Source organism: Lynx rufus, unplaced genomic scaffold, assembly GCF_022079265.1.
Source record: "Lynx rufus isolate CCGP_SWC_20201006 ecotype Redwood Valley unplaced genomic scaffold, mLynRuf1.p SCAF_4, whole genome shotgun sequence".
Taxonomy (NCBI): Eukaryota; Metazoa; Chordata; class Mammalia; order Carnivora; family Felidae; genus Lynx; species Lynx rufus.
Genome location: NW_025814856.1, coordinates 106,232,065 through 106,293,012, shown reverse-complemented (window position 1 = coordinate 106,293,012; position 60,948 = coordinate 106,232,065). Strand labels below are relative to the sequence as shown.

At 35.2% G+C, this 60,948-nt stretch overlaps 2 protein-coding genes across 2 annotated transcripts; both read right to left on the bottom strand.

Annotated features, from left to right (window-relative positions):
• Positions 1 to 4,218: 4,218 nt before the first annotated feature.
• LOC124523426 (uncharacterized) lies at positions 4,219 to 23,882 on the bottom strand. The gene is made up of 5 exons (XM_047095232.1): positions 23,430 to 23,882; positions 21,436 to 21,520; positions 19,853 to 19,995; positions 18,970 to 19,049; positions 4,219 to 4,294 (listed from the first exon to the last, which is right to left on the bottom strand). Exons 1-5 carry the CDS (start codon positions 23,856 to 23,858, stop codon positions 4,219 to 4,221), a joined length of 813 nt encoding a protein of 270 aa, XP_046951188.1. The 5' UTR covers positions 23,859 to 23,882.
• An 18,856-nt stretch (positions 23,883 to 42,738) lies between these two features.
• Positions 42,739 to 43,653, bottom strand: LOC124523266 (taste receptor type 2 member 7-like). Its single transcript, XM_047095124.1, has one exon. The coding sequence runs from the start codon at positions 43,651 to 43,653 to the stop codon at positions 42,739 to 42,741; it is 915 nt and encodes a 304-aa protein (XP_046951080.1).
• Between the last annotated feature and the right edge of the window lie 17,295 nt (positions 43,654 to 60,948).

Sequence of the window (60,948 nt, the reverse complement as noted above, 5' to 3'; positions counted from 1 at the left end):
ACAGCTGTGTGACTACATTGTAAAACTAAACAACTGAATAAAACAGTAAGAAATAGGATGTGACACCTTTTATGCCATGAAAGGCATACCTATGTTAGAAATAAATTTCATGGACGTGCGTATTTGCAAATGACCATGAACTATGAGGAATGTCGATTGAAAGAGTGCAAGCCTGTGAGTGGGTGCTAGGTGGGTGTGGGAAGGGGCTAGATGATGGCAGAATGAATGGGAAGGATCATCAAATAAAACACTGGTTGACAATAAAAATTTGCCATGACCCAAGGAGCACAATCAATTCAATTCTGAAATCCCAACGCAAATAAAATAAATAGATAAATTGAAACACCAACAAAAATTAAAAAATCTATCTGATTTATATATTTTTAATGTTGGCATGTCAATATATAAAAGTTATATAGACCTTAGACCTATTATAATAAAAATTATGTAGTGATCTAAAGAAATTAGGGGGACCTGTAGAATTATTGGAGATGAATACAGTGGTTCTAATTCTCATTTTCCCTATATATTCTTTTAACTGTGTGACAAAAGAAAAACCTTTAAGTCAGGAAGTGTTTCACATGAATTGTAAAACCTGGGTTACTAATTTACTATTTTATTACCGTCTGGCTTAACAGTGTGTAGAAAAATACTTGTTTCTATGACCTGAAATCTTGCAGCCTTATGAACTATCACTACAAAAACATTCAATGATTGTTAAGGAAAATATGCTTTATGTTGCATATATTAGCTTTTCTTTTGGTCTAGTTTCAAAACTTATAATGACCCCCAAAATGTATCTACTTATTGAATCAAGAGAACAGCAAAGAGGAAAAAGCTCAGTGAGTACTTAAGGTAAGAGAAGGCAAAAAAAAAAGAGGAAAGTGTTTCTTCCCTTTCAGCTATATTCTGATGGTCCTAATTACTATCCTCTTGCATAAATAGCCTTTATTATGTGACTGCAGTATTTAATTATTTAGGCAATGGCAAAAATGCAATATATACATTATATATTATACATATAATATTATATATACCTTATATATTATATATAATAAATAATATAAATATTCATATACTCTCATATACTCATATAATAAGTAATATAAATACTTTACATATGTAAATATATAATAAATAATAACATAATATAATATAATAATATATTACACATATTATAATATATTATATAATATCATAAATATGTAATGATAATAAATAATATATAATATGTAATAATATAATATACATTAATATATGTTATAATAATATATTATATTATTATATGGTAAATATAATGTATGATTACAATTATATAGGAATATATGTTATATATTATATGTTCCTTATATATTATATATCATGTATATTATATTATATGTATACATTCCTTAAAGATAAAGGTATAAACATCTCATTTTCCTTTGGATATATAGTAAAATATTTATGAATAAAATGACACAATGTCTGGAATTTACTTTGAAATACTCCAGGAAGGAAGCTGGGGAGTGAGAGATAAAATGAAATTGGTAAAGTGATACTAGTTTTTGATGTCGAGTGATTGCATATAGGGGTTCACTATTAGGTGAACTTTTGTGTAAGATTACAATTCTCCATTTTAAAATGTTTTTCTTAAAAAATAATAATCTTGGGCTTTGTGTGGTTTTAGAAATGATTTTGCTATAAATGCCTTCTGAAATACTTATGAGATGAATGAAGCTCCTAGAGCTGTGTGGCTGGATGCATTTGGAAGAGTTTATGATGCCATCCAAAAGGCCAGCCACATTCAGGAAGAGGTATGGCCTGACACTTGTCTCTCATTTCCGAAACAACTGGCAGGTGTGGGCTGCTTTTCCTTATGTGTGATAATAACCATTGGCGAGTTTTCTTCCTCTCTGAGTTTGTGTCTACAGATCTTGCTTTCCATCTCACTGAGCAACTCCCAAATTAAACTGGGAAGTAATGAATATTTATTATAATCAAGTAACCTTGTAAAGTAAGAGAAAGGTTTCTTGGGCTTGGTTTGGATTTTTTTTTTTGCAATTTCCAAAACACACTACAGAAAACAATTACCCAAAAGGAGATTAGTGAATGAAATTGTTAATGTTATTCACACAGTTTAAACCAAGTCATTGTATTTATTTATTTTTTAAGTTTATTTTTTTTTTATTTTTGAGAGAGAGACAGAAAGAGCGAGTGGGGAAGGGGCAGGGAGAGAGGGCGACACTGACACTGTCAGTGCAGAGCCTGGTGCGGGGCTCAAACCCACGAACCATAGACCATGACCTGAGCCGAAACCAAGAATCAGACACCTAACCGACTGAGCCGCCCAGGGCCCCCCCCCCCCACGTCATTTGCTTTAAGGAGGATTTTCTATATTAAAATACAAGTTGAAAATCAGTAACACGTATTTTGAAGTTTATGACAATTCAAACATTTTAAATTATGAGTACTAAAATCTGAAGGAAAATGTCGAAATGCTGACAACAGCTCTGGAGGTCTGTGCCACACAGGCTTCCCAATATGACCATGTACCTAGCTGGCTTCTTCCACTTGTCATATCAGGTAAACCAAGATCATTCTTTAGAAAAGGATCACATCTTTCAAAAGGTCATCAGGAAGTTAAGTTTTTTGTGTCATTTGGATGACCAAGTTGCATAGCCTTCACTTTTCCCTCTTGGGATTATGAGACTATAAAAGTGAATGTTTTCTGCAGAAAGTGCTCTGTCCATCTGTTAAGAAAAATTTTAAAGTTTTTTGATGAAATGGTAATTTTAAAGTTTAAAGTTCTAGCTCCATAAAAGGAAACTACTCTGACATTTGAGTATTTTTACTTTGTATTTCAACCCGTGAAAAGATTGAATGTTCCTCTACAGTCATTAAAAAAATGACAGTTATCTTTGCTTTAAGTTTTATGTCCTATCCTAGAAAACACAAAAAAGAGATTGTTCAACTTAAAGAGAAGAATAAAAAGCCATTTTTGTGCATGTGTGTCAAATTTTATAGACAAACAAATATGTCAAATACTTTATAGTAGTTTAGGAGGTAGTTTAGTAAAGTTGATATTCCAGATAAAATTAGAGATGAAAAGACACTTGAAGGCTATTTCCTGCCCTGGTTATAACTCTTAGAGGCACTGAGTATAGTGGTTTGGAATATGGACTTTGCATTAAAAAAGAAAAAAAACCACTTGGGTTTGATTTCCAGAGGCTCCATTTACAAACAGCGTGGCCAAACTCAGTGACCTCCTCAACATCTCCATCTGTAAAATGGTGATAATGAATATATGCTGAACACATGTATATGAAGTCCATATGCACACTGTTGTGAAGGTTAAATGAGATTGTGCTTACAAGGTACGTGACAAGTAACTAGAACATATATAGAATGTGCCTGGTAAACATTAATTCTTATTGGCTCTGGGATAGCATTTACATTTCATGTAAAATACACAGCAATGGATATGTACAACTGGCAAAATAATTGCTTTGAAAAGAAGTTTAAAAAAACACATTTATTGTACAGAATGAGGCAAAACTGCAGCATATATCTGCACACTTGAATGATTCTGCATTGCCCTGAAATTCCCTGAAAGAGTCAGTTTGCTCAATAGAAAATACTTAGACTTTCAAATTGCATCTGGTTTGAATTAGCCTTGGAAATCACTGCTCCTTTTTTCTAAAATAAGTGCTTGATAATCTCCACATAACCCTGACAATGACATCATTTAATGCTTTGTTTTGTTTGGATAGTCACTCGATTGCTCAAAACCTTCACGAAGAGAAATATAAGCAGCAGGTTATACTTGAGCCTTTATCGATTGTTAATGCAATTGTCTGACTTTAAGAATGTGAACAGGCTCATCCCTTGCTCACCACTGTCATGCAAATGTACTCAAATATAGAACATTTTTCCTCAGTGCTTTCAATTCTTAATTATTAATATTCCCACCTACCTCAGAATTAAATCAACATTACTGTGTCTCCAATAAAATGCTTCTCATCAGACAAGTGCCAGTATTTTCCCCCAAAGCTATTCTTTATCTAATAGGAACTTAATGTATTATACTCATTGACTTTCCATTTTATTCCCTAGAAGTATAAATTGAGACTTCCAAGGTAGAACCCAACTACCTATTGTTGGAGAAGAAAAGGAGCCCAGGTCTTTACAAAAATCACAAGAGTTCTCCACATGCTCCTGGATGGCTCAGAGGAAAATCTAGGATCCCTGGAATTCTGAGAGCTTGACAACACTAACCAGGCTGGATGGTTTGCTGTTCTTTTTCAGGCTGGACCTGTTTAGAGAATTTCAATGAAAAGTTTAAGAGATGCAGATTCTGGAGACAAACTGTTGAAATCACTTTTAGTTCTGTCACCTACTATGTGTCTTAGGTAAGTTGTTTGTGGTTTTTCAAAATGGGGAGATACTAATCCCTAGCTGGTAGGGTAGTTCTGAGGATTAGTTGAGTCAATCCATGTAACGTGTTTAGGATAGGACTTAGCGCAAAGTAAGTGCCTACTACATGTTAGCTATATCATCATCAATATCATCATCATCATCATTGTTATAAGCATACATATAAATACATATAGACACACATGCACACACATACATATAAATATGCATATTTGAACCAAACGCCTTTTGGTTTTACCCTGCAATTTTTGCTTAACATACACTAAATTTTTTAAGGAAGTAAAAAAGATTTATCTCATTTAAAAATTGCTGTCTTGGGGCGCCTGGGTGGCTCAGTCCGTAGGCATCCAACTTCGGTTCAGGTCATGATCTCACAGTTCATGGGTTCGAGCCCCACTCCAGGCTCTGCACTCTCACTGCCTCTCTCTCCCTCTCTCTTTGCTCCTGAAGGGATTGTCTCTCCCTCTCTTTGCCCCTTGCTCACTCACGTGCTCTCTCTCTCTCTCTCTCTCAAAAATACTTAATTAATTAGTTAAATTAAAAAATAAAAATTGCTGTCTTATATAGCACATTATATTGATGTACTAAACTTACATTGGTGTACCTTTAGTTTTTCTTTCTAGGCTTTTTGCTTTACAAATAATACTTAAAGCTACAGGTTTTTATATGCAACTTCACATATGAATACACTATTTCTGAAGAATACATTCATAGAAGTGACAATGATGGATCAAATTATATTTCTATTTTAAAAATTTGATAGATACTTTACAGTATTATTCAAGTATATCATGCCCATTTTATTTTTCTAAAAGCCATTCATGAAAATTAAATGAAAATGAAAATTCATGAAAATGAAAGACTATTCATTTTCACAGGCCCTACTCAGCACTTAATGCTATTAATTTAAGTATTGCAAATCCAATGGGTATGAAATTGTATTGCATTTGGTTTTAATTTGCATTTCCTGGTTAGCAGTGAAGTTAGCACATTTTTAAAAATAATTTTTGACTGCCTATAGGTATTCTATAACTTTTATTTTTATCTTATTTATATATTTTATTTTGTGTGGGTTCTTTTTCTCATCTTTCTTTAATCATTGTGTATGTTCATAGTATTAACTCATTTTCTCATGTAGGTGTTACAAATATTTTATCCCAGCATGTTGGTGGTTGTGTCTAGATTTTTTTTTAAGTGGGTCTTTCCAAATTGAAAATATTCTTTCATATTGTCTTCTATCCAATTTATAGCTTCATTTTTGCTCTTTAGGTATTTAGTCTGCATATAAAATACTTTGATATAGGGTGGTGTGAGTATAGAGCTTTATATATATTGGGAGCCAATTTCCTCATAGTGAAATACATGTGAAATCCAAGCTAGAAATTGAGAGATGGATAAGACTTTAAATATTACTCCATCCATAGTCGCATCTTGCCATTCAGATGACTAAGTCCCCCAAAAAGAAAACCAAAAAGCTTGCCTCAGCCTACAGTAATTTGATGTGAATGTTAGACTTGATGGTTGGTCTGATATTGCTTTAGTTGGCCAGACTGCCTCTTGCCATGACATTTCCTGCCACATGGGTCTGTCTTAAGCAATTTGGCTGGTACTATTTTCATGTTTATCTTCCTCTTCTAGATATTTTTTCCCTTCCCTGAAATCACAGGGTTTACAGAATTATTTCAGATAGATAGGAATGATTTTTGCACCCTTTTAAACAAATAATAGATTTTCAAAGCGCTGAGTTTCTTCAACTTTTGGTTTGGTTCCACCCTTCTCCTGAAAATAAAAAGTTTAATATTCCGTGTGTAAGTATCTACCAGACACAAAGATGCTCAGTTTTGCAGGCCAGGCTCAAGCAAGAAAATATGCAATTTGATTCCTAAAATACACATATACTGGCACACTTGACAATAATCTCAAAAGGATAATCTGTGGTACAAGTTTGTTTTCAGAGGAAAGATTTTAACATGGTTTTAATTAGCGTTTAATTACTTTATTAGCATTTATTGTTTCTTTTCTACTTGCTAAAGTAACACATAAAAATTGAAGGAAACTTAGATAATACATAAAAATATAAAGAAAAGTTCCATTCTGATATAATCACTTTATTTATATATATATTTTTAATTTTTTTAAACGTTTATTTATTTTTGAGACAGAGAGAGACAGAGCATGAACGGGGAAGGGTCAGAGAGAGGGAGACACAGAATCTGAAACAGGCTCCAGGCTCTGAGCTGTCAGCACAGAGCCCGACGCAGGGCTCGAACTCACGGACCGTGAGATCATGACCTGAGCCGAAGTCGGCCGCTTAACCAACTGACCCACCCAGGCACCCCTTTATTTTTAATCTTTATACGTACACATAAGTGATTTTTAAACAGAATTAGTATATTGAACATGATTTTTCATTTTAAAATTCCCTTTTATTATTTAAAATAGTAGTTGAAAATTATGAGATTTAACATTAAATCTGGGAAGACTAGTGGTAGTTCAATCTATAATCTGCATGGCCCTTAGAAAGAATGTATCCCTTTCATGTGATTTTAATTTTTAAAATTTTTTCTCAATTTTAAACCTTTATATTTCCTCACTCTTTGAGAAAGCTAAGTAACGTAACAGCCAAATTACCAAGGAAAGTCACAACTCTAGAAAAGAAGCATAGTATTTTGTCTCCGTAGGAATCTTGAATGAAATGAATAACTATATATCAAATTTAAGTTATTGAGCAAATTTTCCCTGTGAAAAGACAAGTATTTGGAAAAAAAAAAAAACAGACCAATACAGCAAATGGATATAAGAAAACATAAGGAACTGTTACAGAATGTGTACCTCTCATCCTAGGAGATAATTCAGAGCTAACACAGCAATGAACAAAGGTAAATGTACGGTTTTGAAAACACTATTTAGAAAGTAAAAAAAAAATTAAAACTTCAGAGTATACATATATGATATAAGCCTTCAAATAAAGAAGATAGAAAAAGATTAACAGAATAAACAAACACCAACAAAATATGAAACAAGAAGATCATGAAGATAATAAAGATAATATCATTGAATGACATGGGAGACAAAGATATGATTTGCAAAACTGAAAGCTGTTTTTGTCCCCCCTAAATACCAGTAAGCTAGACATACATTTAAAAAAGTGATCTGGGAAATGGAAGCAAACAACACAGAATGAAGTAAGTGAAATAACCAAAGGTATAAAAAAAACCATGTTGAAACTTATCAAATTGTGCTGTAAGTAATGATTTAACAGCCCATTAAAAAAACCAAGTTAAATGGACAAACAACATAAAAATGTAATGTGACAAAATTAATAAAAGGTGGAAAAGCAACTTGAATACATTAATAGCCACTAAATACATTGTATTAATAGTTGAGCTTTCTGTCTAACAAAGCACCAGACAAGTAGAAATTTATAGGTAATTCCTACCACAGATTCAAGGAACAGTACTAATTTCTAGTTTATACAAGTTGAACCAAAAAATAGAAAGAGAGAAAAAAAATACCAAACTCTTGTTACGAGGCCGCATTTTATTTCTGTTGGCCACATTTTCTCAAGAACTTTGCCTTTAAAAATCATTAAGCAAGGCCCTTTTTCCCTAGTTCCAGTTCTATCTCAATTTTCTATTTCCATTTCAATTTAAAAGGTCTTCCAAATTGTATTCTGTGATAATGAGAACAGAATCACCCCCTTATGCTTTCTTCCTATGAAATAAGAGCAATTTACAAACCAAACCTATAAAGTAGGAATGAGAGAGAACAAAGGCACTGGATTTTATTCCACTACAGAAAATTTAATATGAACAACTTCTTTCCCTTATTAATTTTTAATTTATTTTTATTGACATAGAGTTAACGCAGTGTTACATTAATTTCAGGTAAACAACATAATTGATTTTTTAAAGAGTAAAGAAATAGTATGTTCCTATAATTGCAGAAACTTTGTGTGTTTTTTTGTATAGGTTCTTCCTACTCATTTTGGAAAAACAGGAAAAAACTTTTTGCGTGTGTAAAGAAAAAATGACGTATCCTTAATTTTAATTTGCTTAGCAAGTGTTTAGTATCTAATTAATATGGGTTGAAATAATTAATTTTGAAGTCATCCCTGTGTATAGCATAGTGGTTAATAGTTCAGGCTTTGCAGTTAGGAAGCCTGGGTTTTATTTCCAGTTCCTCCTTAAAAACTGCGTGGCCTTTAACAAGTTACATAAACTCTCTTCTAGCTTCCACATCTCTAAAATGGTAATAATAGGTTAAAGAATTTTTGTGAGACTTACATTAGGTAACTAATATAAGATATTTAAAGTAGTTGGCTCAGAGCAATCCTCTATGCAGCTTAATTTTCTGTGCTGTGATAGATTTTGTTAGAATAGGTCAATTAAAACTTAAAGACTCATTAGCTAAAAGCTTAAGCAACGTAATATATATCATAAACAAAAATGCCTTTAAAATAACTTTTAAAGACACATTTGGTAGGGGCGCCTGGGTGGCTCAGTCGGTTAAGCGTCCGACTTCAGCTCAGGTCACAATCTCGCGGTCCGTGAGTTCGAGCCCCGCGTCAGGCTCTGGGCTGATGGCTCAGAGCCTGGAGCCTGCTTCCGATTCTGTGTCTCCCTCTCTCTCTGCCCCTCCCCCGTTCATGCTCTGTCTCTCTCTCAAAAATAAATAAACGTTAAAGACACATTTGGTATACTAAATAAGGTCGTGCTATAGAAAAATTCTATTTGCTATCATTCAATGTCCTGGGAACCAGTGAAAAAGACTAGAATTCCTGGTTGGAAACATTAAGTAAAACTTGGAAATAAAGCTAAAGAAGTATAGCACAACCTTTCAACATGATCCTAGGGCACTGTTTAACAAGTCTGTCCAATGATGATTTAAATAATCTAAAACTACACTGTCTAATAGGGTAACCACCTGCCATGTGTGGTTACTGAGCGCTCACACTATGGCTAGTCAGAGGTGATGTGCTCTAAGTATAAAATGAACACCACATTTTGAAGACTTAGTGAGAAAAAAAGAATGTAAAATATCTCATTAATAATTTGTTATTTATGTGTTAAATTGATAAATAGTTTTTTCATTTATTAGGTTACCTAAAGTTTATTAGTAAAAATATTTTTGGGGTGCCTGGGTGGCTCAGTCAATTAAGCATCTGACTTTGGCTCAGGTCATGATATCACAGCTCCCGAGTTCAAGCCCCTCGTTGGGCTCTGTGCTGACAGCTCAGAGCCTGGATCCTGCTTCCAATTCTGTGCCTCCCTCTCTCTCTGCCCCTCCCCTGCTCTTTCTCTCTCTTCCTCTCTCTCAAAAATAAATAAACGCTAAAAGTAATTTTTTAGTATTTTTCACTTTTCTTTTTTTTCAATGTGCCTACCGGAAATTTTTAAATTACTTATGTGGCTGGTATTTTATCTGTAGTGGATTGTGCTGATCTACAGAATAGAGACTTGTGTGAGTCACTCTTTACTATTAACTAAGTCCTGGCCTCTGTGAAGATACACGTTAACTGGTAGATTTAGTTCCACTAGGAATGCAAATGATTTCTCTGGTAGAAAACATAACCCCACACATTATGAATTTATTGCCCTGAAGGATGCAGTTTTGTAAATTACTTAGGAATCTTATTACAACATTTTTAAAACATGTGTGTAAGTACCCAGAATCTTATAATGATCTTTTAACCAGCTTTGTCATCTTCTTTACACCTTCATTAGTGAATTAGTAAACCTCTAATGATTTAATAGATATGATTCAGAAGAGATTGCAAGTCATTTTTAACTTTCTGAAAATTATACTTTGATAGAAAAAAGTTCTTATTATGCTTAAAATCCTTGTATTAGTTTGGCTTTTACAATCTTTCTCTTGTGAATTAGTTGCAGAATTTTTTTCTTAAAATTCAGCTATGACACAATTTAGCATTGTTTTGAAAGTCACTTTACAACTCAGAATTCACAAACAACTCGCAAAGAGAAATGTAACTAGGAATTTATGGTGTGACCTTTATCCATTGCCTGCAAGGATGTAAACCCAGTATCATAGAGATTTATATTAATTAGACCACTTCTCTCATGCATCTTTGAGCATTTAATCATTAACGTGCTCAGCAAGACTTAACGCTGAGTCTATGTTTGTCTGGCTATGATGAAAAGACTTCGCAATCATTTATGTGCATGCATTTTCCCTAAAAGCTTCATTTCTTACCTCAAGGGATGCTATTTCCATTTCAAGTACAATGAACAGGAATCTTACAATTTCAAATTCTTGACAGATAACAAAGCAATGTAAGCACATACTACTCCACAAAGATATTAATTTAGAAATCAAAGTTATTTTTCACTTACTGTAAACTAGAAGAGAAGAGGTAAATAGAACGTATGCATACTTCAGCACTCTTCAGCTCCTGGTGAATACCTTTAGCTTCACTGGCTTCTATGAGTGGGAATCAACAACTAGGTCATCCATGCCTTATTCAGCTCTCAGATTATTCCAGTGAAGTCATTCATTCAACACAGTTTTAATGGGCATCTGCTATACAGCAGCTACTATACTTGGCACAGGGCCACAGCAGTGATCACTGACAAAATCCTCACCTTTCCTGTTAGTAGGGAGACCCTAATGGCTGGAGAAGGGTAAATGAAGACAGTAGTGGATAAGCTCAGTCAAGCAACCAGGACGAGATAGCAAAAGACCATGTAGGATATTGAAAGAACTTTGGTTTAAGATGTAACAGACACTGGAGGGTTTTAAGCAGAAAAAAGACATATCAGGAATTGCATTTTATAAGAGTCATACAACTCCACTATTCTGTTGAGAATATACTAAGGTAAGGGTGGGCCTCCAGGATACTCTCAGACAGGAGAATATTACAATAATGTAGACAAAGGATAATGGGAATCTTGACCATGTATTTACTAGAGATGGCACAGAAGAGTTGAGGTCATAGTATAATGGGAAGTATAAAGGATGGGATTTGTTGATACATGGTGTGAAATACAGGCTAGAGACAGGGGGAGAGAGACTGTTTTATTTTTATTTTTATTTTTTCCCTTGCAAGTGGGAGAATGGAGTTTCTCTTTAATGAGTTAGGCAAGACTGTAAGGGAATTGAGCAAGAAAAGCAGGGCTCAGTTTTAAAAATGGTAAGATTGGGAGGACTATTAGATACCTTGGGGAGATGTCGAGTAGTCTGTCTGGAGTTGAGGAGAAAGATGCCAGGGCTAGGGATATACATTAGGAAGTATTAGGCATGTAGGTGACATTTAAACTCACAAGCATGGATGGGATCACCAAGGGTGCACATAAATAAGAAAGAGATTGGGGCCAAGAAATGAATCCAAGAGCATTTTCACCTTTCTACTCACATGTCCTGAGTAAATTCACCTGCTTGATGTATTTAATCCAGTATCTGCTACATCTATTTTTCTAAAGAATACATTTTCTTTTCATAGATTACCTACTACAATTCCAGGGAACTTGAATTATTCAGAACATCCTTGGGGAAATGATGTAACTCATTGCCTCATCTTTCCACTTAATGTTGCTTATGTAAACAGAGCTATTAAATCCATATTTGACTTCATTCCAATCAGTTTCCACAGTGAAATTGGAAAGGAGACAGGGCAATTCATTTGATAAAAATGTGAGTGGCATGAGGTTCTACCCTTTTCATTTTTTATTTAAAATGAAAACTATCAAATCTTGATCAGAAACAAAGAAATTTCAGATCATTTTTTTCTTTCCCACAGAACTTTTAAACAAAATTTTAGAAAATGATTTTAATATGTTAAAAGAAAGTCTCCCCCCGCCACCGCTCCCAGAACTATAAATTCCTCAAGCCTGATGATCTTCAAGAAGGACATGTTTTTTTCTCATTTGGAAATAAACTTCAAATATATATTGAAAAAACTGAAAAATAAAGATTCAGATTGTCATTCAGTATGCCATAAATATGCAAAGTAAATTTTTATTGTGTTAGCCCATGCTACTTTGTAAAAATGGACACAAAGTTTCTACGTATAATTCTTGAGTTTTTGTGTTTTTTTTTTTAAGAAATAATTGCCATTACAGGCCATCTGGCATCTCAAGATTTCTGAAAATAAAATGTACTTCTGGAAACAATTTAAACTTTAGGAAAAAAATGCCATGGCACAAATTTATCTTCAATTTTTTTCTTTGGGTAATACCCCACTAGAAAAGTACCCAATTTATGTGAACTATTTCAATTCTTATTGCTACATTTTCCCTATTTTTTTAGGTTAAAAATTTTTACCTTTAACCAACTGTATCCCCCCAAAAGATATAATATTCATCTTTTAAGAAAATATATGCTATGTATAGGGAATTCTTATTACTGTGAAGGATGCAAATAAAATTTACAGTGTCTGCCTTAGAGAAGCTTTGTGGTCAAATTTAGTAGGGATTATTCTTATTTACCTGTCTCTTCCTAGCTTAACCCAAGACTAGAGCATCTCTTTAACTCTGGGCATTAACAGAAGATCTAAGTTTTATCAACTTTTCACTCATAGGTGCAAGATCTTACCTTCACAAATCACAAGTCTGATAACAGTATTCTTATCTATGTTGAAACAAAGCAATTTCAAGTTAAGCAACTTCAGTTTGAAAAACTTGTAGATTTAGAACTTTCTTATGACTTTGGGAGAGTGCCTATTTCTGTAGAATCCAGCATGATATCAAAATCCATTGATGGTCTCAAAAGGAAACACACAGAAGGTGAATCTCCCTCATTCAGGAGAGATTTCAGGAAGCTCTAGTGTGAGACCAGAATTTCCTGAATCAGCTTCTATAAATGGGTGAAGTTTACCAGGTATGACACTGCCAGGACCAGAAACTTGACTGCAAATGCCGTGCATGGTGTGTTCAGTCCTCTTGACTTATTATAAAGCCCTTCATCTGAAACCAAGCTCAGAACAGCATAACAATAGGAATCTTTGAGCATGATCACAACTCTGATCAGGAATGAGAACTACACCATGTTGGTCATATAAGTTTATTTTTGGTTGTTTATCAGAAAGTATGCATATGCCACTGTGATCTGAAACTCATTGTGTTTTAGAGCATCATGGTGAATAAGTGCTGTGAATATTCCATTCCTAATGAGGACTTTGGTTTCCTAGTTCACAAAATTAGAATGATAATGAGGACGATAAAGATACCTAAGTAATCACCAGGTGCTCTGGAGGGAACTGAGTGCTGTGCCTATGAAAGTGATTGCACATTGCTGAGTTTGATTTGTAAAAGACGACTAAACAATGCAAAAGTCAGGGACTCCTAAATACACCATGTATCACAGCTAAATATCTCCCTTCCATCAGCAGCTTTAGGGTGAAACTGAGGGGCGTTAGAATGAACAATTTTATCTCCAATTTCCGGTAATCTGTATCAATGCTTCACAATGAACCTCAACCACTGTCTTCTATTCTCTCATTAAGCAAAGCTTTTTAAGTACCACACTCCAGGTACTCACCTACAAAATAAAATCAGGCAAAAGCCTGGCTCTGAAGTTGTTTATTACCTCGTTGGGGAAAAGAGCACTACATCACCCACAAGCATGTAATAAAAGCTATGCTAGATATATGCTCTGGGTGGTGTTTGCCTCTGAATGGATGGGGGTATTGAAATAAAACAGGTGGGAAGGAAGGGCTAGAGGAAAAATATTGACAGGAAGATTCCTAGGAAATGGCCGAAGCCATGTGAGGAGTTTGAGAAGAGTGTGCCCAAGGCTTCTCACTTAGACAAGAAGGGTAGGAGCTCAGTGAGGCAAGGAACACAAGTGTTAATCAGGTAGAAATGGTATCTTTCCTGTTGTCTTGAAATGAGACAAAATCCCCAAAGCTGAAAACAGAAGGAAACAAGCCGCTAGAAGACATATTCCCACAGGACTTTTTAAAAGGTATATTTTCCTTGTCTCATACTGTCACTTTCTACTTCATCCTCATTAAGTAAATAAATGATTAAAACCCTAAATGTATGGGTTTTTTTTCTTTAAGTAGGCATCATTATCCTTGGGGGGAAGCATTGTAGAGTACACATTCTTATTCCTGTGAGAAAGGAAAGATGGTGAACCCTGCAAAGCCAATTCAGAAATTCTCAGCATTACCATTTATGGTGAATAGAGATGGTGGTTGCCTATAAGAGGAGGAAGCCTGCAGGTATGTATGGGTGGCTTCTTGCTGAGCTTCAGAAAATGCAGACACCACTGCAGTGTCCTTCAGCGCAAAGCAGTATGGGAGTTCCTGGAGGAGGGGTAGTTTCGTCTATAGCCCCAGGAGGTTTCAGAAGGTATGCATTTGGTCATAGAGAAGGGTGCCTACTTCTTACCTAGAGATTAAAAGAAGAAGGGTGGCTCACAGTGTCAGGGAAAGGAGAAAGGAAAATAGGGGGCCATCCACATGCTCCCATTTGGTGGGCTGTATGGAGTTTTCCCTGAACACACAAGACTCATGAGAAAGCTAGGCTCCAGCCATCTTGTGGGTAGCCCTACCAACAAGGCTGTCTGGACAGGACTTGGGTCTACCTGTAGGAAGTAGTGGGGTGGACTGCTGATAGTGAGATGCTGAAGTTTAGTCCCTATCAAAGGACTGTACAGAATGAGGTCCCTGTGTAGGACAAAGATGCATGCCCAAAATGGGCTCCACAAGCAAGTAACTGTGTGGACATCTGCCATACAGGCAATGTCACTGTCTGCTTACAACTGTCTCTCCTACCTGAGGTTTTTGTCCCTGTTGCTACCTTTGCTCTTCCCATTTCTCCTTTGGGCACCAACACCTTGCAGATAAAAGGCAGACCAAGAGGCAATGGTGTGTGATGGGAGAAGTGTAGAAAGAGAAAAAAGGAGATGATGTTCCTTTCATCACTGTAAAGCCCTGAGCCACAGGGTAGGCTTTGGATGAGGAGAACAAACTAGTTGTGAGATTAAAGTTTTAATCTAGAACAGATGAGGCCTTATTATTTATTTATTTGTGAAATTTAAGGCAATTAGAAGAAAACTTCCCCTTGTTAACTTTTTATTAAAGTTTTACATTATGCGGCATAGTGTATGCATATTAAATGTGTATTTCTGTGAAATATCACAAATGGAATACGTCTACATTGCCACCACCTGGGTCAGGAATTGTTACATTTCCAGGGCCCAGAAACTCCTCATTGCACTCCGTCCCTTTGAGTCAAAGGAAATCAACTTCTTGATTTCTTACACATAGGCAAGTGGTTTTTTTTTTTCTATAAAATGGAATAACTATATAAGGTATATAATGCATCTATCTTTTTTTTTTTTTTTACTCATCAGTACGTTTGTGAAACTCATCCATGTAGATGCAAATAGTAACACTTTGTTCATTTTCTTTGCTGTTTGGTAATCCTTTGTGTAAATATACCACACTTCATCCATTCTACTATTTATTGGCATTAGGCTTGTTTCTAGTTTGAAGATTATAACAAATAATTTTGCTATGAATATTCCTGTACATATCTAAACATACATGCACATATACTGTGTATATGTCTTAGATAAATACACTAAGAATGAAATGTCATGTCATATGTTATACACACATTCAACTTTAGAATATATTGCCAAATAGTTTTCCAAAGTACCAGTCCCAATGAAGATGAGCACATCTTCATAAGTCTAGTCATTTAGATATCCTCTTCTGTGAAACACCTATTATTTTCTCTTGAACTGCTTGTCTGTTTCATATTTATTTGCATGAGTTCTATAGCTGCCTTTCATTCCTATTCGTGTCATTTGATGAATGAAAGTTTAGAGTTTTAATGCTTAAGTTGAGCATTTCATAAGTTTTTTCTTTATGGATAACTCCCCACCCCCTTTTTTTGGTCCTGTTTAAGATATCACTTATTTTCCCAAAATTTATTTTAGAAGCATTATTTTTTTCCTTTCACATTTGGATCTATAATCCATATGAATTGATTTCTTTATGCATGGTATGAGGTAAGAAATCATATATATCTTTTTTTAATGTTTATTTATTTATTTTGAGAGAGAGAGCAGGGAAGGGGCAAAGAGAGAGAATCCCAAGCAGACTCTGTGCTATCAGCACAGAGCCTGATGTGGGGCTCAGTTACACAAACTGTGAATTCATGACCTGAGCTGAAATCAAGAGCCAGACACTGAACCAACGGGGCCACCCAGGTACTGCAGGAATCGCATATACCTTTTATTATAGCCTGAGCTTTTTCATGGCTTAATGTGAGCTGGAATTACAGAAAACACATTCCTGGTACAAATAAAATGATTGAAAATCTATAGGATCTGCCAAAGATGTTCTCAAGCTGAAGAGATAAAGACCCAACACAGCACATTTGAAAGTCATGTTTGAGAAAAATAAAGTCATTTGTTTGAACCATCACAGGGTTCAATATGCTAAGTATATAAAAAAAAAAAAATAAGAGGGGACTATAATTTCAGATTATTATTTTCTTTAATTTTGAGAAACCTGTGGGATATCGAGGTAGATTTGCTCTTCAAGTTAAGAGAAGATGCTTCCCAGTGGCAGCTAGGAAGGGTGAAATTCTTGTGAAGAATGAAGCCACTTAGTTTATAATGATTCAGTTAGTAGGAGTCTATGATTTTCTGAAACTGATTTAAGTAACTTGGTGATGGACTGTCCTGTCATTTCCTTTGTAAGTAGAGCCTGTATTTGACTAAGACAGCAGTTAGCATGGGGCCCCTAATTACTAAGCTCAAGTAAAAAATCATCTATAGAGGAGAAGACCCTGCTATTGCTATGGTGGTCTACACTCATGCACAGCAGGATCTTTGCAATTTGAAACAACCACTTTGTAAACTTTGTAAGAATAAGTCCACATCCTACGTCATTCGTGGAGTGATCTCATATCTACCACTCACAAACATAAAATAAAGTCTTGTCCATTTGAACACACTTTTCTGGACACTGATCTCTTTATATATTCATCTGTAATCTGTTCCTCTTAGAGACAGGTGTCTGCTGACTGTTCATTCTCTGGGTTCCTTGCATATACATAAGTCCATAGGTTTATCTTACTAAAGAGCCTTACTAAAGAGCCTGAAAATTACAGATGAGAATTAATGTGACTCTTGTCTTACTCCATGGGACTGAAAGACATTCGTGAGGAATAAATCCCCTTCTTCTCTCTCTCTCTCTCTCTCTCTCCTTCCCACCCACAACTCTCTTTTCCTCTCTTAATTTTCAGTCAGCTCTTGACTAGTTCCTGGAAACTTGTTTTACACAGGCAAGATGCATAGTTTTTTAATTTTTATTAATCAAATGCTTAACATAGTAATCACTCAGTGTCATTGCCATGTTCCATGTGTTTTACAAAGTTTTGACTTTTCAACAACTTTATGAAATTTGTGCTTTTAGTATTGTCATTTTACAGATGAGAAAACTGAGACATAGACAATTAAGTAATTTTTCTATGGTTGTGCAAAGCCCTATCTCTATATTATCATTAACAATAATAATCAATAATAAGTGAATCCAAAAGATATGAGGGTCTTTACCAGTAGTTTATATATAATATTTCACTTAATTCTCCTAAAACCTAAGAAAGATTGATTCAGAAAACTTAACCAAATCATCCAAGATTATATTTATAGGTGATTTGGTTAGAATTTGAATCCATTTTGACCAAATCTCAAACCCAAACTCTATTCTATTAATCTGCCCTCCCACCTCTTTCCCATAGATGATATTTACAAGCTAATAAAGAGAGGTAAGGGAAGCTATAAGGTGAGTCAGCTATAAGGTGACCACCCCCTTGTCTGCATCTGGGACAGCATATATTATTCAAATTTTACAGGTGAAGAACTGAGGTTGAGTGTGGTTGCATAATCGGTCCAAGATCATGTAGCCAGGCTGGGATTCAAAGCCAGGCTTTCTGCCTTCTAAGATCATTACACTACTGCCTTAGGATGTCAGAGTTAGGTTTCCCCAGAAGCAGGTGCTTAGCCAAAACTCTGGTCCTACCAGAGGTGGTCTCCAGATGAAGGTAAAATGGTGGCAAGGTAAGCACGTGGGCCAGTGAGATAGGAAGGAAGCCAACAGAGTGAAGTAGCTATGGAACAACTAGAGGTTAGCCACCTGGAGGACGCTGGGGAGCAGCATAAAACAATCGCCTCCACTATTACCTGAGGGCTGCAGCTGGGAGATATTAACCTCCAGCACTTCTGACGGCAGCCAGGGAGAGCCTTGGGCAAGGAGGTGCAGATGCTAACTATTGGCATGTGGGCAGAAATGACCTAGAATAATAAAGCCTGAAGGGATATGGACAGACACAGTCACTGACAGTTTTCCAGGATTCCACTGAACCTAGGAGAAATAATAATTCATCTTGGATCAAGGAATTGGATTCTTTCAGACTCCACTTAAAATGGTTTAACCATCATGCAAATATTTCATTTATAGTTCTTGTGATAGAGCTTCTATGGGATAAAGAACGTATTATTGAAAGGATCATTTGAGCAGCAACTCTAACAAGTTAATGTAAGTGTTCAGAAACAAAACTTGAAGTGTTTGCCCACCTGTTCTTGCATGTTTGGGTAAACTTCTCTTCCACACGATCCATAAATGCACTGTACACATCTCGTTGCCTTCTGTGTCTCTTAAGGAAGATTACACAAAGGAAGTTAGTGAAAACAAACATGTACTGACTTTAATTGTTTATCTTTTTAAAATTGCTATGTAATGATCTTTGCTTTAAAAGTTTGCTCTGTGTGCCACATGCACATCTTGCTGTTTTTGGTTGTACAGGGATACAAAGCAGCCTTACTTGGCCAGGGTGGAATTTGAGCCCCGGTAAACGTTTGTTTTCTCAACATCTTGCAATGACTGTATGACAAAGTCTTCTTGTCAGGCCTTCTTACTTGAGTGCAATTCACTCAATGGGCTGCTCCAAATGAGGTGGGAATAAACTTGGGGAAAATTCTTCACAATGTGCAGGCCTCAATCCACCCTACCAACTATCTTTGTACTAAGAAAAGAAATCCAAAATTCTAGATATTTCCCTGTTTGCTTTTTAAGAAAAAGCAAAAATAGTTCTGCTTTACTTTACAAAACAAGAATATCTTTCACTATATACGCTAACAATAAATTAAAAATTCCTACATCAAGGCAATCATTAATAACAGTGTTGGAGACATTTCCCAACAGCTGTAGAAAAAGAGTCATGCTCATGGGGCGCCTGGGTGGCTCAGTCAATTGAGTCTCCGACTTTGGCTCACGTCATGATATCACGGCTCCTGAGTTCAAGCCCCACGTCGGGCTCTGTGCTGACAGCTCAGAGCCTGGAGCCTGCTTCGGATTCTGTGTCTCCCTCTCTCTCTGACCCTCCCCCGTTCATGCTCTGTCTCTCTCTGTCTCAAAAATAAATAAACATTAAAAAAAAAAAAAAAGAGTCACGCTCACCGTGTATGAAGCTGATTGAATGGGCCATGGGGCTTTTGGTAAAATTAGCTGTGGGTCCCAGGTACATTCATGAGGCTTGTAAGTGATAAATCTTTCTATATTGTTCTTCTGTTTATCATCTTTCAGCGACTGACACCCATGTACTAGAGATATGGAGACAAATGAGAAACATAACAATTACATAGGTCTTTGTTCATATCTCTCAGAATATAGTAGGAAATCAGGGCCTAGGAGCGACAAATTGATGGACAATTTATAATGCAGATCTAAATAAAATGTTGCTTATCCTGCCCACCATTTCTACAGGAATGAATGTTCTTCAAACTCCAATTCTAATCCCACCTTTTATTTCCCTGGAAATCTCTTTTTAAACTTCTCAGTAGTGCTTTGTGATTTGAATGGCATATTTTGCATTCTACCTTTAATTTTACTTACAAATTTCTTGATATCAGAGTCTGGGTCTTATAAAGTTTCCTTGGCATTTTTTTCCATAGTGACTTATATACATAGTAAGAAAAGTTGACGTGTCCCATTGTAATTACACACACAGACAAGACTTTTATCAATATAATCTATGCTAAAACATGTACGTCATTTAGAAATAAATTATCTTAACTTCATAATTGTAAAACTACTTGATTCTAGGGGTGCCTGGGTGGCTCAGTCATGAAGCGTCTGACTTCGGCTCAGGTCATGATCTCACAGTTCATGAGTTCTAGCCCCATGTCGGGCTCTGTGCTGACAGCTTGGAGCCTGGAGCCTGCTTCAGATTATGTCTCTCTCTCTCTCTCTCTCTCTCTGCTCCTCCCCTGCTCATGCTCTGTCTCTCTTTCTCTCAAAAATAAATAAATATTAAAAATTTTTGTTTAAATACTTGATTCCAATTTTTAAAAGAAGAAAATAAAATTCAACCATTTTCCCATTACTCACAGACAACCACCATTAAGATCATATTTTTTTTAACTGATATATAACTACAGTATGTAAATATAGCATGCATGTATTATCACTCTTGTCCAAATAAGTAACACTGGATAATACAAGTTAACTCTAGACAAGCACTATTCACATGGCACCACAGTAATAAAGTGTGTGTTTGTATGTATTTACCATGTACACGACAACATGTGCTATGTAAACATTATATATGATCGAAATATGTATGATAGATTTAATGCTCACAATAATTCCATGATACAGATTCAGTTATTGTCATTCCCGTTTATAGATGGGTAAACCAATAAATAGACAGTTTAGGTAACTTGGGGATAGTGAAGACAAGATTCAAAGCTATGCAGCTTGCTTCTTGGTCTATACTCTGAATCACTTACTCTATTGGTTCTCTATACAAAACACTTTGACTTAAAAACTCAATCTTCAACAGCATATTAAAAGTTGTAGATAACAAAGTAAGTGCATTGTTTCCATTAATTAAGTGGGCATTAAAAAAAATTACCATATTATTAAAGGTGATAGGTTAAAAAACACCATTTTAGTGATATGTTTTTACAAGATTTAGTATTAAGATATAATGCAGAAAGTTTGTTTTTTGCTGTGTTCATAACTTCATGATAATGACTTACCTGTACTTAAGTGTCTGGACTTAAATTTTAATCCAAAAGGGTCCCTTTCAAAAGTTGTCACAAAGTTTGGTAAATTATGTTGATACTAGATATGTAAAGAGAAGATTAAACATAAATACTGTTTATTACTAACATTACATTTGGAATGTGATTTTTACAAGTATTAATTATTTCACTGGTAAAATGCAATTTTGATGATTTTGTTATAGCATTTAAAACTTGTGTATGAACATCTGAAAGAATAATCCAATTCAAGATACTGTATAACCAATTCATTTTATAGTAGAACAGAGTACTTCAAATATCCTCATGTGAATAAATCAGAAATAACATTTTAAACAGCATGAAATTAAAGGAATCTAATCGAAATTTGCATTTAATCTTAAATGCCAGTAAGGTTACATGTTTTATTTCTGGAGCTAAGTTTATTTCAAGGACGTAATATTTAACAAAGCTAAAAGAATTTGCTGAGACTGGAATAGAGTAATTACTGGTTGTTTTCAGCAAACTATACCACAAAGTACTTTTTAAAGACGGTTTAAATGAACTAATATGATCTGAAATAGCATCTGTATACTTCCAGAAGCTAAAATTAAATAAAATACCACAAACGTCTCTGTTTGAAAGCTGAATCATTGTGGCATAAAAAGATGAGATCAAGCAGAAGTTAGAGTCATCCTAGTGAATGACTCTAGGTTCTGCCCCAGGCAAATAGGAAAATATTCAAAGTCTCAACAGAAATCCTGATACGAGATTTTCACTCTTCAGTCAAATACAATTGAAGCACTGTTAGTTTAAAAGACATTATACTGACATCTGGTGGTTGCAGTTTATATTGCACTGTCTCCAATTCACTTTTTCATAAAAACAAATTCAGCGAAAATTAGAATGTCTCCCATTCCTTGAACTTTACTTATTCATGTCTTATAATTGCAACCGTAACTAGTAAAATTTTTGAATAAAGCAATGGCATTTGCGATTTAACTGACTTCCTCTCATTTCCAAAAGTAATATACTCCATTTACTGCAAATAGAAAGATTTACATGCTTTAAATGAGTAAAGAAGGTTATACATCAAGGCTTCTTGAATCTTCTAGCTTTTATCCTAAGAGCTCCTAACAGTTAACATTCATTGAATGCCTCAACAGACCTCGAAGACCCTGTTGTAAGCACTTTATGTATAATTGTCTCCTTCATTATTTAAAAGAGCCATATAATATGAAGTATTGTTATCCCATGTTATAAATAAGAGGCTTAATAACTTGTCCAAAATTATTAGAAAGTAAGAAAGCAAGGATAGATAAACTGATCCCAGAGGGCAAGTTATATTTTCTTATATTTTCCACTGGAATAAATTTATTCTTTTTTGTAGCTATTTTTCTTGTTTGTTTTATCAGTCCTATTGCTTCTCTCATTACTAAGCAAGAGTCATATTTATGTGTTAAATTATAGACCTAAGGATAAAATATATTCATATTCTAGAGGAACAACATTTTGAATCATTTGAATCTCCTTAAATATATGTTCCCCGCCATCATTTTAATTATGAATCTAATTCTTGCCCACATATTATTTAGATTATTAACCACTGGAAAGATTAATGAAAGTAATATAATACCGCCTTTGTCAATTTTTATTTATTCATCCATTCATTCCATGAATTGATTCTATTACTTCTAGATTGTAAACTGGCAATTGAGATCTGTTCTCCAATCACATCTAAACCCGAACTATTCTCAAAACTAAGAAAGGCCATCTACATGATAGATAAAACCACATCAGAAACATTAACCAGGGTCCTACCTCTCTCTTCTGTCACTTATTGCTGAATTTGAATTGTATTGTTTCTTGGGAAATCAAGATGCAGACTTACACATATTATATGTACATACCTTTTTGCTCATGTAATAGTAGTCATAATTAAGAAATGAGTAAAAAATAATATGTATTTCTCCTTATCTGTTTTGTTTTCTTGATTCAAATGCTTTTTGTACCTGTCGAAAGTCATGTGGTTTTGGATTGATGTATACACCATTTGGATACTTTCCACTCTTCACAAACATTAACTTCACTTCATTTGAATCCATATGTGGGAATGTAGTTATAAACTCTGGAGATATGGCCTTCTTGGGATGATTCCTTATGCTGGGCAGGTGAAGCATTGTTTCTGGGAAATTAACTTTTTTTCCCCTCCCTTGTTTTTCCTTAATAATCCTTGATGGTTTTTCTGGAAATCTCAAAGATGTATACAGTTTGTAACTGAAATCAGGAGGCTTTATTTCCCATATGTTGACTTTCATTTCAGATTGTGGTGGTTGCAGGACTTTTTCTTCCATTTGGAGTTGAGGTCTTGTGTGCGATACTCCAAACTCTTTGTGTGTGACATCTCTGCTTCTGTTGCCTTTCTGGGAGTCAAGGTACATTAGGTGAAGAGTGTTTTCACATGTAGGAATCTGCAACAGACATACCAATGCTGAGGTTTACCACTATAACAATGGGATATTGAATATATTTTCTCCAGGCCAATGTAATTTCTGAAAGATTTATGAAACAAGAAACAAACTCAGAAATGACGAGTGCATCAAAAAACAAATAATCTAGTGAAGAAATGGGTAAAAGACATGAATAGACACATCTCCAAAGAAGACATCCAGATGGCTAACAGACACATGAAAACATGCTCAATATCACTCATCATCAGGGAAATACAAATCAAAACTACAATGAGATACCACCTCACACCTGTCAGAATGGCTAACACGAACAACTCAGGCAACAACAGATGTTGGCGAGGATGCGGAGAAAGAGGATCTCTTTTGCACTGCTGGTGGGAATGCAAACTGGTGCAACCACTCTGGAAAACAGTATGCAGGTTCCTCAAAAAATTAAAAATAGAACTATGTTACAACCCAGCAATTGAACTACTAGGTATTTATCCAAGGGATACAAGTGTGCTGTTTCGAATGGGCACATGCACCCCAATGTTTATAGCAGTGCTATTGAGAATAGCCAAAGTATGGAAAGAGCCCAAATGTCGTCCATCGATGGATGAATGGATAAAGAAGATGTGGTATACATATACAATGGAGTATTACTCAGCAATCACAAAGAATGAAATCTTGCCATTTGCAACTACATGGATGGAACTAGATAGTATTATGCTAAACGAAATTAGTCAGAGAAAGACAAATATCGTATGACTTCACTCATCTGAGGAATTTAAGATACAAAACACATGAACATAAGGGAAGGGAAGAAAAAATAATATAAAAACAGGGAGGAGGACAAAACATAAGAAACTCTTAAATACAGAAAACAAACAGAGTGTTGCTTGAGGGGTTGTGGGAGGGGGAATGGGCTAAATGAGTAAGGGGCATTAAGGAGTTTATTCCTGCAATCATTGTTACACTATATGCTAACTAACTTGGATGTAAATTTAAAAATTAATTAATTAATTAATAAAAAAATAAATAAATGGTGAGTGCATGTGTTAGAGAGGGGAGGGAAGCATCATGGCTACTGCAAACATCTATTCAGCACCCTTGTCCCAGCACTCACTGGGCTAGGGCTAGGAAACCAAAGATAATTAACTTAAAATCAATGTCCTTAAATAAATGAGAGGCTATTTGGAAGAAAGACATGAAAACAAAAAAATAAAACCTATTCATGTGATAGATATTGGAATAGTGCTGTGAGAAGCAAGGAGAATGAAGGGCTAACTCTATCAGGAAAACAGAAGTGACCTCACAGGAAGTCATTTGGACTAATCTTGAAGAATAAGTAAAAATATTCCAGGTTGTGAAGGAAGCAAACAACATTTCATCAAGGCACAGAAGGTAAAACTTGTTGTAAGCTATCTCTGGGATACCTATGGCCACCTAAACCTCCGCAAGTGCATTGTAGCTATTGTTACTAGACTCTGGATGGGAATGGTGGATTTGCTTTTGGCTGACCAGGGCAAGGAAAGTATTGGCACATTTCTAGGATTTAATGTGTTTGTCAATATGTTACTGGAAAATGCCAATGAATTTGAAATCTCCTTGGAAACAGGGATACATACCAATTAAATAATGTTTGGTTAGGTGGAAATGATATAACAACACTGGTTCTTGGGAATAAGAAAATGAGGTGGTATGAATTTCCTTCTCTTGTGCTACAGTTTATATTATTTGACAATAACATTAAACAGAGGATCTTCAGAATTCTAAATGCTAATGTGCAGTAAGATAAAGTTGTAAATGAAGAGAAATTAACTTTGAAGATACATTGAAAATGTCAACTTTTACAAATTAATAATAAATATTCTGTAAAATAAAATGATGAATTGCTTTTCAAATTCTAACATAAATATTTTTATTTTTTAAAATGACTGGCACATTGAGAGAAAAGCAAGAAGCACAATGTGGCAGGAATTTAGCCTACGTATGTGAGGAGACAGTGGAAAATAGTATGATATAGAAAGCTGGAAAAATCATGTGGGGGGTATCTGGGTGGCTCAGATGGCTAAGCTTTCAACTTTTGGTTTCAGCTCAAGTGATGATCTCATAGTTCGTGGGTTCCAGCCCCACATCAGGCTCTGCACTGGCAGCACGGGGTCTGCTTGGGATTCTTTTTCTCCCTCTCTCTGTCTTTTCCCTGCTCTCTCTCTTTCCCTCTCTCTCCTTCAAAATAAATACATAAAAACATGAAAAAGTTTTAAAAAGAAAAATCATTTGGGGTTATTTTAGCAAAGGTCTCTCATGTCACAGTAAGAAATTCGAACATATCAATGATAATGGAAAATTACTTAATCAGGGTGAGAAATGTAAAAGGAGGAACAGTACATAGAAAAAGATCATCATAATAAATAGATTTAAATAAAATATACATGCATTATATAACAGTAATTATAGATCTGTGGCTAAGTCAACTTATCTGCAATATTGCTATATAACAAATTATCACAAACTCAGGGACTTAAAGTAAAAAAATCTTTTATTTTTTTTTTTTTATTTATTTTTTTTTATTTATTTTGGGACAGAGAGAGACAGAGCATGAACGGGGGAGGGGCAGAGAGAGAGGGAGACACAGAATCGGAAACAGGCTCCAGGCTCCGAGCTGTCAGCACAGAGCCCGACGCGGGGCTCAAACTCACGGACCGCGAGATCGTGACCTGGCTGAAGTCGGACGCTCAACCGACTGCGCCACCCAAGCGCCCCAAAAATCTTTTATTTTTTGCCAGAGGATATGGGAAGAGAGAATTGAGATTGACTTCAAGCAGGTACAAGATTTTTTGTGGGGAGAGACGGACATGTTCTGGAATTAGAGAGTAATGATGGTTTCACAAGGTTGTGAATATACTAAAAACCACTAAATTGTACACTTCAGATTGGTAAGTAGTGAATATTATCTCAATTAGAAAAAGACAAATTTACTATTAAACCAGGTTGAATAAATTTTAATATACACAAAAGAAACTTTTACCAAAAAAAAAAAAAAAAAGAAAAAGAAAAAAAAGACCACAGGTGTTACCTAAGTGAGTCTAGTTAAATTTTGAAAGCAAACTATTTATCTGATAAGGGATTAAAATCCAAAATATGTAAGGAACTCCTACACTTCAATACCAATAAAAACAAATAATCTGATTAAAAATTGAGCTAAATACTTGAAGAGACATTTCTCCAAAGAAGTTATACAAATGGCAAACAGGCACAGGAAAAGATTCTCAATGTCATTAATCATCAGGGAAATGCAAGTCAAACCACATCTCACACATGTTAGTATGTCTATAATAACAATTATAAAAAGGCATTAAGTGTTTGTGTTGATATGGAGACATTGGAACACGTTTACACTATTGGTGACAATGCAAAATGGTGTGGCCACTATGGAGAACAGTGTGAAGGCTCCTCAAGAAATTCAAAACAGAAATGCCAATGATCCAGTAATTACACTTCTGGGTGTCTACCCAAAATAATTAAAATCAAGATCTCAAAGAGATATCTGCACTCTCATGTTTATTATGGTATTATTCACAATAGTTAAGATATGGAAGCAATCCAGAAGACCACTGATGGATGAATGAATATCTCTATCCATGTGGTTCATACACAAAATGGAATATTATGCAGCTTTAAAAAGATGGCAATACTGCCATACACAACAACGTGGGTGAACTTGGAGGACGTTATGCTATGTGACATATGCCAGTCACAGAAGGACAAATATCGGATGATTCCATTTGCATGAGAAATCTACAAAAGTCAAACCAGAAACAGAAAGTAGAGTGGTGATTGCCAGGATCTGGGCGGGTTGGGGGTGGGGGGTGGGGAGGTGAAATGGAGAAATACTGTTCAACAGGTATAAAGTTTCAGTTATGCAAGATGAGTAAATTCTGGAGATACAGTGCACAGCATTTTGCCTAGAGTAACAACACTGTATTATGCACTTAAAAAAATTGTTGGGGCAGCTGGGTGGCTCAGTTAGTTAAAGCATCAGACTGTTGATTTTGGCTCAGGTCTTGATCTCATAGTTCATGAGTTCGAGCCCTGCGTTGGGCTCTGTGCTGACAGTGCAAAGCCTGCTTGGGATTTTCTCTCTCCCTCTCTCTTCCCCTCTCCTATCACTCTCATTCTTCTTCTCTCTCAAAATAACTAAATACACTTAAAAAAATAAAAAATAAAAAATTGTTAAGATGGTATATCTCATTTTAATTGTTCTTACTACAATCAAAAAATAACTGAACAGAAACAAAAAAAAAAGAGGGAGAGAGAACACTGTTCATTACCTGAGTAAGAAAGTTACAAGTTCCCCAAATACTCAAAACATGTTTTGTTCTGTTGATAAATAATACAGTGTAAATAAAGCAAATTTTATAAATAGGGAGCCTCTTAACATTCTCTATAAAATTATTGTAAAATAAATTAAACTTAAATTATCAAAATACCACACTAATTAACCAAGTATGTGGAAATAAGGACGTAGGAATATTATTCTCTGAGCAATGCCTAAAATATAAAGGGTAGTAAAATTAAAAAAAAAAAACCTGTAATGTCATGCTTTTGTGTTATACTGTAAACAATAGGAATGTCTGCATAGAATTTTAAGAGATTTGTAAACAAAATACATTTAAAAAGAGGTGGAGGTGAGTTTGAAGGTTGACTGTCCCCGTCCAAGAATCTTTTGGAGAGAAGAGTACTCTGGCCCAGACTTGAAATTTTTATTTCTGTTATCACAGCTCTCTATACTTAGGAGATTGATATGCATGATTTCTCATAAGCTGGGCTCTTTAACATAAAAACCACTTAATTAATTCTCCTTATTCAGATTTTATTTTCACCAAATCACCGTTAGATTGTAGTTTGACTTCACATGTACAGTAATCTACTGGAAGATAATGAGCTACAAAGAAAATATGAGTTATTTGGTTTATTTTTCAGGGAGTTTAATCAGCTTTCATGTTTGGTGTTTACGTTGGACTCTTCTGAAGTCACTAAAGTTGATGAAAATCAAGTCCTTACCAGTCAAATGGTTAATTTCTTCCAGGTACATGGCTTTTTTTTTTTTAAATTACACTCTTGCCTCACTCATGACCCTACAAATTTCTGTAAAAATATATATTTGAACTTCTGAGGAGCACTGAAGCCTTAGCCTTGGAGAAAATAGTGCATGTAGCGATCTCTTACAGGGCTCAGAATTCTGGCTGCACAAGGGAACTGATTCATAATCAGGGTTTTGTAAACTGTTAGAATGAAAAGACATTGAGGTTGAGGATGTCAATGAGTGAGATAGGGAATTTATCTCACCAGGACACACAGTTGGAAAGAAATTGTTGCCAGGACAATCATAAACTGGAAGAATAAAAATAGGTCAAGACCCTGGAAGTCTAATTGACTAAAAAAAAAAAAAGTATCTTGGCAGTAAGAAAGCTCGACAGCCATCAAAATAAGAGGCTGTGCTTGGGGAATGTAGTGCTGATCTAGATCTCTTTTTGACTAGGTAGCTGGGAGTAGACGCGCTCATCAGTCACCTTGTTGCCGCTGATAATGTGCCTCTGTCTCTATATGTCTCCGGGCTTCCTGACTACCAGAAAATTGTTGTTCATCATATTTTAAATGGTAATAAATTCTGTCCAGTTTTTACCATACTTCATTTTGTCTTGTATTTATTTATTTAGTATTAAATACTATTCATTTGAATAATATGTATACAACATTAGGTTTTTATAGTACACAATTCATGTATTAGCATGTTATCGTTTTAGACCCTAGGTATGCCAGAAGAAGGAAATCATCTGGAGATCTAGTCAAATGATTGAAGCCTGAGAAGGTGATATCACATCATCACACTTACTTTAAATGGAAAAAAAAAAACTATAACCTAGAGAAATATAAAGTTATGAGATGTGTGGTTGAGGAATTCAGAAAAAATAAACTAGCAATATTCTTATTCAGTCAAATGTTTGATGGTAAATGTTGATATTACAGAATCTATATTTTGGACAAGATGTCTCACTGAAAATAAACGAATAGCCTAATTGAATTTAGTAAGCACAGTTACTGTTCATCTATGAAATTATTCTTATCTATGAAGGACCAGTTTAAATGCCATTTCCAATAAAAGCATTCCCAGATCCCCCTATAGGATTCATCCCTCCTTCTGAAGAGCAATGGAGCTTGAAACTGCATTTTTCCTTGTATCTTGTATTAAAATTAATTACTTACAATATCTGCCTCCAGAGGCACCTGGGTGGCTCAGTCAATTAAGTGTCTGATTCTTAATCTCAGCTCAGGTCATGATCTGACTGTTCTGTTCATGGGGTCGAGTCCTGCTGTCAGTACAGAGCCTGCTTGGGATTCTCTCTCTTCCTCTTTCTCTGTCCCTCTCCCATTCATGCTCGCTCTTGCTCTCTCTCGGTCTCTCTCAAAATAAATAAATAAATAAATAAGTAAATAAACCTAAAAAAAGACCCAAAAAACAAAATCTGCCTCAAAATTAGATTATAAAAGTGTTGAGGGGCGCCTGGGTGGCTCAGTCGGTTAAGCGTCCGACTTCAGCTCAGGTCAAGATCTCTCGGTCCGTGAGTTCGAGCCCCGTGTCGGGCTCTGGGCTGATGGCTCAGAGCCTGGAGCCTGCTTCCGATTCTGTGTCTCCCTCTCTCTCTGCCCCTCCTCCATTCATGCTCTGTCTCTCTCTGTCCCCAAAATAAATAAACATTAAAAAAAAATCAAAAAAAAAAAGTGTTGAGACAAGAATTTCTAGGTTTACAAATCCTACATAGGGTTCAGCACATGTTGAATTGAGCCATGTGAAATTGCTGTTATTCAACCATTTTTCAATCTTACAAAAAAGCAAATTTTATGTGGTCCAATGATAAGAAGAATAATAGGTACTCTGTGTTAGCCAAAATCTGAAAATTGCGGATTCTGTTTTGAAAACTGTATCTAAAACCCCGAATATCTAATCATAACTTTTTCCTAATAATGGAAAACTTGTTAACAGTAATGGCAGTATAAAAATATAAACTTTCATTTAAATTTATCCCTCAAATATTTTCAACTGGAGAGGCACAAAGTATTTTTATCTGTTTTTAATGAGCTGCTAATTAAAAAGAAATACATTTCTTTGGTTAGCAAATGTATGGAAATGCAATCTTCTTTTGCTTACGTATCTGAGTTTAATTTTGTAATATTAAGTATTTGAGGTAATAGATAAATAAATAGATTGATCTAGATATATATCTGACACATAAATGCTGCCAACATACAAAAAAGCATTGTAAAATAGTGTGCTATTAAGAGCACAGGGAACCACAAATTTGTGCATATTTATAAATTCATTAAAAAAATTCAGCACTTTCTTCCTGCTTGGCTTTCTCCTTCTTACTGTAGTTTTCATAATTTCTCTTCTACAATGTTATATATAAAGAAATTGTTTCTTTCATGAATAAATTCATCTATTTCATATAAAATACATATATTTCAAAGAGCTAGTCAAATTGACAAACTAGAGTAAAAATAAAAAGAAAGCAGGAGCATTCATTAGAAAATCAACAACTTTACTCACCATTTGAAACTGAGAGTTTTTTGTAAAAATTTCTAGGGCAGTATGTCTCAGCAAATCTTTTCTGCAAAGCCAAGCAGGACTAAACAAACACATAGTTTATAAGGGAAACTAGCCTTTGCTTTACAAAAGAACCCGAAGTGTGTTTAAGTTTTAACCATCTGGGTTGCTAAGAAACTGAATTAATTTCCTAAAGGACTCAAGTCAGAGTAGGAAAAAAAAGTGAAAGTGGGACCTCTAATTGTTGTCTAAAACCTAGCAACAAGGCAACAACTCCCTTGCTCTTTTTTGAAAGGCTGGAAAATCAGCATATTTGGAAGCCCAATACTTAGTAAATATTGAGAGAAGAGAGAGACAAATTAATTGCACTCCAGTGCAGTTTACTAAATAATAAGTCTTTACAATTCACCTTTTGTTATTTGTTTAGTAATCTGTTTTATAAGTCAACGTGGGTTTGACACTTGATACAAACATGATTTGAGCAGTTGTTTCAACTCTCTTATTAGCTTGGGCTTAAGAAGGTTCCAGTTAATCTCCTCAATGTTCATTTCTAAGGCAAACAAAGATTAGAAGTTCTTCCTAACTCATGACCTAACCTACTGATTTCTGTGAAACAATTTATGGAGAAAGCTCTCTGTTGTTATTAATCAAATCCTATACTTAATGGTAATAAATGACTGGGGAAATTTGAAAAAAAAATGTTATAGAAAAATTTCAAACATGTACAGAAGTAGACAGAATTGTGTAATGAATCACCATGGAACCATAAGTCAGCTTTAAAAAGTTTCAATTTATAACCCAAACTGATTCACATATAGCTCCAATGTATCTCCTTCCATTCTGCATATTAATTTGATGTATTGCATCATTTTATCAGTGATTACATTGGAATGTTCACTCTAAAAGATAAAAATGATTTTATTTTTAAAGTGTAAGCCCAGCACCACTACGATATCGAAAAATATGAATAACAATTCACTGATATTGAGTATCTAGGCAAAATTCAAGTTTCCAATTAGCTTACAATTTTATTTTTACTTTTTTTTTAATTTGTTTGCTTGATTTGGACTAGATATATACTCTCATTTAGTTTGAAATTCCCTATGATCTGAGTGTTAACTTCTCTTTCCTTCATATTTTTCTAATGGGATGTTAAATTTCCTGACCAATGACTCCTAATGGCTGGAGTCTTTTGACTATACAAACCATTATTTCATTTACAGTGAAAGTTTGCCACTGGGTGGCAGTGTGTTACTTACAATTTTATCTCCATTTATAACCTAAAGCCACAAAGATCAATTTGCTTGTATTGTTTTTCCCAGTGTTCAATTTTACTGTTTTTTTTTATTTTTATGAAAATGACAGTAGAATTGAACATACTAAATTTTCTACAATTTTAGAAATAAAATTAACCTATCTTTATGCTACCTAATTTTCTTTCTCTTTCTTGCATAGAGATGCATGATTCTTTCTCAAAAATATATGTTCAGGTGTGTCTATTTGTGTTTAGTTTACTAATATTAGTTGCCAAAATACATACAGTGTGTCCCCAGGTTTCAAGAAAATAATAATCGGCTAGAAAACATACAACCTATGAGAATACATCACAAAACAAAGTACTAAATGTCAAGAGATCAGTCCTGACAGTTACTGTCATGAAAAACTAATGAGGATAGATCGTGGAAGTTTGAGAACATCTCCAAAGATTTCTTAGAGCAACTAAGATCAATTCTGATCCTTGTTAATAAAAAGGAGAGAAAAGGAAGGTGGTTTGGATGGGCAAACAGCATACAAACTACTGGAATTCTATTTAATGTTTTCATGAGCACCTTTCCAGAATATTCTGAGTGGGAAATATTATCTCATAGTTAAGTGTCTTGAGTTATGTGTGGGACCGTCCAAAAATCTATTCTTTGGTAGATAATTTTGAGTTTATAATAAAATTTTACTGCACATGAGTGTCTGTGGGCTGTCCGAGAATCTGTTGCCGGGCCTCCATAAATTTAGGGAGGTAACATGTTATGGCAAAGTAAAACCTCCACACTCTCACTTTCATGTTTCCAGGTACCAAGGAATATGCACACTTGTAAAGAAGTTACCAGAATAACATGTTTATACAAATGAATAAAATTAAAATCCACTGGAATAATAATCTTGTCATATAACTAGTAACTGCAGTTCAAAATACACTATAAATTAAGAAGGAAGTAAAATAGGTTTTAAATTATGCTCAGAATAAGAAAATAAGAATGAGGGAATTTCTTTACTTGGGCAGGAAAAAAATTATCTTAACCGATACCATAAGGTAGCTAAACAGATTAGCTTTTATTTCATCTCCTTTCTTTATCAAAGGGAATAATTTCCACACTGAAAATAACAAACATGAATAGGAAAGAATTACAGCTTGAGAGAGATGAGGAGATAATAAAATAACATAGTTATTTACATGAATTCAGGTCCATAAGACTTAAATGCATTACATTTAAGAACAATGGGAGAACCGGCAGTAGGAAATGAGGTGGCATCTTTTGAAACCTTAAGCGACAAGGTTGTATAAGAGTAGAAACTGGAAGGGTGGTGCCTGGGTGGCTCAGTCGTTGACGACCAGCTTTGGCCCAGGTCCTGATCTCATGGTATGTGAGTTTGAGCTCCCCTTTGGGCTTTGTACAGACAGCTCAGAGCCTGGAGCCTTCTTCCGATTATGTGTCTCCCTCTCTCTCTGCCCCTCCCCCCTCCCCCGCTCTCTCTCTCAAAAATAAATAAACATTTAAAAAATTAAAAAAAAAAAAAAAGAGTAGATCCTGGAGATGAGACATGCCTGAGTTTACCCCCGACTCAGTAGTGCAAGGCAGGCTTCTGTGTGTTCGCCACCTGACATGTCACACAGTGTGGATTGGGGAATGGATTTTATTAGGGTAAAAACTAGACAAGCAAAGATTGGAGGAAAAGAGGACTTGAGTTTTCTGATCCCCTAGTATCCTCTAGAGAGATGATGAGGACCAGGGCCTGATCTTGGACACACTTCGAGTGAACATTCTGGGTGATAGGAGTTCCTCCTACTGCTCTTATCTTTTGCAGAGCAAGTCTGAGAGCAACTTCATCAAAGGGGGTGGGGCCAGAGAAAACTGACTAACAAATTATCTGGGCACCAGCCTTACTGAATTTGGATGCCAGCTGTTCACAGGATTGTCCAGGAAAGACAGATGCTCAGCATCTGATGACTCTGGAGGTGTGTGCAAAATTGCATTCCTATTTTTTGAGAAAAATACTAAGGATCCAGTGGGAAGCTGAGATTGGAAGCAACCCCTCCTGTTAGGAGGAGGGAAGAGCCTCCCTATGCTAATTGTCTCATTTTCCAGGTAGATCAAGGTGAGCTCTCAAGGGCATTTTAAGACAGCCATGCTTGTTGTACCACAGAACCTCAGTAAATTTTACAATAGATTTTCTAACATGATTAGTTATTGCTGTAGGAAAGTGGTGCTTTCTGATCACTACCAGAAATGAAGATACATCCATGGTAAGTTTATTTCCAACACAGGGCCATGTATGAATAAAGTAACTCTAACTATATGGGAGGCCTTCACACTGTGCCTACATTGGCTGTACTATCCTAAGCCCAAGAATGCCTGGGTTGGTATTATTTATGTTCAAAGCTTGTCTGTTGATTTGTGTTTTGGTTTGTTTGTTTGTTTTCCTTTCTTCTAAAGGGCCTCTCAAATTTACTATAGTTAAAGACTTTCTCCATCAGTCATCTATGTTCAAATCACACCAATAGAAACATGATCCCTTGATGAAGTGGGAGTGATGTTTCAAAGAAGGACTTACCTGATTCCATATTTAATTACCAGGTCAAGTATCTACAATACACAACAGTACCCCACAGCTGAAACGAGAACCCAGCAAGATGGCGAACACTGCCTTCCCATCCCCCTTTCTATCATACCCCTCAGCCTCTTGATATCTTCCTTCACTCCCATCTTCAGGAGCTATTGACTTTTGTGGTTCCTCCCTCTGGTGGTTACTACTTCCTGTTTTACCACATCAGTCAGCCTATTGCTTTTTATAGAGGCCAAAATTACTTTCCTACCTTCATACCAAATCAAAATACTAACCTTGTTTGTCACTCTAAACTAAAGCATACTTTACCTCTTTTCTCAAAGAATCATTATAGAATTTTAGTTCTCTTTGTCCAATTTCAAAACAATAGAAAATTCTATTTAAGAAATAATCTTCATGCCTTCCACATAGTGGAAATTAAATTATTTTCTTGACTTATTAAATATCTGGACATACAAGGTCTTTGCTGTTATGCTAGACACTGTCTTCGGTGTTCTACACTTGTTAACACACTCAATCTCACAGAAAGCTTTAGAAATAGGTACTTGTATTAGCTCATTTGACAGATGAGGACACACTGAAGGAACGGGTCTAATGACTTGCTCAAGATTACACAACTAATAATCAGATGGCTCACGATGAAAACCCATCCAATTTGGCTTCAGAGGCCAGGTTCATAGCCTTTACAATATACTGACTCTCAATCTGTAGTTCCCAAAGTGTGGTCCCCAACCACCAGCATGAGTACCTTTTGGAAACTTGTTAGAAATGCTGATTCTTGGGGCACCTGGGTGGCTCAGTCAGTTAAGCGTCTGATTCTTGATTTTGGCTCAGGTTACGATCTCACCGCCACAACATGGAGCCCTGCATTGGGTTCTGCGCTGGGCATTGAGCCTGCTTAAGATTCTCTCTCTCTCCCTCTCCTGTGCCCCTCCCCAGCTTGCACACGTGTGTGCCTGCTCTTTCTCTCTCTCTCTCTCTGTCTCTCTCAAAAGAAGAAAAAAATGCTAATCCTCAGGCTCTAACTCTAGTAAGTCAGAAACTCTGGAGGTGGGATGCAGCAAACTGTGTTTTAACAAACCCCCCAGGTCATTCAGTTGTCTGTTTAAATTTGAGAAGCTCTGCTTTAGAGAATAGTGAGGGAATTATTGGTGTAGATTCTAAAATTCCTTTTGTACGGTAGCAAATCCTTGCTTTTTAAAAACATGTTTCATAACTAAAATTATTATAGAAGCTTTAACACATTATAGCACATGTAGTACAACACTCGAGAATACTGGCAGAGCTACAGAAATTTCTTAAAAAACTTAGTATATATTTGAAAAGCAAAACCAAAACTTATTAATAATTTAAAGATGGTTTAAGGAAAAAGAATTGTCATTTTGTTTTACTTCCATGAAGCTAGGTATTGAAAAAACTCTAGTAGACCATGATGGGGAAGTAAGATTTTTAAAAAGGGACATAAGCACAGACTTTGCAACTTCTTAAACTAATTAGTAAAACAAATCGCAACCACCAGGGTCTCTGAAAATGCAAACAAATTGGAAAGTTCAGAATCATCACATAGAAAACTGGGTCAATAAAGCCCCATCCTTTCTAATTCCCATTAATTCCATGGAGTGTCATTTCCATTGTCTTTATCACCTCTGTAAAAATATATACCCTTAGGGAAATTAGAGAACAATATTTGGCATACACTGAAAGAGCATTTATTAATGTAACTTATGTATTTTGAGCATAAAATGCTGTGTGCTCAGTGACACTGTAAGGCATCTGTTGTTATAATTTCCCTGAGTTAGAAATTAAATATTTTCTTACATTCATCTTTCCCATATAACATGGCCTCATAACACAACGTTGTAAGAATTCCATTAATGACTAACTCCCCTTAACTTGAAGCATGAAATTGGCTGTTATTTTCCATGTGTCAGGGAGCCTCTGTACTGAGGAATCTGTGACACACAGCAGAACCCCAGACAAAATCTGCAAAGTTAGTATAAGATACTTCTATTTCCCGTTGTCCCTGGACATCATACTGAGATCATCCCATTCAAGTCAAACACATGGAGAAATAATTTGCCAGAGCGCACATCCTTATTGAAATTGATCTACTCTTTTCTCCATGAAATCAGGGGCCAACCAACTGATATAGAGCTAATCCATGCTATTATCAGATTATCCCCTTCTGAAAACAATATATCATATCATATTAGGTGCCACTAGTAGGTGTCAATAGCCTGTTCATAACCCCAGAGAAATTTGTATTACCTCTTTTAATCCTGAAATTACTTATGTGAAAGTTATTGGTAATTTTCCTATTTATCCCTTCAGTAGAATCCAGGAATCTTGTCTTATAAAATGGAAGGAATTCTCATAGAATATTTTGCAATTCTTATTGTTTCAAAAGTTTGGGTAAATATGTGTGGGTATATGGGAGTAAGACTTTTTTAATGTTTAATTATTTTTGACAGAGAGAGAGCACACAAGTGGGAGAGGGGCAGAGAGAGAGAGAGAGAGAGAGAGGGAGAGGGAGAGGGAGAGGGAGAGGGAGAGGGAGAGGGAGAGAGACGGAGACACAGAATCCAAAGCAGGCTCTAGGCTCCAAGCTGTCGGTGCTGAGCCCGACATGGGGTTCAAACCCATGAACCGTGAGAACATGACCTGAGCCGAAGTCGGACACTTAACTGACTGAGCTACCCAGGCATCCCTGGGAGGAAGACTTTAATTTTCAAAAATTTTACTATTTAAGTAGTGCCAGAGAATAAGTACAGGATTAGCAGGATTAACTTGGAAAAGCCTTCTTTCTGGTAACTTATTTCCAATGGTTAAAACTAAAACTTTTTATTGATTAATTAATTATACATTGTCTAGTGTTGAGATGAGTAACAAGGATCTGTGTCTATTGAGGAAGAAGCCAGAAGAAATAGAACAAACACAGATGTTCTCAAACTCATTTTCTGATCTGAAACAGCTGTGATGTGCCTAAGAACTATAAACATGCAAACACGTGGACCTCTCAGTGTGCCTACATAATTGACTCTTAATATTTACTTATTTACTGAGCAGTGTACATTTAGTCTCGTATTGTAAAAGACCTCATCCACATGTATCAAAAGTCTTCTTTGACATAAAATTTCTATGGGAAAGAAAGATCAAATATCTACAGGGAAGATAGATCAAATTCTTATTTGTGGATTTTAAGTTCCCAATGACTTGAAAAGTCTTCATGGGATCTGTGGGTATCCCTTGCCTTATCTGAGTCCTGAAAAATGAGGTATAATGGAAGCATATGGATTCATAATAATCATGGTGCCCGATACACCAAGATGCTTTCAGAGAAACTTCCCTGCTCACAGCCCAGCTGAAGCTACAGGGAGCCCTAGGTAGACCAGTGGCTTTACCTTCCAGATTGAGTCTGATTGGTTCAGATTTGGACCCCTGACCCAAGTATAGCCAGTACCTAGATATGCCAGGGAACCTAATGATGGCCTGACAACAATGACAGATGTGTAATCAGATACACCCTAGAAAAATTTGAATTGAGGGAAATAAATCAAATCACATACGCCAATATGTGTTCAAGTATAAAATAGAAAGAAGTCATGAGGTACAGTCAAGGTCCAGAATGGTAGAATTAGTTGTATTTATGATGAAGTAGGAGTTACGTATAAGCAGAAAAAAAGTATTTTTTTTTCAACCATATATAGTGAGAGAAGGAAAAGTAGGTGTGCAGGGAGAGGTTGACTCATAATATTGGATGAGCATTAGAAGAGATTCCACAAATTATGGCTGTTGAGCTCTGTTTATAGAGTTTCCTTTTACTCAGCTGGCTTCAGCTTTTATTTTTGGATTTCATGACAGTGTTTCTTCTTTATCATTTCATGTGCATTCCGCAGGTCCCTTCATACATTAGGTGACTAAAATGTGAATCAGTCCCTTTCAACCAAAAAAGTCTAAATGGAAGTTGAGCTATAACTTGAATATTTTGTGAAGGAAAAGAATGCCTTTTAAATGCCTTAAAATTTTTCTCCCAAGAAAGACTTTACATTGACATGAATATATTTTTAAGGCTTCCATTAGTAGCATTAATATTCTGTAATGTGGTGGACCACAAACCCTAGTCAGTAAACAAGTTACATCACAATCACCTACATGGTTACTATATAGATTTTTGGGCTCCATCCCCAGAGACTATAGTCGGCAAGTCTAGGATAAGCCTGGAAATCCACAATTTAAAAATAGTCACCAGGCAACTTTGATGCACAGTTATGTTTAGAAAAAAATTAGGAATTTAGATTTAGAAGGCCTGATTTGGGTCTAGATAAGTAACCTATTCTTTTGTCTTTCCAAGTTTAGATTTCCTCATATTTACTACAGATAATAATACTCTCTACCGGGTTGAGACAATCAGTGAGATAATATACACCAAAAGTAAAGCAATTCTGGAATAAAAGTTTAATTACCTGATTACTGGAATTCCTTATAAATGCATTGGTGCCTTTTCATATAGACTTGATGAAATCCTGAAATGCCTGCCATGCCACAGCCCCAACCCAAGGAATTCTCAGCCCATGGCATCATTACAAGTTTCCCATGCCAATAGGCTCATTCCAAGGGCTCCCATGCCCATAGATCTATGTCAAGGAATTCTCGTGACAAAATTTTTCAAGGCATTAGTACCAATTAGGTTACTATAAATAGTGATCATAATGATAATAACAAGAGTATAACTAGTAATAATAACGAAAGATTCTCCTTGTTCTTTAATTGTAGATTTTTTATTTCATTTTTTGTTTGAGCGCTCTCCTTTTCATTTTCTTCAGTAATATAAACTTTATTTTCAACTCTACTGTTCTCTTTGTTAATGGAAATACAAATTAATGATACATGAATGGTTAAAAACAAAATTACAGGGGTACCTGGGTGTCTCAATTAGTAAAGCATCCGACTTTGGCTCAGGTTGTGATCTCACGGTTCATGATTGTGAGCCCCGCATCAAGCTCTGTGCTGACAGCTGAGAGCCTGGAGCCTGCTTCAGATCCTGTGTCTCCCTTTCTCTCTGTCCCTCCCCCGTTTGCACTCTGTCTGTCTCTCAAAAATAAGTAAATAAACATTAAAAAAATTAAAAACAAGAAACAAAATTACATCCATAAAATGAAACACTATGAAGTTGTTACAAATGCAAAATTTCACACATGTAATTTACATCAAAATATAGCATAAAGTATATATACAGCACAATCTCCATAATGTCATAAATTACATCACATACACGTATAGTGGTATTTGCATATGTATGCACATGGATGTCAAATGCTGGAAGAATGTATATGAAAATTTGACATGGGATTCTATCAGGTTCACTTCTTACATTTCTTATTTTTCCAATTTTCTACATTAACTATGTATTATTTTACAAGTTAAAAAACAATTATTAAAATTATTTTTAAATTAAAAAAATAAATGAACATAGTAGAGGATATAAGTGGCCCAATGGTATCAGACCTCAATATGGAAATATCTGTCATGACTACTTATGTAATTCAGGCACTGGCACTAGTGAGACTTTCAGCTTGGCCTTAGAACAAGGGGCCATGGGGCTTCTCCAGGATGATGCACAGGTCGTTGAATAACCTAAGGAGTAGGTTCCAGTTACGCAATTGTCCTGAACTCAGGCTGTAAACATAGTGAATCCAGTTTTTCCCAGGGGAGAGTCTGGTTTTACCTGACTCATAACGAGTGAGCCTGGCATGGTAATTTCCTGGAGTCAAGCGATATTAAATTGTAAATTGGGGGACCTATGTTCAGATCACTTCAGACTATTAGCAAACCAAATATGAGATAAATATAAAAAATAAAGGATTTGACCAAATAATAGAATAATTCAGAGATTTTGAAATATTTTTAAGTTGACTGTTTAAGAACATAATACAGAAAGGTCATAGGATATCATTGATTATAGGTTGAACATTGATTGTTTTTTATCATAAATTTCAAGATCTAAAGTTCTATAAATAAGAATGGGAAGAAAACCAAATAAGAGAGCACTGGCTTTAGAGACATAAGAGCCACATTTGAGTTCCAATTTCTCCAGTGAGTATAGCTGATGGACTTTAGGTATGTGTAACGACCTCTTCAAACCTTACTTCTGCATGCAGAAATTGAGATAATTGCACTGCCTATTTTACACAATGTTCTGAGAATGAAGCAAACGATTGTGTGTAAAAATATTTTATAACATTAAAAAAAATCCATGTACACACACATCTAGGTTTTTTTTTTTGTTTTCATCCTTGCAACTTCTAAGTCACCTAATCACAGTTTATTTACAATTAAAAGTAACTACAATTCTTTTTATTTGTTTGTTTAGGAATCAGGGTTTCACAAATTCAAAATAGATATCATGAGATGTAAAATATGACAAAAATTATTTTTCTTTCCTAAAGCAAGACTATTTAAGATCTTTATAGAGCAGAATCCACTCAACTCTACCAACATGTTTCAAAACTTTTACCTTAGATCTTCAAGTCTTTTGCTGATGCCATACCCTGGGCAATATTTCCAGCTGGAAGAAATTGACGCACCAGTGAAGGGGTTAAGACATCAGCTAAACATTTTCCTACCGAGACTTCAATGTCAACAACCTCACTCCTATTCTCTCTGGGCAGGAGTTTAACACTTCAAGGGATGAGAAAATATTTCTTCATCTTGTAAGAGATGGAGACCATGGATTGTATGTGTATATGCACATAAATGCTAGCTCTATTTGCATCTTCTCATTTACCAACTTGAACTAGTAACTGATATCAAAAGCAAAGTTAGACTTTAATCTGCATATCTGGGTTCATTGCCATGACATACAGAAACTTTCAATATATAATTTGAATTTTAACAATAGTTACACTAATGATGCTCTTTGAAAAATAGTTATGTTTAACCAAATAGACAAATTGGTTATACTGTTAAATGTCTTAGCCTAAATCAATGTGATTTTGCTCATCTAAAACAGAAGATTCTCAGTGACCTGAGTAAACAGATAACAGAACTACTTTGGTTAACCAAATGAAGTCTTTTTACTTCTCTGATTTTTTTTTATACAACTGCCACTCTACTGCAAATGTTAATTATTTGAATGTATTAGTATCATAATACTTACATATTTTATATATATATGTATTCATATATGTTTTAAGTATACAGTCCCTGGGGAAAAAATATCCTATCCATCCAACATCAAAATTAGTGCTTCACATGTCCTGGGGGTAGAAGAGGAGAAGGAAATTGCCAGAAAGAGAGCACACAAAATACATAAGTAAACAAAAACAAAATATAAGTCTATTGAATCCACGTCAAACAAATACACAATATTTAACATTGCTTCTGCTCTTCATTGAACCTTTCTTCTTTTTCAGGATTGTTTGTATTTCATTGATTCTTTTTGAGGCAGAGAAGTCTCCTGAATGGTTGTTGGAATTTAGAATTATTCAGTATGATTATAACTGAATGTCCAGAGGGAAATGCTGCCATTATGTCCTTTACCACAAAGAAGCACTGACTTCCGTAAGGAATACTGAATGTCATATTGGCCATGAAGGCAGCAAAATAAGAAATAAAGAAGCAAAAGAATGTTATCACTGTTTTTAATGCATTTATATGGGCTTCTGTGCTGGCATTTCTAACACCATGAGATCTGTTTTGCATCCGATGAGTGTGCCTATAGAGAGAAATGAATAACATAAAAGTACACATCACAAATATGGCTAGTGGAAATAGTAATGCCAAGTTGACAAGAAGCACTCCATTAATTGGCCTTATCTTGAGTTCAGTCTTCTTCAGCGTGGCATTCTTGAGGAAATCATTATTGTTGATGTTTTTAGGGTAACCTACATCCATACACACAGCGGCAATGCTCATGGAGGCCAGCAGGCTTCCCAGAAGCAGCCAAGGCATTAACTTTGAGATCCTGAATTTCAGCCAAAGAAAATAGGATTGAGTGAAGCCTGATATCTTGAGGCAGTAAAACACAGAAAGGCAGGTGGCAAACCAAAGACTGACAGAGCTAAAAAACATCCAAAAGAACAACATTGCTGCACCATAAATTTTTACCCTATAAAAGAGTGGAAAGAACACAGAGAAAAAACTTTGTACCATTAACACCATCAACAAACCAAATCTCGATATCCCTATACATATGCAAAGGAGTTGCATTGGTGTTAGCTTTCTGCTTTTGATCAATTCTTTACCGTTGATGATTACAAGAAATCCATTTACTGTAATCCCTGTGATAAATTCTGCTGACATGATGATAACGTGAGGAATCGCTGACAAAGAGGAGGTCATGTTCCCTACCATAAATCTTAGCTTTTTCTTGTGGAGGTGTTAAATACCTCCACCGGATGATCTTGCAGATAGGAACATAGAGCACTGAGAAATCTGACCTTCTGCCAATTCCTGGATCATAAGTAGACTCTTGCACTAGATTTTTACCGGAAGGAAGAAAATCAGAGGGACTACTTTTTGAATCTGGTGCTCTTCACAAGAAACTGCGAATGCAAATCCAAAAATTTGAATGAAGGTTGGGTCTTCCAATTACATCCTAGGGAAAAATGCCATATTGGCATTCATCAGTTCTCATTCGTTTTCAATTTTGCTGAAAAACATGATTATAAATATATTTTATTTAGCTTACTATTATTTCCTTTTTGCCTTTTATTTTTTCCTAATGACAAATGATACATCCTCAAGACAGACAACTATTTTTATTATTGCCACAAGTATCCAACCTCAGACGTGCCTCTTTCCCCAATACACTTTTTTCCCCTAATAATAATTCTAAGACACTTTACGAAATGTCCTCCTCCCCACTCCCTACTCCCCCCACCCCACAAAGGCAATTTCTTCTCTAGACTTGAAAATTATTTCCTGAAATGAAGAATCCTTCATTCCCTTAAATGAGCTCTCATATTTTTAAAGTTTTATTTGTAGAATTCTGACCCGAGCTTCAGCAAACTGCAGTAATAAAAGTAATGCATAACCAGGATAAAATTCTCATGCTGACGTCATCTAATGCTCCTGTTAAAGAGTATCATTTGAAAAGGTTATTGAATCTATTATTACAAAGAGATGTTCACATAATCTTACTGAATTATAAATACATTACATGTGCTAAATCCCAAAAACCAAAGCAAAAAAAAAAAAAACCCAATTTGATTAAAAAATGGGCAGAAGGTCTGGATAGACATTTTTCTAAAGAAGACATATAGGGGCGCCTGGGTGGCGCAGTCGGCTAAGCGTCCGACTTCAGCCAGGTCACGATCTCGCGGTCTGTGAGTTCGAGCCCCGCGTCGGGCTCTGGGCTGATGGCTCAGAGCCTGGAGCCTGTTTCCGATTCTGTGTCTCCCTCTCTCTCTGCCCCTCCCCTGTTCATGCTCTGTCTCTCTCTGTCCCAAAAATAAATAAACGTTGAAAAAAAATTAAAAAAAAAAAAAAGAAGACATATAGATGAGCAAATCATTAATTATCAGGGAAATGCAAATAAAAACCACAATGAGATATCTCATCTGTTAGGATGGCTGCTATCTAAATGACAAGAAATGACAAGGGCTGGCAAAGTTGTGGAACAAAGGGAACCCTTATTCACTGATGGTGGAAATTTATATTGGTACAACCACTATGGAAAACAGTGTAGAGATTATTCAAAAAATTAAAAGTAAAACTACCATATGATTCAGCAATTCCACTTTTGGGTATTTATCTGAAGAAAACAAAAACACTAACTCAGAAAGACATATGCACCCCCATATTCATTGAAGCATTATTTATAAAAGATATGGCAACAGCCTAAGTGTCCATCAATGGATGAATGGATAAAGAAATTGTGATACATCACACACACACACGCACACACACATATTACTCACCAATAGAAAATAATGAAATCTTTTCATTTGCAACAGCATGAATGGACATTTAGGGCATTATGCTAAGTGAAATAAGTCAGACAGGAAAAGACAAATACTGTATAATCTCTCTTATACGTAGAATCTAAAAACAAACAAATAACCCCTCCCAAAACAAACAAACAAAAAAACAAAATCAAGCTCATAGATACAGAGAACAAATTGGTTGTTGCAAAAGGCAAGGAGTAGCAAGTGGGACAAATGGGTGAATTTTTCTTTTTTTTAGTTAAATGAGTTGATTTTTTTATTTTAGAGAGAGAGAGAGAGAGAGAGCAGGAGTGAGAGAGAGGGGAAGAATGAGAGAGAGAGAGAGAGAGAGAGAGAGAGAGAGAGAGAATTGTAAGCAGGTTCCATGGTCATCGTGGAGCCCAACACAGGGCTTGATCTCATGACCCTGGGTTTAGGACCTGAACCAAAGTCAAGAGTAGTACACTCAGCTGACTGAGCCACCCAGACATCTCTGAACAAAATTTTTTTTAATGTGTGTGTGTGTGTGTGTGTGTGTGTGTGCGTATCTCTTAAGATATATATATATATATACTTAAGTATATATATATATATATATACTTAAGAGTATTAAAAATTCAAAAAGGAAATAACTGGATTTGCCACCCATTGTCCACACCCATTCATGTTTTTTTAAAGCCTCTCAGGGTCAGTGCTAGAATGTACATTCACTATCCATGAAGGTAAATGTCAGTGCTACCTCTGAAACATTCCCCTGAGAGCTTCATCACCTTCTCCACCTATCTTCTACACATCATAGCTGTTCAAAATGCAGCAAGACTTATCCCATCTCTAACTTTTCTAAAATGCTTGTTTTGTGACCTGTACATCAGTTTTGCCTCTGGTCTCTGGACTTGCCATCCTCCTTGTCTACAAACTTTGACTTTGCCCAGTGAATGGTATTAGCCAGCCCCATGGCCTCCAGGAGTCTATTCCCAGTTCTAGGTACAGGTGAAAAAGTGTCATCTCAAGTCTAAAACTCTAGACTAGTGTCATGATTGACATGAGGAAAAGAAAATGAAATTTGTACAGTTTACAGTTTTGTGTCCTAAGTTACATCTCTGGGACTTGATTGTATGTATTGAATGAAGCATTTAAAAGGATCTGATAACTGAGTTTTCTGTTTACTTCTACGGAACCTAGTTCTTAAACTAGAAATCAAATCAATTATAGTCTTCCATTTCCAGGAATTCTTTAAAAAAATTTTAATAATTGTGTTTCATTCAGTGAGCTTGTTGAATTAAAGGTGACTGAGAAAATGGTGTAGAACAATTTAGCATATACATAACCAGCCAATTGATATTTACATGACAAATTATTAACTGTGCAATGTTAGACTGAAAATCTTAAGATATACTGACTATTGGGGAATTTTTTTTTATTATCATAAATGTTTATTCCCTTTTGCCCATATTGGTACAAGGCATTACAGAAAAGATATATGAATATACCTGAAATATATCCTATTCTAGTGCAGCAATGGGGATCTTTTTGTATTTCAAATATCTTCACCATGATAATCAGCATCTGGGGAGACAGCAATAACATTATTTTCTTCACTTTCGAGTGATAAACTAGGGTAATAAAATATGGAGCAATATATGGAAACTCTTATTAGCAAAAAAAAACCCCAAATTAATTGTAATCAGATTAATTTCTTACAATAAAGATTAATTATAATTGTAACAATACTTTTTAAAAAGCACTTTATTTTTTAAATGTTTATTTATTTATTTTGAGGGAGAGAGAGAGAGTGTGTGTGTGTAAACAGGGGAGGGGCAGAGAGAGAGAGGGAGAGAGAGCACCCCAAGCAGGCTCTGTGCTGTCAGCCCAGATCTCATGAACCGTGAGATCATGACCTGAGTTGAGGCCAAGAGTCAGATGCTTAACTGACTGAGACACCCAGGAGCCCCAAAGCATTTCATTTTTAAAACTGCATTTATAACAGCTACTTCAGAAGACACAAATGCTATAGGTAAGTAAAACCTTAAGAAAATATGAAATCACACAAAACATTTAAAACAATTATTTTGAATCTGTCTTCTTAGACAAATACACAATTCATAAGCTGGAAACTGTTCCTCTTGAGTGTCCAAGTGATTTCACGTTTTTTGCTGAGTTAGTTTCAAACAACCTTCCATTTGTCACATTCATACAGGTGCAGCTGGTGGCAGAGGCTGTGAGTTATACGATTCTGCTGTGTGATTTGAATTTACCCAGAACTTATTGCATTCTGAAATCCTGGAATCTAGCTCTCATTTGCTTCCCTAAATACATTACTTAGTTGAAGAGAAAGCTTGAATTTTTCAAGAACTATTCTAAAGGTATAATTGACATTCAGCCACAATTTACCTGGTTAGTATTTGCATTTGTGATTTTCCTGTCATATGTGGACTGTTTTGCATTTGCCTTTATTGAATCCATTTTGGAAGAAAATTTTGGTGAAGAGCTCCTCCTCAGATCTCGGAAAAGTTAATGGTGAGTGAGACAGTCTTGACATTAATAATTCATAGGCTTGTTCAGAGGTCTGGGAAAAGCAGTGGCCGAATGGAAAGAGATGATTTTCAAATTAAATAATCTTTGAAAGATTTACTTAAAAATAAATTTGTTTTCAAAGAGAAATAACAATATCTGCCAAGAGACATTGAATTTTTGTAATTTATTAAACAAATTTCAGTTTAGACGTCTTTCACTCAATATATATTCTAAAGGCTCACATGAACCATGAGAATTGGTACACCTCCCATGGAGTTTTTTGTCTCTCTCTTTGCTTTGCTTTGAACAATGTGGTGAGAGTCACTGGATTCTAAGAAGGTGTTCACAAATGGCTTGAAAAATTAGAATGAACTTTAAATGTTGACACTGTGACTGGGTATTTCCCATGAACAGAGATCGGCTTATTTGGTTCTCCTTGTTTATAACTGTATAAATGTCTGAGTTTTTTCAAGAAGCACAATGAATTGCTAGTACTTTCTAGTGTTTAAGGTGGGTGCTTTACCTAAGAAGATTAAAGTTCTTTTAATTACTTTAGTTGAAAATATTTTTGTTTATAATTTTTCCATTACCCTTGCTTTGATATTGAAATTTTGCAGAGCATTGGCTCTAAATATTGAATCTTTATTGGTCCAAATTCATGCATTGAATTGTCTTCTTTCTGTAAAAAAAAAATCAAAATGTTTTTTGGCCTTCTGTAAAGAACTGACACAAAATTTTACGTATCATCTATCTTGTTGTCATGACGCGGTCACAGGAAATGAAAGGAGTCTAGGTGTTTAGAACCCATGTTCATGTGTGGACCTTGTTCGTGCATTGGCAGCATTTGGGCCACTGCATCCTTGCTGAGACCAGATTCCAATCACTGGAGAAACAATGACTTAAAATCCATTCAATATACCTTCACGTATGTTCAATGTAGTTTTTCTTTTATGTTGAGTTGATTTCAGTATTCCCATAGGTTATATGAATTTTGAATTTGGAGACAAATTGATTTATTATTAAACTTATTATTAAGTTTATTCTCTGAATTCCCTCCTCAAGTTTCTAGGATATTAAGTATCAGGAGACTGAAGGAGGACCCCAGGAGTGTGAGCATCAGGCTCATGATCCAAGCTGCCAAAATTATTTCCTTATGTGTTATACTACACTCATGGGGTAATTCTCTGAAAAAAAGATAGACATCAAATTTACACAATGGAAATTGAGTAAATTTTCTAATTGTACTCAGATTTGACAATAATGTATCAGTTGCTTTGCGATATTAGCAACCACTGATTTTATTCTTAAAATGTATTTTAGATGTTCTTCTATAAACTTACTGTCATTTAATCCTTACTGAAAAATTATGGAACTGCCTCATTTGAGGAACACAGTGAAGTTCCAAGACTGAAGCTTCAGGACAGTGTGATAAAGATTTGAATACAGGTGTTCTGTCTCTGTCTGGAGAGCATGTGGTCAGGCAACACACTACATACATTGCGACTGGAATACTTTGCTTCACCAAAATTATTAAGGAATACATATAGAGGCACCTGGGTGGCCCAGTCGGTTGAGCATCCAACCTCGTGTCAGGTCATGATCTCACACTAGTGTGCTCGAGCCCTGCATGGGGCTCTGCGCTGATAGCTCAGAGCCTGGAGCCTGCTTCGGATTCTGTCTCCTTCTCTCTCTGCCCCTCCCCCACATTCTCTCTCTCTCTCTCTCTCTCTCTCTTCTCAAAATAAATAAACATAATAATAAAAATATTTTAAAAAATAATACATATGAAATTAGCTGGAGAATCACAGTTTAATAGCCACCATTCTTTCTTTACACATATACACTAATGGGAAAAAAATCAAATGTAATCCATTTGTTTAAGAGCACATCAGTAAAGTCATGAAGTTATGGAGTTGGAATTATTAGCATATCCCACGGTATACCATAGAACTGAGATGGAAAACAGCAAATAGAATCTAATAATAAGTATTCAATAAATAGTTATTGATATTTTTGTGGAAAATGAGACACAGCTCCGTTCATTGGAAAGTTATAGAACTCCCAGGATTCATAAAAACCTTATTGGTAGAAGAAAGAAATCAGAGGCACCTGGGTGGCTTAGTTGGTTAAGCATCCGGCTTCGTCTCAGGTCATGATCTCACAGTTTGTGGGTTGGAGCCCCACATCAGGGTCTGTGCTGACAGCTCGGAGCCTGGATCTTGCTTCAGATTCTGTGTCTCTCTTTCTCTCTGTCCTCCCCTTCTCATGTTCTGTTTCTCTGTCTCTCTCTCTCTCCCTCTCTTTCTCTTTCTCTCTCAAAAATAAATAAGTATTAAAAAAAAAAAAAGAAATCAGATCCCACCACAACCATGCCCATTTTACAGAGAAAAATATTTTGAAGTCCTCTAGATTAGTAGGCTTATTGCAGGTTTAAATGAATAAAAATAGGCAGAGCTTATCAGGTCAGTTCAATTTTCTGGGCTTATATTTCCTCTTAGTCAAAACAAGTGTATGGAAAAAAAATGAATGGCCACAAGTTTGATTTTTGTCAACATTTTCAGAATCATCTTCTGCCAAAACCTTGAAACAGTGTAATTACCTTTGCATATGTCCCTCTAGGACAGACAAATAATAGGATTTCATGATCCACTGATGACTGTATTGAATTAAAGTCCTGCTTGTGAGCCAACTCTTGTCAGCACACTCCACCCCAACTAATATTCTAATGCTTATTGTCATTCTGCTTTGAAGGCCTTCCTGTGTGAAATTATAATTTTTATCTCAGATTATCACTGAATGATGAGGTAGAGAAGAGCTTAGTTTCTCAAAGAGACACTATAATTAAGGAATAATTAAGGACTTCATTATTTTCTTACCATATCACTAAAATTTAACTTTCATTATTCCACTGGACAGTTTAAACCAATAGGAAATTGAGGATGCAATGCTTTTGAAAATTGCAAAAAAAAACATGAAGTATAAACTAGTTGTTATGAATTGGCTGAATATGACAGATATGTGTCTAAGATAATAGAGCAAAGAGGGGGCACCCAGGTGGCTCAGTTGGTTAAGCATCTGACTTCAGCGCAGGTCATGATCTCACTGTTTGTGGGTTTGAGCCCTGCATCAGGCTCTGTGCCAACAGCTCAGAGTCTGGAGCCAGCTTCGGATTCTGTGTTTCCGTCTCTCTCTCTCTCTTCCCCATTCGTGCTCTCTCTCTCTCTCTCACTCTCTCAAAAATAAGTATTTAAAATTTTTTAATAAAAAAAGATAATGGAACAATGATAAATCTGGGGGAGGGACATTTTAATTGTTTTCATTGCAATTGAGTAAATGTTAAATAATAACAGAAGTAGACAGAACAAGAAAAGTTGTCTAAGAGTCAGAGAGAAGTATTTACAATGGAGTCCTAGTAACAGTAAAACATGCCTTCTATTATATCTCCATCCTTTCCATCCTGAAATGGACTGTAGCCCACTTTCAGATGCCTAACATTACGTAGTGACACGCATGAGGAAAAGTAGCTGACAGCACAAATTATGGCAATAGCATAAGTGTTCTCCCCCTGATTGAGACCTTCATAAAATAATTTATGAGAGAATAAGCAAATGGAGGATAATTGAGTGATACATTTTTTAGCCAAATACTGAGTGCTAAAAGCTCATTTAACTTATTAAAACTGTTCGATATTTGTAGAAGAAAGAAAGAAATATCTCTACTGTAGAGATGGGAAACTGTCATTTTCCAATGTTAGATAACTTACCTAAATTTAATCAGACAATCCATGAAAGAGTAGAAATAAATTGTGATCTCCATATACGCCAACTGGTACTTTTTAGGTATACCAAACCACATTTTCTTCACAGTTGAGCCATTTCATAATGTGAACTGTAAAAAGAATGTAACTCCAAATTGTGGCTTAGAACACATAATAACAACCCCCAAATCATGAAAGGCTGCTATTTTTTAGTGCATTTTGAAGACCAAATTGTTTCAATAAATTTGAATAAACAAACAGCGTTTAGATATTTTGGTTGTGGTCTGTCCTTTCTTCGCTGCTCTTAATTTTCAATACCCATTCCATATTCAAAGTGACCATATTCCAACGTAAGACCCTGGATATCTTTATATTTCCAGAAGCACTCTGTACTCAAAATGAAAAGAGACAGCAATTTGTTGAAGAATGACCCATTTGTTATTATTTTCCTGATCTTTTCAAAAATAAATGATTGAAAGGAATGATTTGTAGCAGCTATAAACCAATTAGCAATGAGTTATAACTCCAACAGCACCATTTATCTCTTTTAGCTTTCTTTTTTTTTTTAGTACTTTTTTATTTGTTTTGAGAAAGAGACAGACCATGAGTGGAAGAGGGGCAGAGATAGATAGAGAAAGAGAGAGAGAGAGAGAGAGAGAGAGAGAGAGAGAGAGAGAATCCCAAGCAGGCTCCGTGCTCTCAGCACAGACGGCAACACAGGGCTTGTTTCCATGAACCATGAGAGCCAGAGTCAGACCTTTAACCAACTGAGCTATCCAGATGCCCCTAGCTTTCATCTGATTGTTTGGGCTGTTCATAATCAAGATCGATTTCTCTCCTTTTTTTTCCATGTCCTTTGTTTTTGATAGATTTTGAAAAGTTAATCAAATGATATTTTTTTCTTGTTGGAGATCTAGCTGATGTTACCTTGAGACAACATTAGTAGAAACTAAAGAGTTTCATGCTCAATTTTAGTGACACGGACATTTCAAAAGAACTCCTGATGTAGCCAAGTGGCAACATATGGGCCTTTCAGAAGGTCATATGAAGCAATTCATTCACAAATGGAGAAAAACTAGTGCAACACTTCCTTGGTTTATATATGATGTGATCAGGTGGGCCTCAGGGGGGAAAAATAGATTGTGTTCCCAGCAGTGTGTGCAAATTGAGTTTTTTTCTCAAAAGGTATCCACATGTAAAAATGTCAACACTCCTAAGAGACATATTTCTTCTGAACCTGAAATATCAACCTCTTATATTTAGGACTGTGACATCTAAAAAATAGTGATGAAAGTAGAAATTTTTTCTTGCTCTAGATTACATGCATTGTACATTTTTGCATGTGTGTGTGTGGCAATATGTGTACTTACTTAGTACCATCTTGCTGGTTCTACCCCTTGGAAATATAATACGGCTTCTAGGAAATAGGGTAACTCTAGTTGCTTTTAAATTTTGATAACTGGATTTTTGGCATTGAATTTTTTCATTGGGTTGGAGGTGGGATGCTTCCTTTAAATGTCTGTATTCAGATTCTCTTAACCCGCTGCAATCACTGGTAATAAGTAAAGGAAATGGGGAATATTCTTGAGACTTTTATTTATGTATTTGTGGTAAAGCAGTTCTGTCTCCAAGTGAAGGAGAGCACATATCTATTCACTGTAAATCTTGAAAATTAACGTATCCCTGAGTGCTCGATCAAATCACTCAGTAGTTATCAATGATCAATCTAATAAATATGATTCAAATTTTGAAGTGACCCTATTCTTTCTAGGAGGTTTAAGAGTATATGTTAAAAAGGTAACTCGATATAACTATGGATTTTATTACACAGATTCCTGTACGAAAGTGAAAGCCAAGTTTCTTTCTCTATCATTTTTTATTAATAATATGGTTATTAGTTTTTAAAATTTCATTCCTGTGGTCAGAACATAGTTTTGCAAAGTTCTAAATACAATGTAATATTTTAGATTATGGTTGGTACCACCTTAGCTTATGAAATAAGCATCTAAACCTGGTTATGCCCTTTATGTAAGTCAGCGGGTAACTTCATGTGAACTGCTATCAACATGTCTTCCTGCTTTGTAGAGTCTATTTTATTTAAAAAAATTTTTTTAATGTTTAATTTTGAGAGTGAGATTGACAGAACATAAGTGGGGGAGGTGCAGAGAGCAAGGGAGACACAGAATCCAAATCAGGCTCCAGGCTCTGAGCTGTCAGCACAGAGCCTGACACAGGGCTCAAACTCACAAAATGGGAGATCATGACCTGAGCTGAAGTCAGACTCTCAACCAGCTGAGCCACCTAGGAACCCATGTTGAGTTTAAACCAGTTCCCTTCTACTCTGCTCTCTCCTGAGTGATCACTGATAGTGACAAATTACTTATGAATGAATCTTCTCTGTATTTTGGCATTGGTTAAAAGAACTTTTTTTTTTTTTTGCTTGGTTGGTTTTGTTTTGTTTTGTTTTGTTTTGTTTTGTTTTGTTTCTAGCTGACAGTATTCTAAATGAAAACCAAGATTTTCAGTCAAGGCTAGTCATAGTTCTAAAAATGTAAGCTCTTTGATAGTTAAACTTTTTTTTTTTTGGTCAAATATAGATTCTGATTAATCTGAGTCTAGAATCATAATTGCATAAACTTTCAATTATTTAACATTGTTTCTTTTTTGAAAAGAATGACGTTTCTATAATCATTCTATATACACTTAGTATAAAAGGAGTTCCGTGTGGGTGGGAGGTAGGTAGGGGATGGGTAAAATAAGTAAAAGGGATTAAGAGTATAATGGTAATGAGCACTGAGTAATGTATAGAATTGTTGAGTCACTCTATTATACAGTTGTTAATATAACACTGTGTGTTAATTATACTTAACAACTAAAAAATAATAACATAAAATAAAAACAAAAATAATTGATAAATTAACTCACTGATACAGCAGCTTCTGTTCCCATTATATTGTGAGCATTTACCTTTTTGCAGAATAGTTTTTCAAAACATAATCTCCAATAGGTAAATAAAATTTCATAGTACAGTCATACAATAATTAATTATTCTTAACTTATTAGATATTTGTACTATTCCCAATTTTTGGTTATGTAAGTAATATTAAATAGAATATTTTTGCATGCAAGTGTTTGATTTTATTTCTGATTACCTCTTTGGATTGGGATATAGAAGTGTATCAAAGTTTGTGACTATTTCTACGTTCATGATCTACATTGTTTTCAGAGAAACTGTACTGGTTTATATCCCATCAGGAGGATATGATTGTTTCTGTTTACTGTACATCTATCAGCATTTTGTGTTTTTTCTAAAGATGGTTTCTAATTTGATAGTGAAATGACTTTTAATTTTTATTTTCATTTTTAGTGTAAGTGTGGTTGAATTTTCTTAGATATGTGTGTTACCCACTTAACTGTTCTCTTCTGTGACTCATTTTATATCCATTGCCTGTTCATGTTTTTATTTTAATTGGAGGATATGGGAACTTCCTTTCATCTTTATGCTTTAAACAGTTTCTTAATTAGAAAGTCAAACTTAATTCTATACATGTAGCTATAAGTCATTACATATTTATTTGACAGAAGATGAATGTGTTGCATTATTTGTAAAAGCAATTCTAACAAGAACTTCTTAATTTACCTATTAAGCTTTGCTTTTCAATCTTTTACGATACCTTTAAAAACACCACTAAAGATAGAGCTCAGAGTACATTGGAAATCTGGTGAGTATGAAAGACACCCTTGAGACTGATAAGTGTTTTAAAAGCTGCAATTTTTTATCTCAAATTAATTAATTCAGAAAATGAGTGACTGATGAATGAAACCATCTAAGGATACTATTACTAGCACGGAAGAACCTGGTATACCCAATAGATTATTCTCTTGTTCGTAAACAAAAAGACTGTGTGTACTTTGTTCAAATTCTGGCTATTCTAAATTAAATTTTTAACAGAAATATGAACAAAATACATATTTTTACTTTCTTCAGAGAAAAACATATATAAAAATTTATTAAAAATATTTATATATATTAATCATATAAAAATAAGTCATATGTATAAATATTTATACTCACGTAAATATATACCACAAATATATAATATATTATACCTATATTACAACTCTCTCGTATGCATTATATATGTTGCAACTTCTATACAAAGCTGCTTAGAAGGCAAATATGGCCCTAAGGGGAAAAAAGGACAAAGGTGTTTTACACATTTAGGAGTAGCAAATAAAGCAAAACAAACCAAAAAAGCAAAATAATAATGAATGGGAGTACCCTCTTCAATTAGGGAAATTAACATGCAACACAGAAAGTTTTTGTTTCTAAAATAAATTTCTAAAAATAATATCTTAAAATATGAAATCTTGCCTCTATATATCGGTAGGTTTTCAATTGCCCATTTTAACAACTTAAATACAAATGGACACCAGCAATTAATGTGCTTGAAATAGGATAAAAAGCAAATTATAATGGCTTTTTTAGTAACTGTGTAACAGAGTGATGGAACATTAAGTTGAAAGAACAAAGGCGGACTATGTATTTATGTAGGCTCTTGATTTTGCTTTATTTTACTTTAATTATTTTATTTTATTTTATTTTATTTTATTTTATTTTATTTTATTTTATTTTATTCTTTTATTTTTCAAGAGAAAGGGAAGCTTGCACACACAAGGGGCCCAGGGAGAGGGAGAAAGAGAATCTTAAGCAGGCTCCACACCCAGTGTGGAGCCCAACGTTGAGCGCACTGGTGGGCCCAACACAGGCCTGATCTCTCTCAAGATTATGAGATCATGACCTGAGCCGAAATCAAGAGTCAGAGCTTAACTGAGTGAGTCACCCAGGTGCCCCAGGCTCTTTAGCAAATGACACAAACACAACACAGAAAGAAAAAGTAATGTTTATTTCCCATTTTTTAAGTAGCCTATTATATTAAGTATGACAAAATGAGTGAACCTCTTTGGGACTCCTTTTTCTTTACTTTTAACATAAATTACAGTTCTTGTTACACAATTATTTGGAACTGAAAAATAATATATAGCCTTAGATTTTAGTAATTTTCAAAAATACCAAGTGAGTGATTCTGTATACTTCATTTAAGATACATGCTTGGTTTGCTGGGAAGGAAGAGGGGGATCTATCTTGAATGAAATAAACAATAGCTATACATAAAATTAACTTATAAATATGACAACCCAGTTGGATACAGACACTCAAAACACTCCAGTGACTTTCTTAGACTCTAGTTTTTCACTTTCTTATATTCCAGCTGACAGTGATATCACCTAAGTATTGAAACTTTGTGGGTCACAGACCATTTTAAGAGTCTGATGAACTCTATGAACTACCTTCCTTTAAAAATATCACTGCTCCCCCCAAAAATTATGGATATAATTTCAGAGGTTTCACAGAAGTTCAGCATGATTCACTAATTATAGACACAGATTAAGATCCTTATCTCAAGGAAAACCCAATATAAATATTAGGAGGTCATAATAGTTAACTTTTAAAATAACTGGATTTTAACATGTTGGGCATAGTGATAAAGAGATCTTTGGTCATTTATTTGTGGGATTTATCTTTACAAAAATTTCAATAAATAAAGTTCAATGAAAATGTGAGCCAAAATCAGTGGTAGGTCAGTGAAAAATTCCTTGGGTCAGAAGTGTATTTTCTTATATTCAAGTTTAATTTTAATTTTAAATAAACTGATAAGACCCTGGTTAATTTAGTGTCAGTTGAATGACATGTTATAGTCTTTTCTTTGGTGTATTAAAAAGAAAGTCTTTAGAAAGCATCAGTTGTGAATACTAAGACTGGTTTTTATGGCACACTTTCTTAAATCAATTTTTCTGCACGAAATCATCCAGACACAATCATATCCACTTTTTGATTATAAAAAACAGGATTTTGGTGTCATATAAGGTCGGTTCAGAACATTTACCATATTCAACGAGCAGTATAGCACAGCTGATTTATTGCTCCCCCAGTTCAAGTGATATTCTGGGTTTCTTTCCTGGTTAACTGACACACTATTGATTATTGACATGAATTGTCACTTAAGCAAGTTATAATAGTATCATTAATAGTAACTGGGTTATAAGATCACTAAATATACAATGTAATAAAAGAGATGGCTAATTTTTAAGTCTCCAAATAATACTTGAAATGCTTAACTGACATATTTTATACATAAAATCATGAACTATGGTTTTTAATCCCACTTATCTAATCTTCATTTTGTTGTAGAGGTGGTTTGTATATACAGAACAGCACATATTTACATGGGGGAGGGATTGTAGTTCCTGTTGTGTCTGCTTACACATTAAATTATTGTACTGTAGGTAAATACAGGTTTTGTTCTATGTAAATAAGTGAGATGACAGATCTTTTTACTAATCCCTATTTACATGTATTATCTAGATTTTTACCGGTGACAGTGAATCTAGTTAATAGCCATAGTGCTTTACGGAAATGTACATTGAAAAGTTTAAAATATCATATAAATATAAGGAAACATTATTATAGGTGAATTAACTATTATTATTGTTGTTTGCCACCATACTATAAACACAACCATAATTTAAATTCAGTATTAAACGTATTAGTCCAATACTCTGAAATACTGATGTAACTTTTGGTATGAAAAGAGATCTACTTAGCTGAACAAATGTTTATGAAACTTTGTGAATGCCTTATGCAACACAGTTTTAGGTCTATGAGGAGTTCTCCACTTTGGGTAAGAAAGAAATTTTAGGAAACTAGCTTTTGGTAAAACAAAACACAACTCTCCAGGCAGAGGTGGATCTACCAGGAAGCCACTGAAGCAGAAGCTTCTGGGCTTCTTACTATATGACTGGTCATCTACTTCCAGGGCCTTACATGGGATCTGTAGCATTGGGAACAATTATATGCTTTTATAACTTTTGAAAAAGTAAAGTATTTTAACTGAAAGCAGTTTAGACTGTTCTCTATTCACTTTGCCTTTTTTTTGCGTTCCTCAGGGTAAATGGGGTTGGAACAATTGAAGAAAGTTTTGAGATCTGTCTGAAAGGAAGCTGAGTTGGGGATACATTGCAATTGAGTTAAATAGCACATAGCTAACGAGATTCACAGTCTCTAGCATGAATAGTTCTGCCATTGCTAGTTGTCTCTGTGTAGGAATGGCTTTCTGTCATCCATCATGCCAATTAGGCTGGTGTCATACCACAAGGATGTAAACACCTAAGACAGAGGCATCTTACTCCATAAACATGTCCAACAGCATCTGATCCTAGAAGAGAAATGGAGAAACAAAATTGGTCTTGAAATATACATACTCAAGCGCTAGTCTGTGGAAATTTGTTCAAACCTTACAGCTTATAAACGAAGGAAACAACAACTCTAAAACTTTACATGAAGGCACTAATGATGAGCTGTGAATCTAAAAGAAAATTTTCTAAATTATTAGCATTAATAAAAGATTTTTTCAACTATGCTAGATGATTGAATTACCTTCCTGTTCTCCTTACAGAAAATATTATAACATCGTTTCATGTGAGAAAGCAGTTAAAGAGTATGCAGCTAAAAAATGTAGAAAGTAGAATTATAGAGATGTGTGAGGCCGTTATTACTAAAAATATGCATTTTATTTGCATTTTGTGATGTTTATAGTATTTGCCAGCTTTTTAAAATATGTAATGTATTCTGATTTTTCTTTTCTAAAAAATATTCACTTGTGTCTGATTTTGTATGCTTAAATTTGTATTATTTTTTAAAGAGGGCCCAGATTATATAAACTTTAGGTCTCATTAAACATAGTTCCACCCTTACCTGAGAAAGTTATAAAGAACTCTGGGCCAAAGAATCTTCAAGAAGGAAGAAGTAGTCCAGTGACCTTTATCTTTTTCTTTTTTTCTCAGTGACCTTTTTCTTATGGCTTTCTTTTTTTTCCTCAAGGTTTATTTATTTTTGAGAGAGAGTGAGAGAGTAAGCAGGGCAGGGGCAGAGAGACAGGGGGACAGAGGATCTGAAGTGGGCTCTGTGCTGGCAGCAGAGATCCCAATGTGGGGCTCGAACTCATGAACCGTGAGATTACGACCTGAGCCGATGTTGGATGCTCAACCAACTGAGCCATCCAGGCACCCCTTTCTTATGGCTTTCTAGCTTGTTTCCTGATGCTGGCACTACAAGTAGCCTTCAGGAAAATAGATTTCTTTTTTGTTTTGAAATTCTGTGCCTTGTCCCCATTCCTTCCAAAGAAGAAAGTTTGTGTCAACATTGTTATAGTGAGTCATCTTTGTATGGTATTATGATGGGTGGTTTTAAAAATACATATTTTTTTTTCCTCTTAGGTTTTTAATTCCAGTAGAGTTAACACACAGTTTTATATTAGGCTCAGGTGTGCAATTGATTTGGCAATTCGAATTCAGCAATTCGAATCAGTTCAGTGATTCGGCAATTACTCAGTTCTTATAATGATAAGTGTACTCTTAATCTTAATCACCTATTTCACCATCTCACCAGCCACTTCCTCTCTGGTAACCATCAATATGTTCTCTATAGCTAAGAGTCTGTTTCTTGGTTTCTCTCTCTCTTTAATGTTTATTTATTTATTTTGAGAGAGAGAGAGAGAGAGAGCGAGAGAGAGCGCGAGTGCGGGAGGGGCAGAGAGAGAGGGAGAGAGAGAATCCCAAGCAGTCTCTAAACTGTCAGCCCAGAGTCTGACGCAGGGCTCAATCTCACAAACTGCAAGATCATGACTTGAGCTGAAATCAAGTCGGATTCTTAACCGACTGAGCAATCCAGGCGGCCCTCTCCTTTTTATTTTTAAAATACATATTCTTTTGACATTGCTTATGTTTATTTTATACATTGTAAGTGTGGTTTTATTTTTTTTAATTAAGGTTTTATTTTAAAGGACTTGGCTTAAACACAAAGTGAAAATTATCTTTGTTGCCATAAATTCAGTTCAAATTGATCTTAAATTTAGATTATGGAATATTACATGCCAGGCCCTAGAATTATCCAAATAATTCATTCATATTACAGTGTTAATTTTTAAAATGTATGAAAAAAAGCCCTGAAAAAAATCATACAATGTGAGCTAAATATTCAGTGTTACAAAGCATGGTTTTCTGAAGGAAACACAGCTTATTTCTTGTAAATTATCTTGAATCTCTTACCCTATCTGAGCAGTCAGTGGAGAAACATTGGACTGACTACCTGAGGAATCTTCCTCTCCCCATGTCCTTCTTTGGTCCTTCCTCATCCACAGGGACTTTCTGTGGAGGACAGTGAGGGATGATTGAGGTTAAAAATTGTTATGGACTAATGTGTTCCCTTTTTGTATGTTGAAATCCTAGGCCCCAGGGTGGTGGTTTTCAGAGGTGCAGCCTTTGGAGGTAATTAGGTCTAGATGAGATCATGAAGCAGGGCCCTTATGATGAGATTAA

Bases quoted from the DNA above. Each gene is read 5' to 3' on its own strand.
- LOC124523266 (XM_047095124.1), bottom strand. From the start codon at position 43,653: ATGACCTCCTCTTTGTCAGCGATTCCTCACGTTATCATCATGTCAGCA.
- LOC124523426 (XM_047095232.1), bottom strand. From the start codon at position 23,858: ATGTACCTTGACTCCCAGAAAGGCAACAGAAGCAGAGATGTCACACAC. The intron at 19,996-21,435 runs GTAAGTCATTAT...CCATATCTCTAG, and splicing joins GTCCAGACACTTAAGTACAG to TACATGGGTGTCAGTCGCTG. The intron at 4,295-18,969 runs GTGGGCAAACAC...TTCTCTAAACAG, and splicing joins ACCCAAACATGCAAGAACAG to GTCCAGCCTGAAAAAGAACA.